The sequence below is a fragment of the Carcharodon carcharias genome, chromosome 18 (genome assembly GCF_017639515.1).
Source record: "Carcharodon carcharias isolate sCarCar2 chromosome 18, sCarCar2.pri, whole genome shotgun sequence".
Lineage (NCBI taxonomy): Eukaryota > Metazoa > Chordata > Chondrichthyes > Lamniformes > Lamnidae > Carcharodon > Carcharodon carcharias.
Genome location: NC_054484.1, coordinates 80,643,102 through 80,715,190, shown reverse-complemented (window position 1 = coordinate 80,715,190; position 72,089 = coordinate 80,643,102).

Below are 72,089 nucleotides of genomic sequence, written 5' to 3'. Positions count from 1 at the left end.
CACAGAGACTTGCACCGGCACAGACCCCTCCACTGGCACAGACCCCTGCACCCGCACAGAGCCGTGCACTGGCACAGATGCCTGCACCGGCACAGACCTCAACACCAGCACAGGGCCCCATACAAGTACAGACCCCAACACCAGTACACATCCCTGCACCATCACAGACCCCTGCACCAGTACAGACCCCTACACCAGTACACATCCCTGCACCAGCACAGAACCCTGCACCAGTACAGACCCCTGCACCAGTACACATCCCTGCACCAGTACAGACGCCTACACCAGCACAAACCGCTCCACCAGCACAGACCCCTGCACCAGCACAGACCCCTACACCAGCACAGACCATAACAGCAGTACAGACCCCTGCATCAGCACAGACCCCGACAGCAACATAGACCCTTGCACCAGCACAGACCCATGCACCATCAGAGACCCCTACATCAGTACAGACCGCTGCATCGGCACAGACCCCTCCACCAGCACAGAACTCTTCAGCTGCAAAGACCCCTACACCATAAGACCATAAGATATAGGGGCAGAGACCCCTGTAACGGTACAGACCTCTGCACTAGTATAGATCGTGGCTCGAGCACAGACCCCTGCACCAGAACAGACCCCTGCAGCAGTGCAGACCCCTACACCAGTAAAGACCTCTACACCAGTACGGTCTCCTACACCAGCATAGAGCCCTGAACCAGCACAGAGCCCTGCACCAGTACAGACACCTACAGCAGCAGAGACATCTGCACCAGCACAACACCTGCACTAGTACAGACGCTTGCACCGGCACAGTCCCCTCTACCGGCACAGACTCCTACACCAGCGCATACTCCTCCACCGACACAAACCACTCCACCAGCACAGACCCCTAGACCAGTACAGACCCCTGTACCAGCACAGACCCCTCCAGCGGCACCGACACTTCCACCGGCACAGACCCCTACATCGGCACTGACCCCTCCACCAGCCCAAAGCCCTGCACCAGCACAGACCCCTGCACAAGCACTGACCCCTCCACCATTTCAGACCCCTGCACCAGTACAGACGGCGACACCAGTACAGACCCCTGCACAAGTGCAGATCCCTACACCAGTACAGACCCCTGCACCAGCACAGACCCCTGCACCAGTACAGACCCCTGCACCAGTACAGAACCCTACACCAGCACAGACCCATGCACCAGCACAGATCCCTACACCACTTCAGACCCCTGCACCAGCACAGACCCCTGCACCAGTACAGACCCCTACATCAGCACACATCCCTGCACCAGTACAGACGTCTGCACCAGCACAGACCGTTCCTCCGGCACAAACCGCTCCACCAGCACAGACCCCTGCACCAGCACAGACCCTTACAGCAGTACAGACCCCTGCATCATCACAGACCCCTAGAGCAATACAGACCCTTGCACCAGCACAGACCCCTGCACCAGCAGAGACCCCTACACCAGTACAGACCGCTGCACCGGCACAGACCCCTCCACCAGCACAGACCCTTGCAGCAGTACAGACCCCTGCACCAGCACAGACTCCTGCACAAGCACAGAACCCTACAGCATAAGACCATAAGTTATAGGAGCAGAGACCCCTGCACCGGCACAGACCTCTGCACTAGTACAGATCGTGACTCCAGCACAGACCCCTGCACCAGAACAGACCCCTGCAGCAGTGCAGACCCCTACACCAGTGAAGACCTCTACACCAGTACAGTCCCCTACTCCAGCACAGAGCCCTGCACCAGTACAGCCACCTACAGCAGCAGAGACACCTGCACCAGCACAGACACCTGCACTGGTACAGATCCTTGCACCGGCACAGTCCCCTCTACCGGCACAGAACCCTACACCAGCACAGGCTCCTCCACCGGCCCCACCCCCTCCACCAGCACAGACCCCTACACCAGTACAGACCCCTGCACCAGCACAGACCCCTCCAGCGGCACCGACACTTCCACCGGCACAGACCCCTACATCGGCACTGAACCCTCCACTGGCCCAAAGCCCTGCACCAGCACAGACCACTGCACAAGCACTGACTCCTCCACCATTACAGACTCCTGTACCAGTACAGACGGCGACACCAGTAGAGACCCCTACACCAGTACATACCCCTGCACCAGTACAGACCCCTACACCAGTACAGACCCCTGCACCAATACTGACCCCAGCACCGGCACAGAGACCTACACCAGCACAGAACCCTCCAGCAGCACAGACCCCTCCACCAGTACTGACCACTGCTCAAGTACAGATCCCTGCAGCAGAACAGAAGCCTGCACCAGTACCGACCCCTCCACCGGAACAAACCCTTCCACCGGCACAGCCACCTGCACCGGCACTGACCGCTGCATCGGCACAGATCCCACTACCAGCACAGACCCCTCCACTGGCACACACACCTGCACTGGCACTGACACCTCCACAGGCAAAGCGCCCTGCACCAGTACAGACCACTGAACCAGCACAGACCCCTGCAGAAGCATAGACCCCTGCACCAGTACACACCCCTGCTCCAGCACAGACACCTGGCACCAGTACAGACCCCTCCACTGGCACAGACCATCCAGCAGCAAAGATCCCCACACTGGCAACGACCCATGAAGCAGTGGAGAACCCTCCGCCAGCACAGACGCCTGCACCAGCACAGATCCCTCCACCAGTACAGACCCCTGCACCAGCACAGATCCCGACACCAATACTGACCCCTCCACCAGCACAGACCCCTGCACCAGTACAGACCCCTGCACCAGCACAGACCCCTGCACCAGCACAGACCCCTGCACCAGTTCAGACTCATGCACCAGAACAGACCCCTGCACCAGCACAGACCCCTGCACCAGTTCAGACCCATGCACCAGTACAGACTCCTGCACCAGAACAGACCCCTACACCTGCCCTGACACCTCCACCAGCACAGACCCCTCCACCAGCACAGACCCCTACACCAGTACAGGCCCCTACACCAGCACAGACCCCTCCACCAGCACAGTCCCATGCCCCTGCACAGACCCCTGCACCAGCACAGACCCCTGCACCAGCACAGACACCTGCACCAGCACAGACCCCTACACCAGCACATACCCCTGCACCAGCACAGACCCCTGCACCAGTACAGACCCCTGCACCAGCACAGACCCCTGCACCAGCACAGACCCCTGCACCAGTTCAGACTCATGCACCAGAACAGACCCCTGCACCAGCACAGACCCCTGCACCAGTTCAGACCCATGCACCAGTACAGACCCCTGCACCAGAAGACCCCTACACCTGCCCTGACACCTCCACCAGCACAGACCCCTCCACCAGCACAGACCCCTACACCAGTACAGGCCCCTACACCAGCACAGACCCCTCCACCAGCACAGTCCCATGCCCCTGCACAGACCCCTCCACCAGCACAGACCCCTGCACCAGCACAGACACCTGCACCAGCACAGACCCCTACACCAGCACATACACCTGCACCAGTACAGACCCCTGCACCAGCACAGAACCCTGCACCAGCACAGAACCCTGCACCAGTTCAGTCCCATGCACCAGAACAGACCCCTGCACCAGCACAGACCCCTGCATCAGTTCAGTCCCTTGCATCAGTACAGACCCCTGCACCAGCACAGACCCCTACAGCAGCACAGACCCTTACAGCAGCACAGACCCCTTCACCAGTAGAGACCCCTGCACCAGCACAGACCCCTGCACCAGCACAGACTCGTACACCATAAGACATAAGATATAGGAGCAGAAATTAGGCCTTTTGGCCCATCAGGTCTGTTCCACCATTCAATCATGGCAGTTAAGTTTCTCAACCCCATTCTCCCGTCTTTTCCCCGTAACCTTTGATCCCCTTACCAATCAAGAACCTATCTATCTCGGTCTTAAATACACTCAATGAGCTGGCCTCCACAGCCTTCTGTGGCAATGAATTCCACAGATTCACCACTCAATGGCTAAAGAAGTTTCTCCTCATCTCTGTTCTAAAAGATCTTCCCTTTACTCTGAGGCTGTGCCCTTGGGTCCTAGTCCCTCCTACTAATGGAAACATCTTCCCCACATCCACTCTATCCAGGCCTTTCAGTATTCTGTAAGTATCAATCAGATCCCCCTCATCCTTCTAAACTCCATCGAGTATAGACCTAGAGTCCTCAAACGTTCCTCATATGTTAAGCCTTTCATTCCTGGGATCATTCTTGTTAACCTCCTCTGGAAATTCTCCAGTGCCAGAACATCCTTCCGGAGATACAGGGAGCAAAATTGCTCACAATATTCTAAATGTGGTCTGACCAGAGCCGTATAAAGCCTCAGCAGCACATCCCTGCTTTTATATTCTAGTCCTCTCAAAATAAATGCCAACATTGCATTTGCCTTCCTAACTATCGACACAAACTGCAACTTAACCTTAAGAGAATCCTCGACAAGGACTCCTAAGTTATTATGCACTCACAGACCCCTCCACCAGCACAGATCCCTCCACCAGCACAGATCCCTCCACCAGTACAGACCATGACACCAGTACAGACGCCTGCACCAGCACAGACGCCTGCACCAGCACAGACCCTTCCAGCGGCACAAACCGCTCCACCAGCAAAGACCCCTGCACCAGTACACATCCCTGCACCAGCACAGACCCCTGCACCAGTACAGACCCCTACACCAGTACAGACCCCTACACCAGTACACATCCCTGCACCGGCACAGAGCCCTACACCAGTAGAGAGCCGTACACCAGTACACATCCCTGCACCAGTACAGACCCCTACACCAGCATTGACTCCTGGACCGGCACAGACCCTTACAGCAGTACAGACCCCTGCATCAGCACAGACCCCTACAGCAATACATACCCTTGCACCAGCACAGACCCCTGCACCAGTACAGACCCCTGCACCAGTACAGACCCCTCCACCAGCACAGACCCCTGCACCAGAACAGACCCCTGCACCAGTACAGACCCCTGCACCAGAATAGACCACTGCACCAGTACAGTCCGGTACTCCAACACAGACCTCTGCACCAACACAGACCCCTGCACCAGCACAGATCCCTACACCGGCACAGACCCCTGCACCAGCACAGACCCCTGCACCAGTACAGACCCCTGCAGCAGTGCAGACCCCTACACCAGTAAAGACCCCTACACCAGCACAGAGCCCTGAACCAGTAGAGACCCCTGCACCAGCACAGACCCCTATACCAGCACAGACCCCTACACCAGCACAGACCGTGACACCAGCACAGACCCCTACACTAGTTGAGACCCCTGCACAAGCACAGACCCCTACACTATTACAGACCGCTGCACCGGCACAGATCCCACTACCAGCACAGACTACTCCACCAGCACACACACCTGCACTGGCACTGACACCTCCACAGTCAAAGAGCCCTGCACCAGCACAGACCCCTGCACCAGTAGGGACCCCTGCACCAGTACAGATCGTGACACCAGTACAGACCCCTACACCAGTACAGACCCCTGCACCAGCACAGACCACTGCACCAGTACAGACCCCTACACCAGCACAGACCGTGACACCAGCACAGACCCCTACACTAGTTGAGACCCCTGCACAAGCACAGACCCCTACACTATTACAGACCGCTGCACCGGCACAGATCCCACTACCAGCACAGACTACTCCACCGGCACACACACCTGCACTGGCACTGACACCTCCACAGTCAAAGAGCCCTGCACCAGTACAGACCCTTGCACCAGTACAGACCACTGATCCAGCACAAACCCCTGCAGATGCAGAGACCCCTGCACCAGTACAGAGTGTGACACCAGCACAGACCCCTGCACCAGTACAGACCCCTCCACCAGCACAGACCCCTGCACCAGAACAGACTCCTGCACCAGTACAGACCCCTGCACCAGAATAGACCACTGCACCAGTACAGACCGTTACTCCAACACAGACCCCAACACCAGCACAAGACCCCTGCACCAGCAAAGACCCCTACACCAGCACAGACCCCTGCACCAGCACAGACCCCTGCACCAGTACAGACCCCTGCAGCAGTACAGACCCCTACACCAGTAAAGACCCCTACACCAGCACAGAGCCCTGAACCAGCACAGAGCCCTGCACCAGTGCAGACTCCTACAGCAGCAGAGACACCTGCACCAGCAAACACCCCTGCACTAGTACAGACCCTTTCACCGGCACAGACCCCTCTACCGGCACAGACCCCTACACCAGCACAGAAACCACCAACAGCACAGACCCCTACAGCAGCACAGACCCCTGTACCGGCACAGACCCCTGCACCAGCACAGAGCCCTGCACCAGTACAGACACCTACTGCAGGAAAGACACCTGCACCAGTAGAGACCCCTCCACTAGTACAGACCCTTTCACCGGCACAGACCCCTAAACCAGCACAGACCCTTCCAGCAGTACAGACCCCTGCATCAGCACAGACCCCTGCACCATTACAGACCCCTTCAGCAGTGCAGACCCCTACACCAGTAAAGACCTCTACACCAGTACACACCCCTACACCAACACAGAGCCATGAACCAGCACAGAGCCCTGCACCAGTACAGACACCTACAGCAGCAGAGACACCTGCACCAGCAAAGATCCCTGCACTAGTACAGACCCTTTCACCGGCACATTCCCCTCTTTCGGCACAGACACCTACAGCAGCACAGATACCACCACCGGCAGAAACCCCTCCACCAGCACAGACCCCTACACCTGTACAGACCCCTGCACCAGCACAGACCCCTCCAGCAGCACTGACACTTCCACCGGCACAGACCCCTACACCGGCACTGACCCCTCCACCGGCCCAAAGCCCTGCACCAGCACAGACCACTGCACAAGCACAGACCCCTGCACCGGCACAGTCCTCTGCACAGGCACTGACCCCTCCACTGTCACAGACCCCTGCACCAGCACAGAACCCTCCGGCAGAACAGACCCCTCCACCGGTACAGACCTCTGCTCAAGTAAAGACCCCTACACAAGTACAGATCCCTGCAGCAGAACAGAGGCCTGCACCAGCACAGACCCCTCCACCGGAACAAACCCCTCCACCGGCACAGACCCCTGCACCGGCATAGACCTCGACACCAATCAGAGCCCTGCACCAGCACAGAGCCTTCCACTGGCACAGAGACTTCCCCCAGCACATACCCCTCCACCAGCACAGACCTCTGCACTGGCACAGACCCCTGCACCGGCACAGACCTCAACACCAATACAGAGCCCTGCACCAGCACAGACCCCTGCACAAGCACACACCACTGCACCAGCACAGACCCCTGCACCAGTACAGACCCCTTCACCAGTACAGACCCCTACACCAGCAGAGACTCCTGCATCAGTACAGCCCCCTGCAATAGCACAGACCCCTGCACCAGTACTAATCCCTGCACTGGCACAGATCCCTGCACCAGTACAGACCCCTGCACCAGTACAGACCCCTGCACCAGTACAGACCACTGAACCAGCACAAACCCCTGCAGAAGCACAGACCCCTTCACCAGTACACACACCTGCACCAGCACAGACCCCTGCACCAGTAAAGACGCCTGCACCAGCACAAACCCCTGCACCAGTACAGACGCCTGCACTAGTACACATCCCTGCACCAGTTCACACCCCTGCACCAGCACAGACCCCTGCACCTGTACATATCCCTGAACCAGTACAGACGCCTGCACCAGTACACATCCCTGCACCAGTACAGACCACTGAACCAGCACAACCCCCTGCTCCAGCACAGACCCCTGCACCTGTACAGACCCCTACACCAGCAGAGACACCTGTACCAATAATGACCCCAGCACCGGCACAGAAACCTACACCAGCACAGAATCCTACAGCAGCACAGACCCCTCCACCAGTACAGACCACTGCTCAAGTACAGATCCCTGCAGCAGAACAGAGGCCTGCACCAGTACCGACCCCTCCACCGGAACAAACCCCTCTACCGGCACAGCCACCTACACCGGCACAGAACTTTGCACCCGCACAGAGCCGTGCACTGGCACGGAGACTTGCCCCAGCAGAGTTCCCTCCACGAGCGCAGACCCTTGCGCCCGCACAGAGACTTGCACTGGCACGGAGATGTCCCCCAGCAGAGATCCCTCCACGAGCACAGACCCCTGCACCAGCACAGACCTCAACACCAGCACAGGGCATTTTACCAGTACAGACCCCTGCACCGGCACAGATCTCAACACCAGCACAGGCCCCTATACCAGTACAGACCCCTGCACCAACACAGACCCCTGCACCAGTACAGACGCCTGCACCATTACTGACCCCTACACTAGCACAGACACCTGCACTGGCACGGACCCCTACACTGGCACAGACCCCTGCACCGGCACAGACCTCAACACCAGCACAGTGCCCTACACCAGTACAGACGCCTGCTCCAGTACACATCCCTGCACCAGTACAGACCCCTACACCAGTACATTTCCCTGCACCAGCACAGACCCCTTCACCAGTACAGACGCCTGCACCAGTAAAGACCCCTACACCAGTACACATCCCTGCAAAAGTACAGACCCCTGCACCAGTGCAGACCCCTGCACCAGTACACATCCCTGCACCAGTACAGACCCCTGCACCAGCACAACCCCCTGCTCCAGCACAGACCCCTGCACCTGTACAGACCCCTACACCAGCAGAGACACCTGTACCAATAATGACCCCAGCACCGGCACAGAAACCTACACCAGCACAGAATCCTACAGCAGCACAGACCCCTCCACCAGTACAGACCACTGCTCAAGTACAGATCCCTGCAGCAGAACAGAGGCCTGCACCAGTACCGACCCCTCCACCGGAACAAACCCCTCTACCGGCACAGCCACCTACACCGGCACAGAACTTTGCACCCGCACAGAGCCGTGCACTGGCACGGAGACTTGCCCCAGCAGAGTTCCCTCCACGAGCACAGACCCTTGCGCCCGCACAGAGACTTGCACTGGCACGGAGTTGTCCCCCAGCAGAGATCCCTCCACGAGCACAGACCCCTGCACCAGCACAGACCTCAACACCAGCACAGGGCATTTTACCAGTACAGACCCCTGCACCGGCACAGATCTCAACACCAGCACAGGCCCCTATACCAGTACAGACCCCTGCACCAACACAGACCCCTGCACCAGTACAGACGCCTGCACCATTACTGACCCCTACACTAGCACAGACACCTGCACTGGCACGGACCCCTACACTGGCACAGACCCCTGCACCGGCACAGACCTCAACACCAGCACAGTGCCCTACACCAGTACAGACGCCTGCTCCAGTACACATCCCTGCACCAGTACAGACCCCTACACCAGTACATTTCCCTGCACCAGCACAGACCCCTTCACCAGTACAGACGCCTGCACCAGTAAAGACCCCTACACCAGTACACATCCCTGCAAAAGTACAGACCCCTGCACCAGTGCAGACCCCTGCACCAGTACACATCCCTGCACCAGTACAGACCCCTGCACCAGTACAGACCCCTACACCAGTAAACATCCCTGCACCAGTGCAGACCCCTACACCAGTACACATCCCTGCACCAGCACAGACCCCTGCACCAGGACAGACCCCTGCACCAGCAAAGACCCCTGCACGAGTACACATCCCTGCACCAGTACACATCCCTGCACCAGTACATACCCCTGCACCAGTACACATCCCAGCACGAATACAGACGCCTGCACCAGCACAGACCCCTGCACCAGTACAGACCCCTACATCAGCACACATCCCTGCACCAGTACAGACGTCTGCACCAACACAGACCGTTCCTCCGGCACAAACCGCTCCACCAGCACAGACACCTGCACCAGCACAGTCCCTTACAGCAGTACAGACCCCTGCATCAGCACAGACCCCTACAGCAATACAGACCCTTGCACCAGTACAGACCCCTGCACCAGCAGTGACCCCTACACCAGTACAGACCGCTGCACCAGCACAGACCCCTGCACCAGTACGGAGTGCGACACCAGCACACACCCATGCCCAGAACAGACCCCTGCAGAAGCACAGACCCCTACACCATAAGACCATAAGATATAGGAGCAGAGACCCCTGCATCTGCACAGACCCCTGCACTAGTACAGATCGTGGCTCCAGCACAGACCCCTGCACCAGAACAGACCCCTGCACCAGTACAGACCGTTACTCCAACAATCACCCCTGCACTGGCACAGACCGCTGCACCAGTACAGACTGTGACACCAGCACAGACCCCTGCACCAGCACAGACCCCTGCACCAGTACAGACACCTGCAGCAGTGCAGACCCCTACACCAGTACAGACCTCTACACCAGTACAGTCCCCTAAACCAGCACAGAGCCCTGAACCAGCACAGAGCCCTGCACCAGTACAGACCCCTACACCAGTTGAGACCCCTGCACAAGCACAGACCCCTACACTATTACTGACCGGTTCACCGGTACAGATCCCACTACCAGCACAGACCCCTCCACCGGCACACACACCTGCACGCCACTGACACCTCCACAGGCAAAGAGCCCTGCACCAGTACAGACCCCTGCACCAGTACAGACCCCTGAACCAGCATAAATCCCTGCAGAAGTACAGACCCCTGCACCAGTACACACGCCTGCACCAGCACAGACCCCTGCACCAGTACACAACTCTGCACCAGCACAGACGCCTGCACCAGCACAGACCCATCCACCGGCACAAATCGCTCCACCAGCACAGACCCCTGCACCAGCACACACCCTTACAGCAGTACAGACCCCTGCATCAGCACAGACCCCCACAGCAATACAGACCCTTGCACCAGCACAGACCCCTGCACCAGCAGAGACCCCTACACCAGTACAGAGTGCGACACCAGCACAGACCCATGCCCCAGCACAGACCCCTGCACCAGCACAGACCCCTGCAGCAGCACAGACCCCTACACCATAAGACCATAAGATATAGGAGAAGAAACCCCTGCACCGGCGCAGACCCCTGCACTAGTACAGATTGTGGCACCAGCACACACCCCTGCACCAGAACAGACCCCTGCACCAGTACAGACCGTAACTCCAACACAGACCCCTGCACGGGCACAGACCCCTGCACCAGTACAGACCGTGACACCAGCACAGACCCCTGCAGAAGCACAGACCCCTGCACCTGTACACACCCCTGCTCCAGCACAGACCCCTGCACCAGTACAGACTGCTTCACCAGTACAGACCCCTACACCAGCAGAGACCCCTGCTCCAATACTGACCCCAGCACCGGCACAGAGACCTACACCAGCACAGAACCCTACAGCAGCACAGACCCCTCCACTAGTACAGACCACTGCTCAAGTACAGATCCCTGCAGCAGAACAGAGGCCTGCACCAGTACCGACCCCTCCACTGGAACAAACCCCTCCACCGACACAGCCACCTACACTGGCACAGATCCCTGCACCCGCACAGAGCCGTGCACTGGCATGGAGACTTGCCCCAACAGAGATCCCTCCACGAGCACAGACCCCTGCACCTGCACAGACCTCAACACCAGCACAGGGCCCTATACCAGTACAGAGCCCTGCACCGGCACAGACCCCTACACTGGCACAGACCCCTGCACCGGCACAGACCCCTACACCGGCACAGACCCCTGCACCGGCACAGACCCCTACACTGGCACAGGCCCCTGCACCGGCACAGACCCCTACACCAGCATAGACCCCTACACCATAAGACCATAAGATATAGGAGAAGAGACCCCTGCACTGGCACAGACCCCTGCACTAGTACAGATAGTGCCTCCAGCACAGACCCCTGCACCAGAACAGACCCCTGCACCAGTACAGACCGTTACTCCAACACAGACCCCTGCACTGGCACAGACCCCTGCACCAGTACAGACCCCTGCACTAGTACAGACCCCTGCACCAGTACAGATGGTTACTCCAACACAGACCCCTGCACGGGTACAGACCCCTGCACCAGTACAGACCATGACACCAGCACAGACCCCTGTACCAGCACAGACCCCTGCACCAGTACAGACCCCTGCAGCAGTGCAGACCCCTACACCAGTGAAGACCTCTACACCAGTACAGTCCCCTACACCAGCACAGAGCCCTGAACCAGCACAGAGTCCTGCACCAGTACAGACACCTACAGCAGCAGAGACACCTGCACCAGCAAACACCCCTGCACTAGTACAGACCCTTTCACCGGCACAGACCCCTACACCAGTACATATCCCTGCACCAGCCCAGACCCCTCCAGCGGCACCGACACTTCCACCGGCACAGACCCCTACACCGGTATTGACACCTCCACCGGCCCAAAGTCTGCATCATCACAGACACCTGCACCAGCACAGAACCCTCCAGCAGCGCAGACCCCTCCACCGGTACAGACCACTGCTCAAGTACAGACCCTTACACAAGTACAGAACCCTGCAGCAGAACAGAGGCCTGCACCAGCACAGACCCCTACACCGGCACAGATCCCTGCACCAGCACAGACCCCTGCACCTGCACAGACCTCAACACCAATACAGAGCCCTGCACCAGCACAGACCCCTGCACCAGTACAGACCCCTTCACCAGTATAGACCTGTACACCAGCAGAGACCCCTGCATCAGTACAGACCCCTGCAATAGCTCAGACCCCTGCACCAGTACTAACCTCAGCCCAAGCACAGATCCCTGCACCAGCATAGACTCTTCCATCAACACAGACCTCTCCACTGGCACAGAGAATTGCAGCGTCACAGACACCTACGCTGGCGCAGACCCCTGCACCGGCACAGACCCCAACACCAGCACAGCGCCCTGTACCAGTACAGACCCCTGCACCAGTACAGACCGTGACACCAGCACAGACCCCTGCACCAGCACAGAACCCTGCACCAGTACCGACCCCTACACCAGTTGAGACCCCTGCACAAGCACAGACCCCTACACTATTACAGACCGGTGCACTGGTACAGATCCCTCTACCAGCACAGACCCCTCCACCGGCACACGCACCTGCACTGGCACTGACACCTCCACAGGCAAAGAGCCCTGCACCAGTACAGACCCCTGCACCAGTACAGACCCCTGCACCAGCACAGACGGCTGCACCAGTACAGACGCCTGCACCAGCATAGACCCCTGCACCAGTACACATCCCTGCACCAGTACAGACCCCTGCACCAGTACAGACCCCTGCACCAGTACACAACCCTGCACCAGCACAGACGCCTGCACCAGCACAGTCCCTTCCACCGGCACAAACCGCTCCACCAGCAAAGACCCCTGCACCAGCACAGACCCTTACAGCAGTACAGAACCCTGCATCAGTACAGACCCCTGCAGCAATACAGACACTTGCACCAGCACAGACCCCTGCACCAGCAGAGACCCCTACAACAGTACAGACCACTGCACCAGCACAGACCCCTACACCAGTACAGACCGTGGCACAAGCACAGACTCCTACACCAGCACAGACCCCTGCACCATCACAGACCCCTGCACCAGTACAGACCCCTACACCAGTTGAGACCCCTGCACAAGCACAGACCCCTGCACCAGTACTGACCCCTGCAGCAGTGCAGACCCCTACACCAGTGAAGACCTCTACACCAGTACAGTCCCCTACACCAGCACAGAGCCCTGAACCAGCACAGAGTCCTGCACCAGTACAGATACCTACAGCAGCAGAGACACCTGCACCAGCAAACACCCCTGCACTAGTACAGACCCTTTCACCGGCACAGACCCCTCCACCGGCACAAACCCCTCCACCAGCACAGACCCCTACACCAGAACACACCCCTGCACCAGCCCAGGCCCCTCCAGCGGCACCGACACTTCCACCGGCACAGACCCCTACACCGGTATTGACCCCTCCACCGGCCCAAAGCCCTGCACCATCACAGACACCTGCACCAGCACAGAACCCTCCAGCAGCGCAGACCCCTCCACAGGTACAGACCACTGCTCAAGTACAGACCCCTACACAAGTACAGAACCCTGCAGCAGAACAGAGACCTGCAACAGCACAGACCCCTCAACCGGAACCAACACCTCCACCAGCACAGACCCCTACACCGGCACAGATCCCTGCACCAGCACAGATCCGTCCACTGGCACAGAGACTTCCCCCAGCACAGACCCCTCCACCAGCACAGACCCCTGCACCGGCACAGACCCCAACACCAATACAGAGCCCTGCATCAGCACAGACCCCTGCACCAGTACAGACCCCTTCACCAGTATAGACCCCTACACCAGCAGAGACCCCTGCATCAGTACAGACCCATGCAATAGCACAGACCCCTGCACCAGTACTAACCCCAGCACCAGCACAGATCCCTGCACCAGCATAGACTCTTCCACCAACACAGACCTCTCCACTGGCACAGAGAATTGCACCGTCACAGACACCTATGCTGGCGCAGACCCCTGCACCGGCACAGACCCCTGCACCAGCACAGACGGCTGCACCAGTACAGACGCCTGCACCAGCATAGACCGCTGCACCAGTACACATCCCTGCACCAGTACAGACCCCTGCACCAGTACAGACCCCTGCACCAGAACACAACCCTGCACCAGCACAGACGCCTGCACCAGCACAGACCCTTCCACCGGCACAAACCGCTCCACCAGCAAAGACCCCTGCACCAGCACAGACCCTTACAGCAGTACAGACCCGTGCATCAGCACAGACCCCTGCAGCAATACAGACACTTGCATCAGCACAGACCCCTGCACCAGCAGAGACCCCTACACCAGTACAGACCGCTGCACCAGCACTGACCCTTGCACCAGTACAGAGGGCGACACCAGCACACACCCATGCCCCAGAACAGACCACTGCACCAGTACAGACCCCTACACCAGCACAGACCCCTACACCAGCACAGACCCCTGCACCAGTTCAGACCGTTACTCCAACACAGACCCCTGCACTGGCACAGACCCCTGCACCAGTACAGACCGTGACACCAGCACAGACCCCTGCACCAGCACAGACCCCTGCAGCAGCACAGACCCCTGCAGCAGTGCAGACCCCTGCAGCAGTGCAGACCCCTACACCAGTGAAGACCTCTACACCAGTACAGTCCGCTACACCAGCACAGAGCCCTGTACCAGCACAGAGCCCTGCACCAGTACAGACACCTACAGCAGCAGAGACACCTGCACCAGCAAAGACCCCTGCACTAGTACAGACCATTTCACCGGCACAGACCCCTCTACCGGCACAGACCCCTACACCAGCACAGAAACCACCATCAGCACAGACCCCTACACCAGTACAAACCCCTGCACTGGCACAGACCCCTCCAGCGGCACCGACACTTCCACCGGCACAGTTCCCTACGCCGGCACTGACCCCTCCACCGGCCCAAAGCCCTGCACCAGCAGAGACCACTGCACAAGCACAGACCCCTGCACCGGCACAGTCCTTTGCTCCGGCACTGACCCCTCCACCATCACAGACACCTGCACCAGCACAGAACCCTTAAGCAGCTAGACCCCTCCACCGGTACAGACCTCTGCTCAAGTAAAGACGCCTACACAAGTACAGATCCCTGCAGCAGAACAGAGGCCTGCACCAGCATAGACCCCTCCACCGGAACAAACCCCTCCACCGGCAAGGACCCCTACACCGGCACAGACCCCTGCACCAGCACAGAGCCGTCCACTGGCACAGAGACTTCCCCAGCACATACCCCTCCACCAGCACAGACCCCAGCACCGGCAAAGACCCCTGCACAAGCACACAACACTGAACAAGCTCAGAGCCCTGCTCCAGTACAGACCCATGCACCAGTACAAACCGCTTCCCCAGTACAGTCCCCTACACCAGCAGAGACCCCTGCACCAATACTGACCCCAGCACCGGCACAGACACCTACACCAGCACAGACCCCAGAACCGGCACAGACCCCTGCACAAGCACACAACACAGCACCAGCACAGAGCCCTGCACCAGTACAGACCCCTGCATCAGCACACATCCCTGCACCAGTACAGACGTCTGCACCAGCACAGACCGTTCCTCCGGCACAAACCGCTCCACCAGCACAGACCCCTGCACCAGCACAGACCCTTACAGCAGTACAGACCCCTGCATCATCACAGAACCCTACAGCAATACAGACCCTTGCACCAGCACAGCCCCCCGCACCAGCACAGACCCTTCCTCCGGCACAAACCGCTCCACCAGCACAGACCCCTGCACAGCACAGACCCCTACACCAGTACAGACCGTGGCACAAGCACAGACTTCTACACAAGCACAGACCCCTGCACCAGCACAGACCCCTGCACCAGTACAGATCCCTACACCAGTTGAGACCCCTGCACAAGCACAGACCCCTACACTATTACAGACCGGTGCACTGGTACAGATCCCTCTACCAGCACAGACCCCTCCACCGGCACACGCACCTGCACTGGCACTGACACCTCCACAGGCAAAGAGCCCTGCACCAGTACAGACCCCTGCACCAGTACAGACCCCTGCACCAGCACAGACGGCTGCACCAGTACAGACGCCTGCACCAGCATAGACCCCTGCACCAGTACACATCCCTGCACCAGTACAGACCCCTGCACCAGTACAGACCCCTGCACCAGTACACAACCCTGCACCAGCACAGATGCCTGCACCAGCACAGACCCTTCCACCGGCACAAACCGCTCCACCAGCAAAGACCCCTGCACCAGCACAGACCCTTACAGCAGTACAGACCCGTGCTTCAGCACAGACCCCTGCAGCAATACAGACACTTGCATCAGCACAGACCCCTGCACCAGCAGAGACCCCTACACCAGTACAGACCGCTGCACCAGCACTGACCCTTGCACCAGTACAGAGGGCGACACCAGCACACACCCATGCCCCAGAACAGACCCCTGCACCAGTACAGACCCCTACACCAGCACAGACCTCTACACCAGAACAGACCCCTGCACCAGTACAGACCGTTACTCCAACACAGACCCCTGCACTGGCACAGACCCCTGCACCAGTACAGACTGTGACACCAGCACAGACCCCTGCACCAGCACAGACCCCTGCAGCAGCACAGACCCCTGCAGCAGTGCAGACCCCTGCAGCAGTGCAGACCCCTACACCAGTGAAGACCTCTACACCAGTACAGTCCGCTACACCAGCACAGAGCCCTGAACCAGCACAGAGCCCTGCACCAGTACAGACACCTACAGCAGCAGAGACACCTGCACCAGCAAAGACCCCTGCACTAGTACAGACCCTTTCACCGGCACAGACCCCTCTACCAGCACAGACCCCTACACCAGCACAGAAACCACCATCAGCACAGACCCCTACACCAGTACAAACCCTTGCACTGGCACAGACCCCTCCAGCGACACCGACACTTCCACCGGCACAGATCCCTACGCCGGCACTGACCCCTCCACTGGCCCAAAGCCCTACACCAGCACAGACCACTGCACAAGCACAGACCCCTGCACCGGCACAGTCCTTTGCTCCGGCACTGACCCCTCCACCATCACAGACACCTGCACCAGCACAGAACCCTCCAGCAGCAAGACCCCTCCACCGGTACAGACCTCTGCTCAAGTAAAGACCCCTACACAAGTACAGACCCCTGCAGCAGAACAGAGGCCTGCACCAGCACAGACCCCTCCACCGGAACAAACCCCTCCACCGGCAAGGACCCCTACACCGGCACAGACCCCTGCACCAGCACAGAGCCGTCCACTGGCACAGAGACTTCCCCAGCACATACCCCTCCACCAGCACAGACCCCAGCACCGGCACAGACCCCTGCACAAGCACACAACACTGAACAAGCACAGAACCCTGCTCCAGTACAGACCCATGCACCAGTACAAACCGCTTCCCCAGTACAGTCCCCTACACCAGCAGAGACCCCTGCACCAATACTGACCCCAGCACCGGCACAGACACCTACACCAGCACAGACCCCAGCACCGGCACAGAGCCCTGCACAAGCACACAACACTGCACCAGCACAGAGCCCTGCACCATTACAGAACCATGCACCAGTACAGACCCCTGCACCAGTACAGACCCCTACATCAGCACACATCCCTGCACCAATACAGACGTCTGCACCAGCACAGACCGTTCCTCCAGCACAATCCGATCCACCAGCACAGACCCCTGCACCAGCACAGACCCCTGCACCAGTACAGACGCCTGCACCAACACAGACCCCTGCACCAGTACACATCCCTGCATCAGCACAGACCCCTGCACCAGTACAGACCCCTGCACCAGTACAGACGCCTGCACCAGCACAGAAACCTGCACCAGTACACATCCCTGCACCAGCACAGACGCCTGCACCAGTACAGACTACTGCACCAGCACAGACCCCTGCACCAGCACAGACGCCTGCACCAGCATAGACCCTTCCACCGGCACAAACCGCTCCAACAGCAAAGACCCCTGCACCAGTACACATCCCTGCACCAGCACAGACCCCTGCACCAGTACAGACCCCTACACCAGTACACATCCCTGCACCAGTACAGACCCCTACACCAGTACAGACCCCTACACCAGTACACATCCCTGCACCAGCACAGACCCCTGTACCAGTACAGACGCCTACACCAGTACACATCCCTGCACCAGTACAGACCACTACACCAGCACAGACTCCTGCACCGGCACAGATCCTTACAGCAGTACAGACCCCTGCATCAGCACAGACCCCAACAGCAATACATACCCTTGCACCAGCACAGACCCCTGCACCAGTACAGACCCCTGCACCAGTACAGACCCCTGCACCAGCACAGACCGCTGCACCAGAACAGACCCCTGCACCAGTACAGACCCCTGCACCAGAATAGACCACTGCACCAGTACAGACCGTTACTCCAACACAGAACCCTGCACCAGCACAGACCCCTGCACCAGCACAGACCCCTACACCAGCACAGGAACCACCATCAGCACAGACCCCTACACCAGTACACACCCCTGCACTGGCACAGACACCTCCAGCGGCACCGACACTTCCACCGGCACAGACCCCTACGCCGGCACTGACCCCTCCACCGGCCCAAAGCCCTACACCAGCACAGACCACTGCACAAGCACAGACCCCTGCACCGGCACAGTCCTCTGCACCGGCACTGACTCCTCCTCTGTCACAGACACCTGCACCAGCACAGAACCCTCCAGCAGAACAGACCCCTCCACCGGTACAGACCTCTGCTCAAGTAAAGAACCCTACACAAGTACATTTCCCTGCAGCAGACCAGAGGCCTGCACCAGCACAGACCCCTCCACCGGAACAAACCCCTCCATCGGCAAGGACCCCTACACCGGCACAGACACCTGCACCAGCACAGAGCCGTCCACTGGCACAGAGACTTCCCCAGCACATACCCCTCCACCAGCACAGACCCCAGCACCGGCACAGACCCCTGCACAAGCACACAACACTGAACAAGCACAGAACCCTGCTCCAGTACAGACCCATGCACCAGTACAAACCGCTTCCCAAGTACAGTCCCCTACACCAGCAGAGACCCCTGCACCAATACTGACCCCAGCACCGGCACAGACACCTACACCAGCACAGACCCCAGCACCGGCACAGAGCCCTGCACAAGCACACAACACTGCACCAGCACAGAGCCCTGCACCATTACAGACCCATGCACCAGTACAGACCCCTGCACCAGTACAGACCCCTACATCAGCACACATCCCTGCACCAATACAGACGTCTGCACCAGCACAGACCGTTCCTCCAGCACAATCCGATCCACCAGCACAGACCCCTGCACCAGCACAGACCCCTGCACCAGTACAGACGCCTGCACCAACACAGACCCCTGCACCAGTACACATCCCTGCATCAGCACAGACCCCTGCACCAGTACAGACCCCTGCACCAGTACAGACGCCTGCACCAGCACAGAAACCTGCACCAGTACACATCCCTGCACCAGTACAGACTGTGACACCAGCACAGACCCCTGCACCAGCACAGACCCCTGCACCAGTACAGACACCTGCAGCAGTGCAGACCCCTACACCAGTACAGACCTCTACACCAGTACAGTCCCCTAAACCAGCACAGAGCCCTGAACCAGCACAGAGCCCTGCACCAGTACAGACCCCTACACCAGTTGAGACCCCTGCACAAGCACAGACCCCTACACTATTACTGACCGGTTCACCGGTACAGATCCCACTACCAGCACAGACCCCTCCACCGGCACACACACCTGCACGCCACTGACACCTCCACAGGCAAAGAGCCCTGCACCAGTACAGACCCCTGCACCAGTACAGACCCCTGAACCAGCACAAATCCCTGCAGAAGTACAGACCCCTGCACCAGTACACACGCCTGCACCAGCACAGACCCCTGCACCAGTACACAACTCTGCACCAGCACAGACGCCTGCACCAGCACAGACCCATCCACCGGCACAAATCGCTCCACCAGCACAGACCCCTGCACCAGCACACACCCTTACAGCAGTACAGACCCCTGCATCAGCACAGACCCCCACAGCAATACAGACCCTTGCACCAGCACAGACCCCTGCACCAGCAGAGACCCCTACACCAGTACAGAGTGCGACACCAGCACAGACCCATGCCCCAGCACAGACCCCTGCACCAGCACAGACCCCTGCAGCAGCACAGACCCCTACACCATAAGACCATAAGATATAGGAGAAGAAACCCCTGCACCGGCGCAGACCCCTGCACTAGTACAGATTGTGGCACCAGCACACACCCCTGCACCAGAACAGACCCCTGCACCAGTACAGACCGTAACTCCAACACAGACCCCTGCACGGGCACAGACCCCTGCACCAGTACAGACCGTGACACCAGCACAGACCCCTGCAGAAGCACAGACCCCTGCACCTGTACACACCCCTGCTCCAGCACAGACCCCTGCACCAGTACAGACTGCTTCACCAGTACAGACCCCTACACCAGCAGAGACCCCTGCTCCAATACTGACCCCAGCACCGGCACAGAGACCTACACCAGCACAGAACCCTACAGCAGCACAGACCCCTCCACTAGTACAGACCACTGCTCAAGTACAGATCCCTGCAGCAGAACAGAGGCCTGCACCAGTACCGACCCCTCCACTGGAACAAACCCCTCCACCGACACAGCCACCTACACTGGCACAGATCCCTGCACCCGCACAGAGCCGTGCACTGGCATGGAGACTTGCCCCAACAGAGATCCCTCCACGAGCACAGACCCCTGCACCTGCACAGACCTCAACACCAGCACAGGGCCCTATACCAGTACAGAGCCCTGCACCGGCACAGACCCCTACACTGGCACAGACCCCTGCACCGGCACAGACCCCTACACCGGCACAGACCCCTGCACCGGCACAGACCCCTACACTGGCACAGGCCCCTGCACCGGCACAGACCCCTACACCAGCATAGACCCCTACACCATAAGACCATAAGATATAGGAGAAGAGACCCCTGCACTGGCACAGACCCCTGCACTAGTACAGATAGTGCCTCCAGCACAGACCCCTGCACCAGAACAGACCCCTGCACCAGTACAGACCGTTACTCCAACACAGACCCCTGCACTGGCACAGACCCCTGCACCAGTACAGACCCCTGCACTAGTACAGACCCCTGCACCAGTACAGATGGTTACTCCAACACAGACCCCTGCACGGGTACAGACCCCTGCACCAGTACAGACCATGACACCAGCACAGACCCCTGTACCAGCACAGACCCCTGCACCAGTACAGACCCCTGCAGCAGTGCAGACCCCTACACCAGTGAAGACCTCTACACCAGTACAGTCCCCTACACCAGCACAGAGCCCTGAACCAGCACAGAGTCCTGCACCAGTACAGACACCTACAGCAGCAGAGACACCTGCACCAGCAAACACCCCTGCACTAGTACAGACCCTTTCACCGGCACAGACCCCTACACCAGTACATATCCCTGCACCAGCCCAGACCCCTCCAGCGGCACCGACACTTCCACTGGCACAGACCCCTACACCGGTATTGACACCTCCACCGGCCCAAAGTCTGCATCATCACAGACACCTGCACCAGCACAGAACCCTCCAGCAGCGCAGACCCCTCCACCGGTACAGACCACTGCTCAAGTACAGACCCTTACACAAGTACAGAACCCTGCAGCAGAACAGAGGCCTGCACCAGCACAGACCCCTACACCGGCACAGATCCCTGCACCAGCACAGACCCCTGCACCTGCACAGACCTCAACACCAATACAGAGCCCTGCACCAGCACAGACCCCTGCACCAGTACAGACCCCTTCACCAGTATAGACCTGTACACCAGCAGAGACCCCTGCATCAGTACAGACCCCTGCAATAGCTCAGACCCCTGCACCAGTACTAACCTCAGCCCAAGCACAGATCCCTGCACCAGCATAGACTCTTCCATCAACACAGACCTCTCCACTGGCACAGAGAATTGCAGCGTCACAGACACCTACGCTGGCGCAGACCCCTGCACCGGCACAGACCCCAACACCAGCACAGCGCCCTGTACCAGTACAGACCCCTGCACCAGTACAGACCGTGACACCAGCACAGACCCCTGCACCAGCACAGAACCCTGCACCAGTACCGACCCCTACACCAGTTGAGACCCCTGCACAAGCACAGACCCCTACACTATTACAGACCGGTGCACTGGTACAGATCCCTCTACCAGCACAGACCCCTCCACCGGCACACGCACCTGCACTGGCACTGACACCTCCACAGGCAAAGAGCCCTGCACCAGTACAGACCCCTGCACCAGTACAGACCCCTGCACCAGCACAGACGGCTGCACCAGTACAGACGCCTGCACCAGCATAGACCCCTGCACCAGTACACATCCCTGCACCAGTACAGACCCCTGCACCAGTACAGACCCCTGCACCAGTACACAACCCTGCACCAGCACAGACGCCTGCACCAGCACAGTCCCTTCCACCGGCACAAACCGCTCCACCAGCAAAGACCCCTGCACCAGCACAGACCCTTACAGCAGTACAGAACCCTGCATCAGTACAGACCCCTGCAGCAATACAGACACTTGCACCAGCACAGACCCCTGCACCAGCAGAGACCCCTACAACAGTACAGACCACTGCACCAGCACAGACCCCTACACCAGTACAGACCGTGGCACAAGCACAGACTCCTACACCAGCACAGACCCCTGCACCATCACAGACCCCTGCACCAGTACAGACCCCTACACCAGTTGAGACCCCTGCACAAGCACAGACCCCTGCACCAGTACTGACCCCTGCAGCAGTGCAGACCCCTACACCAGTGAAGACCTCTACACCAGTACAGTCCCCTACACCAGCACAGAGCCCTGAACCAGCACAGAGTCCTGCACCAGTACAGATACCTACAGCAGCAGAGACACCTGCACCAGCAAACACCCCTGCACTAGTACAGACCCTTTCACCGGCACAGACCCCTCCACCGGCACAAACCCCTCCACCAGCACAGACCCCTACACCAGAACACACCCCTGCACCAGCCCAGGCCCCTCCAGCGGCACCGACACTTCCACCGGCACAGACCCCTACACCGGTATTGACCCCTCCACCGGCCCAAAGCCCTGCACCATCACAGACACCTGCACCAGCACAGAACCCTCCAGCAGCGCAGACCCCTCCACAGGTACAGACCACTGCTCAAGTACAGACCCCTACACAAGTACAGAACCCTGCAGCAGAACAGAGACCTGCAACAGCACAGACCCCTCAACCGGAACCAACACCTCCACCAGCACAGACCCCTACACCGGCACAGATCCCTGCACCAGCACAGATCCGTCCACTGGCACAGAGACTTCCCCCAGCACAGACCCCTCCACCAGCACAGACCCCTGCACCGGCACAGACCCCAACACCAATACAGAGCCCTGCATCAGCACAGACCCCTGCACCAGTACAGACCCCTTCACCAGTATAGACCCCTACACCAGCAGAGACCCCTGCATCAGTACAGACCCATGCAATAGCACAGACCCCTGCACCAGTACTAACCCCAGCACCAGCACAGATCCCTGCACCAGCATAGACTCTTCCACCAACACAGACCTCTCCACTGGCACAGAGAATTGCACCGTCACAGACACCTATGCTGGCGCAGACCCCTGCACCGGCACAGACCCCAACACCAGCACAGAGCCCTGCACCAGTACAGACCCCTGCACCAGTACAGACCCCTGCACCAGCACAGACGGCTGCACCAGTACAGACGCCTGCACCAGCATAGACCGCTGCACCAGTACACATCCCTGCACCAGTACAGACCCCTGCACCAGTACAGACCCCTGCACCAGAACACAACCCTGCACCAGCACAGACGCCTGCACCAGCACAGACCCTTCCACCGGCACAAACCGCTCCACCAGCAAAGACCCCTGCACCAGCACAGACCCTTACAGCAGTACAGACCCGTGCATCAGCACAGACCCCTGCAGCAATACAGACACTTGCATCAGCACAGACCCCTGCACCAGCAGAGACCCCTACACCAGTACAGACCGCTGCACCAGCACTGACCCTTGCACCAGTACAGAGGGCGACACCAGCACACACCCATGCCCCAGAACAGACCACTGCACCAGTACAGACCCCTACACCAGCACAGACCCCTACACCAGCACAGACCCCTGCACCAGTTCAGACCGTTACTCCAACACAGACCCCTGCACTGGCACAGACCCCTGCACCAGTACAGACTGTGACACCAGCACAGACCCCTGCACCAGCACAGACCCCTGCAGCAGCACAGACCCCTGCAGCAGTGCAGACCCCTGCAGCAGTGCAGACCCCTACACCAGTGAAGACCTCTACACCAGTACAGTCCGCTACACCAGCACAGAGCCCTGTACCAGCACAGAGCCCTGCACCAGTACAGACACCTACAGCAGCAGAGACACCTGCACCAGCAAAGACCCCTGCACTAGTACAGACCATTTCACCGGCACAGACCCCTCTACCGGCACAGACCCCTACACCAGCACAGAAACCACCATCAGCACAGACCCCTACACCAGTACAAACCCCTGCACTGGCACAGACCCCTCCAGCGGCACCGACACTTCCACCGGCACAGTTCCCTACGCCGGCACTGACCCCTCCACCGGCCCAAAGCCCTGCACCAGCAGAGACCACTGCACAAGCACAGACCCCTGCACCGGCACAGTCCTTTGCTCCGGCACTGACCCCTCCACCATCACAGACACCTGCACCAGCACAGAACCCTTAAGCAGCTAGACCCCTCCACCGGTACAGACCTCTGCTCAAGTAAAGACGCCTACACAAGTACAGATCCCTGCAGCAGAACAGAGGCCTGCACCAGCATAGACCCCTCCACCGGAACAAACCCCTCCACCGGCAAGGACCCCTACACCGGCACAGACCCCTGCACCAGCACAGAGCCGTCCACTGGCACAGAGACTTCCCCAGCACATACCCCTCCACCAGCACAGACCCCAGCACCGGCAAAGACCCCTGCACAAGCACACAACACTGAACAAGCTCAGAGCCCTGCTCCAGTACAGACCCATGCACCAGTACAAACCGCTTCCCCAGTACAGTCCCCTACACCAGCAGAGACCCCTGCACCAATACTGACCCCAGCACCGGCACAGACACCTACACCAGCACAGACCCCAGAACCGGCACAGACCCCTGCACAAGCACACAACACAGCACCAGCACAGAGCCCTGCACCAGTACAGACCCCTGCATCAGCACACATCCCTGCACCAGTACAGACGTCTGCACCAGCACAGACCGTTCCTCCGGCACAAACCGCTCCACCAGCACAGACCCCTGCACCAGCACAGACCCTTACAGCAGTACAGACCCCTGCATCATCACAGAACCCTACAGCAATACAGACCCTTGCACCAGCACAGCCCCCCGCACCAGCACAGACCCTTCCTCCGGCACAAACCGCTCCACCAGCACAGACCCCTGCACAGCACAGACCCCTACACCAGTACAGACCGTGGCACAAGCACAGACTTCTACACAAGCACAGACCCCTGCACCAGCACAGACCCCTGCACCAGTACAGATCCCTACACCAGTTGAGACCCCTGCACAAGCACAGACCCCTACACTATTACAGACCGGTGCACTGGTACAGATCCCTCTACCAGCACAGACCCCTCCACCGGCACACGCACCTGCACTGGCACTGACACCTCCACAGGCAAAGAGCCCTGCACCAGTACAGACCCCTGCACCAGTACAGACCCCTGCACCAGCACAGACGGCTGCACCAGTACAGACGCCTGCACCAGCATAGACCCCTGCACCAGTACACATCCCTGCACCAGTACAGACCCCTGCACCAGTACAGACCCCTGCACCAGTACACAACCCTGCACCAGCACAGATGCCTGCACCAGCACAGACCCTTCCACCGGCACAAACCGCTCCACCAGCAAAGACCCCTGCACCAGCACAGACCCTTACAGCAGTACAGACCCGTGCTTCAGCACAGACCCCTGCAGCAATACAGACACTTGCATCAGCACAGACCCCTGCACCAGCAGAGACCCCTACACCAGTACAGACCGCTGCACCAGCACTGACCCTTGCACCAGTACAGAGGGCGACACCAGCACACACCCATGCCCCAGAACAGACCCCTGCACCAGTACAGACCCCTACACCAGCACAGACCTCTACACCAGAACAGACCCCTGCACCAGTACAGACCGTTACTCCAACACAGACCCCTGCACTGGCACAGACCCCTGCACCAGTACAGACTGTGACACCAGCACAGACCCCTGCACCAGCACAGACCCCTGCAGCAGCACAGACCCCTGCAGCAGTGCAGACCCCTGCAGCAGTGCAGACCCCTACACCAGTGAAGACCTCTACACCAGTACAGTCCGCTACACCAGCACAGAGCCCTGAACCAGCACAGAGCCCTGCACCAGTACAGACACCTACAGCAGCAGAGACACCTGCACCAGCAAAGACCCCTGCACTAGTACAGACCCTTTCACCGGCACAGACCCCTCTACCAGCACAGACCCCTACACCAGCACAGAAACCACCATCAGCACAGACCCCTACACCAGTACAAACCCTTGCACTGGCACAGACCCCTCCAGCGACACCGACACTTCCACCGGCACAGATCCCTACGCCGGCACTGACCCCTCCACTGGCCCAAAGCCCTACACCAGCACAGACCACTGCACAAGCACAGACCCCTGCACCGGCACAGTCCTTTGCTCCGGCACTGACCCCTCCACCATCACAGACACCTGCACCAGCACAGAACCCTCCAGCAGCAAGACCCCTCCACCGGTACAGACCTCTGCTCAAGTAAAGACCCCTACACAAGTACAGACCCCTGCAGCAGAACAGAGGCCTGCACCAGCACAGACCCCTCCACCGGAACAAACCCCTCCACCGGCAAGGACCCCTACACCGGCACAGACCCCTGCACCAGCACAGAGCCGTCCACTGGCACAGAGACTTCCCCAGCACATACCCCTCCACCAGCACAGACCCCAGCACCGGCACAGACCCCTGCACAAGCACACAACACTGAACAAGCACAGAACCCTGCTCCAGTACAGACCCATGCACCAGTACAAACCGCTTCCCCAGTACAGTCCCCTACACCAGCAGAGACCCCTGCACCAATACTGACCCCAGCACCGGCACAGACACCTACACCAGCACAGACCCCAGCACCGGCACAGAGCCCTGCACAAGCACACAACACTGCACCAGCACAGAGCCCTGCACCATTACAGACCCATGCACCAGTACAGACCCCTGCACCAGTACAGACCCCTACATCAGCACACATCCCTGCACCAATACAGACGTCTGCACCAGCACAGACCGTTCCTCCAGCACAATCCGATCCACCAGCACAGACCCCTGCACCAGCACAGACCCCTGCACCAGTACAGACGCCTGCACCAACACAGACCCCTGCACCAGTACACATCCCTGCATCAGCACAGACCCCTGCACCAGTACAGACCCCTGCACCAGTACAGACGCCTGCACCAGCACAGAAACCTGCACCAGTACACATCCCTGCACCAGCACAGACGCCTGCACCAGTACAGACTACTGCACCAGCACAGACGCCTGCACCAGCATAGACCCTTCCACCGGCACAAACCGCTCCAACAGCAAAGACCCCTGCACCAGTACACATCCCTGCACCAGCACAGACCCCTGCACCAGTACAGACCCCTACACCAGTACACATCCCTGCACCAGTACAGACCCCTACACCAGTACAGACCCCTACACCAGTACACATCCCTGCACCAGCACAGACCCCTGCACCAGTACAGACGCCTACACCAGTACACATCCCTGCACCAGTACAGACCACTACACCAGCACAGACTCCTGCACCGGCACAGATCCTTACAGCAGTACAGACCCCTGCATCAGCACAGACCCCAACAGCAATACATACCCTTGCACCAGCACAGACCCCTGCACCAGTACAGACCCCTGCACCAGTACAGACCCCTGCACCAGCACAGACCGCTGCACCAGAACAGACCCCTGCACCAGTACAGACCCCTGCACCAGAATAGACCACTGCACCAGTACAGACCGTTACTCCAACACAGAACCCTGCACCAGCACAGACCCCTGCACCAGCACAGACCCCTACACCAGCACAGGAACCACCATCAGCACAGACCCCTACACCAGTACACACCCCTGCACTGGCACAGACACCTCCAGCGGCACCGACACTTCCACCGGCACAGACCCCTACGCCGGCACTGACCCCTCCACCGGCCCAAAGCCCTACACCAGCACAGACCACTGCACAAGCACAGACCCCTGCACCGGCACAGTCCTCTGCACCGGCACTGACTCCTCCTCTGTCACAGACACCTGCACCAGCACAGAACCCTCCAGCAGAACAGACCCCTCCACCGGTACAGACCTCTGCTCAAGTAAAGAACCCTACACAAGTACATTTCCCTGCAGCAGACCAGAGGCCTGCACCAGCACAGACCCCTCCACCGGAACAAACCCCTCCACCGGCACAGACCCCTGCACTGGCACAGACCTCGACACCAATCAGAGCCCTGCACCAGCACAGAGCCGTCCACTGGCAGAAAGACTTCCCCCAGCACAGACCCCTCCACCAGCACAGACCTCTGCACCGGCACAGACCCCTGCACCGGCATAGACCTCAACACCAAAAGAGAGCCCTGCACCAGCATAGACCCCTGCACAAGCACACACCACTGCACCAGCACAGACCCCTGCACCAGTACAGACCCCTTCACCAGTACAGACCCCTACACCAGCAGAGACCCCTGCATCAGTACAGACCCCTGCACCAGTAGAGACCCCTGCACCAGTACAGATCGTGACACCAGTACAGACACCTACACCAGTACAGACCCCTGCACCAGCACAGACCCCTGCACCAGTACTAACCCCTGCACTGGCACAGATCCCTGCACCAGCACAGACTCTTCCACCAACACAGACCTCTCCACTGGCACAGAGAATTGCACCGTCACAGACCCCTACGCTGGCGCAGATCCCTGCACCGGCATAGACCCCAACACCAGCACAGAGCCCTGTACCTGTACAGACCCCTGCACCAATAAAGATGCCTGCACCAGCACAAACCCTCCACCGGCACAAATCCTCCACCGGCTCAGACCCCTATACCAGCACAGACCCCTGCACCAGCACAGACCCCTGCACCAGCACAGACCCCTGCACCAGCACAGACCCCTATACCAGCACAGACCCCTACACCAGCACAGACTCCTGCACCAGCACAGACCCCTATACCAGCACAGACCCCTGCACCAGCACAGACCCCTGCACCAGCACAGACCCCTATACCAGCACAGACCCCTACACCAGCACAGACCCCCTCCACCAGCACAGACCCCTGCACCAGTCGAGACCCCTGCACCATTACAGATCGTGACACCAGTACAGACCCCTACACCAGTACAGACACCTGCACCAGCAAAGACTCCTGCACTAGTACAGACCCTTTCACCAGCACAGTCCCCTCTTTCGGGACAGACCCCTGCACCAGCACAGACCCCTCCAGCAGCACTGACACTTCCACCGGCACAGACCCCTACACCGGCACTGATCCCTCCACCGGCCCAAAGCCCTGCACCAGAACAGACCACTGCACAAGCACAGACCCCTGCACCGGCACAGTCCTCTGCACCGGCATTGACCCCTCCACTGTCACAGACCCCTGCACCAGCACAGAACCCTCCAGCAGCAAGACCCCTCCACCGGTACAGACTTCTGCTCAAGTAAAGACCCCTACACAAGTACAGATCCCTGCAGCAGAACAGAGGCCTGCATCAGCACAGACCCCTCCACCGGAACAAACCCCTCCATCGGCAAGGACCCCTACACCGGCACAGACACCTGCACCAGCACAGAGCCGTCCACTGGCACAGAGACTTCCCCAGCACATACCCCTCCACCAGCACAGACCCCAGCACCGGCACAGACCCCTGCACAAGTGCACAACATTGCACCAGCACAGAGCCCTGCTCCAGTACAGACCCATGCACCAGTACAAACCGCTTCCCCAGTACAGACCCCTGCACCAGCACAGACCCCTGCACCAGTACAGACCCCTACATCAGCACACATCCCTGCACCAGTACAGACGTCTGCACCAACACAGACCGTTCCTCCGGCACAAACCGCTCCACCAGCACAGACCCCTGCACCAGCACAGTCCCTTACAGCAGTACAGACCCCTGCATCATCACAGACCCCTACAGCAATACAGACCCTTGCACCAGCACATACCCCTGCACCAGCACAGACCCTTCCTCCGGCACAAACCGCTTCACCAGCACAGACCCCTGCACCAGCAGAGACCCCTACACCAGTACAGACCGCTGCACCGGCACAGACCCCTCCACCAGCACAGACACTTGCAGCAGTACAGACCCCTGCACCAGACTCCTGCAGCGGCACCGACACTTCCTCCGGCACAGACCCCTACAACGGCACTGACCCCTCCACTGTCCCAAAGCCCTGCACCAGCACAGACCACTGCACAAGCACTGACTCCTCCACCATTACAGACCCCTGCACCAGTACAGACGGCGACACCAGTAGAGACCCCTACACCAGTACATACCCCTGCACCAGTACAGACCCCTACACCAGTACAGACCCCTGCACCAATACTGACCCCAGCACCGGCACAGAGACCTACACCAGCACAGAACCCTGCAGCAGCACAGACCCCTCCACCAGTACTGACCACTGCTCAAGTACAGATCCCTGCAGCATAACAGAGGCCTGCACCAGTACCGACCCCTCCACCGGAACAAACCCTTCCACCAGCACAGCCACCTGCACCGGCACCGACCGCTGCACCGGCACGGATCCCAGACCCCTCCACTGGCACACACACCTGCACAGGCACTGACACCTCCACAGGCAAAGCGCCCTGCACCAGTACAGACCACTGAACCAGCACAGACCCCTGCAGAAGCATAGACCCCTGCACCAGTACACACCCCTGCTCCAGCACAGACCCCTGGCACCAGTACAGACCCCTCCACTGGCACAGACCCTCCAGCGGCAAAGATCCCCGCACTGGCAATGACCCATGAAGCAGTGGAGAACCCTCCGCCAGCACAGATGCCTGCACCAGCACAGACCCCTACACCAGATGAGACCCCTGCACCGGCACAGACCCCAACACCAGCACAGAGCTCTGTACCAGTACAGACTGTGACAGCAGTACAGATGCCTGCACCAGCACAGATCCCTGCACCAGCACAGACCCCAACACCAGTACAGAGCCCTGTACCAGTACAGACCCCTACACCAGTACAAATCCCTACACGAGCAGAGACCCCTACACCAGTACAGACGCCTGCACCAGCACAGAACCTCCACCGGCACAAATCCACCACCGGCACAGACCCTTGCACCAGTACAGACCCCTGCACCAGTGCAGACCCTACACCAATAAAGACGCCTGCACCAGCACAGGCCCCTGCACCAGTACAGACCGTGACACCAGCACAGACCCCTACACCAGCACAGACCCCTGCACCAGTACAGACCCCTGCACAAGTACAGATCCCTACACCAGCACAGACCGTGACACCAGCACAGACCCCTACACCAGATGAGACCCCTGCACAAGCACAGACCCCTAAACTATTACAGACCGCTGCACCGGACAGATCCCACTACCAGCACAGACACCTCCACTGGCACAGACACCTGCACTGGCACAGATCCCTGCACCCGCACAGAGCCGTGCACTGGCACGGAGACTTGCCCCAACCGAGATCCCTCCACTTGCACAGACCCCTGCACCAGCACAGAGACTTGCACCGGCACAGATGCCTGCACCGGCACAGACCTCAAAACCAGCACAGGGCCCTATACCAGTACAGACCCCTACACCAGTACACATCCCTGCACCAGCACAGACCCCTGCACCAGTACAGACCCCTGCACCAGTACACATCCATGCACCAGTACAGACGCCTATACCAGCACAGACCCTTCCATCAGCACAAACCGCTCCACCAGCACAGACCCCTGCACCAGCACAGACCCCTACACCAGCACAGACCATAACAGCAGTACAGACCCCTGCATCAGCAAAGACCCCGACGGCAACATAGACCCTTGCACCAGCACAGACCCCTACACCAGCAGAGACCCCTACACCAGTACAGACCGCTGCATCGGCACAGACCCCTCCACCAGCACAGAACTCTGCAGCAGCAAAGACCCCTACACCATAAGACCATAAGTTATAGGGGCAGAGACCCCTGCAACGGTACAGACCTCTGCACTAGTACAGATCGTGGCTCCAGCACAGACCCCTGCACCAGAACAGACCCCTGCAGCAGTGCAGACCCCTATACCAGTGAAGACCTCTATACCAGTACAGTCCCCTACACCAGCACAGACCCCTGCACCAGTACAGACCCCTGCAGCAGTGCAGACCCCTACACCAGTAAAGACCTCTACACCAGTACGGTCTCCTACACCAGCACAGAGCCCTGAACCAGCACAGAGCCCTGCACCAGTACAGACACCTACAGCAGCAGAGACATCTGCACCAGCACAACACATGCACTAGTACAGACGCTTGCACCGGCACAGTCCCCTCTACCGGCACAGACTCCTACACCAGCGCATACTCCTCCACCGACACAAACCACTCCACCAGCACAGACCCCAACACCAGTACAGACCCCTGTACCAGCACAGACCCCTCCAGCGGCACCGACACTTCCACCGGCACAGACCCCTACATCGGCACTGACCCCTCCACCAGCCCAAAGCCCTGCACCAGCACAGACCCCTGCACAAGCACTGACCCCTCCACCATTTCAGACCCCTTCACCAGTACAGATGGCGACACCAGTACAGACCCCTGCACCAGTGCAGATCCCTACACCAGTACAGACCCCTGCACCAGCACAGACCCCTGCACCAGTACAGACCCCTGCACCAGTACAGAACCCTACACCAGCACAGACCCATGCACCAGCACAGATCCCTACACCAGTACAGACACCTGCACCAGCACAGACCCCTGCACCAGTACAGACCCCTACATCAGCACACATCCCTGCACCAGTACAGACGTCTGCACTAGCACAGACCGTTCCTCCGGCACAAACCGCTCCACCAGCACAGACCCCTGCACCAGCACAGACCCTTACAGCAGTACAGACCCCTGCATCATCACAGACCCCTACAGCAATACAGACCCTTGCACTAGCACAGACCCCTGCACCAGCACAGACCCTTCCACCGGCCCAAAGCCCTGCACCAGCACAGACCACTGCACAAGCACTGACTCCTCCACCATTACAGACTCCTGTACCAGTACAGACGGCGACACCAGTAGAGACCCCTACACCAGTACATACCCCTGCACCAGTACAGACCCCTACACCAGTACAGACCCCTGCACCAATACTGACCCCAGCACCGGCACAGAGACCTACACCAGCACAGAACCCTCCAGCAGCACAGACCCCTCCACCAGTACTGACCACTGCTCAAGTACAGATCCCTGCAGCAGAACAGAGGCCTGCACCAGTACCGACCCCTCCACCGGAACAAACCCTTCCACCGGCACAGCCACCTGCACCGGCATAGTCGGCTGCATCGGCACAGATCCCACTACCAGCACAGACGCCTCCACTGGCACACACACCTGCACTGGCACTGACACCTCCACAGGCAAAGCGCCCTGCAACAGTACAGACCACTGAACAAGCACAGACCCCTGCAGAAGCATAGACCCCTGCACCAGTACACACCCCTGCTCCAGCACAGACCCCTGGCACCAGTACAGACCCCTCCACTGGCACAAACCCTCCAGCAGCAAAGTTCCCCACACTGGCAACGACCCATGAAGCAGTGGAGAACCCTCCGCCAGCACAGACGCCTGCACCAGCACAGATCCCTACACCAGTACAGACCCCTGCACCATCACAGATCCCTCCACCAGTACAGACCCCTGCACCAGCACAGACCCCTGCACCAGTACAGACCCCTGAACCAGCACAGATCCCTACACCAGTACACACCCCTGCACCAGCACAGATCCCTGCACCAGCACAGACCCCTACATCATTACAGATCCCTGCACCAGTACAGACCCCTGCACCAGCACAAACCCATGCCCCAGTACAGACCCCTCCACCAGCACAGACCCCTGCACCAGCACAGACCCCTGCACCAGTACAGACCCCTGCACCAGCACAGACCCCTGCACCAGCACGGACCCCTACACCAGCACTGACCCCTCCACCAGCACAGACCCCTCCACCAGCACAGACCCCTGCACCAGCACAGACCCCTGCACCAGCACAGACCCCTACACCAGCACATACCGCTGCATCAGCACAGACCCCTGCACCAGTACAGACCCCTGCACCAGCACAGACCCCTGCACCAGCACAGACCCCTGCACCAGTTCAGACCCAAGCACCAGAACAGACCCCTGCACCACCAAAGACCCCTGCACCAGTTCAGACCCATGCACCAGTACCGACCCCTGCACCAGCACAGACCCCTACACCAGCACAGATCCCTCCACCAGCACAGACCCCTACACCAGTACAGGCCCCTACACCAGCACAGACCCCTCCAACAGTACAGTCCCATGCCCCTGCACAGACCCCTCCACCAGCACAGATCCCTGCACCAGCACAGACCCCTGCACCAGCACAGACCCCTACACCAGCACATACCCCTGCACCAGCACAGACACCTGCACCAGCACAGACCCCTGCACCAGTTCATACCCATGCACCAGAACAGACCCCTGCACCAGCACAGACCCCTACAGCAGCACAGACCCCTACACCAGTACAGGCCTCTACACCAGCACAGACCCCTCCACCAGCACAGTCCCATGCCCCTGCACAGACCCCTCCACCAGCACAGACCCCTGCACCAGCACAGACCCCTGCACCAGCACAGACCCCTACACCAGCACATACCCCTGCACCAGCACAGACCCCTGCACCAGTACAGACCCCTGCACCAGCACAGACCCCTGCACCAGTACAGACCCCTGCAGCAGTGCAGACCCCTACACCAGTAAAGACCCCTACACCAGCACAGAGCCCTGAACCAGCACAGAGCCCTGCACCAATACGGACACCTACAGCAGCAGAGACACCTGCACCAGCAAAGACCCCTGCACTAGTACAGACCATTTCACCGGCACAGACCCCTCTACTGGCACAGACCCCTACACCAGCACAGAAACCACCATCAGCACAGACCCCTAAAGCAACACAGACCCCTGCACCAGCACAGACCCCTGCACCAGCACAGAGCCCTGCACCGGTACAGACACCTACTGCAGGAGAGACACCTGCACCAGCAAAGACCCCTGCACTAGAACAGACCCTTTCACCGGCACAGACCCCTACAGCAGCACAGAGCCCTGTACCTGTACAGACCCCTGCAACAATAAAGATGCCTGCACCAGCACAGACCAACCACCGGCACAAATCCTCCACCGGCTCAGACCCCTATACCAGCACAGACCCCTGCACCAGCACAGACCCCTACAGCAGCACAGACCCCTACACCAGTACAGGCCTCTACACCAGCACAGACTCCTCCATCAGCACAGACCCCTGCACCAGCACAGACCCCTGCACCAGCACAGACCCCTACACCAGCACATACCCCTGCACCAGCACAGACCCCTGCACCAGTACAGACCCCTGCACCAGCACAGAACCCTGCACCAGCACAGACCCCTGCACCAGTTCAGACCCATGCACCAGAACAGACCCCTGCACCAGCACAGACCCCTGTACCAGTTCAGACCCTTGCACCAGTACAGCCCACTCACCAGCACAGACCCCTACAGCAGCACAGACCCTTACAGCAGCACAGACCCCTACACCAGTACAGACCCCTGCACCAGCACAGACCCCTGCACCAGCACAGACTCGTACACCATAAGACCATAAGATATAGGAGCATAAATTAGGCCTTTTGGCCCATCAGGTCTGTTCCACCATTCAATCATGGCAGTTAAGTTTCTCAACCCCATTCTCCCGTCTTTTCCCCGTAACCTTTGATCCCCTTACCAATCAAGAACCTATCTATCTCGGTCTTAAATACACTCAATGAGCTGGCCTCCACAGCCTTCTGTGGTAATGAATTCCACAGATTCACCACTCAATGTCTAAAGAAGTTTCTCCTCATCTCTGTTCTAAAAGGTCTTCCCTTTACTCTGAGGCTGTGCCCTTGGGTCCTAGTCTCTCCTACTAATGGAAACATCTTCCCCACATCCTCTCTATCCAGGCCTTTCAGTATTCTGTAAGTATCAATCAGATCCCCCTCATCCTTCTAAACTCCATCGAGTATAGACCTAGAGTCCTCAAACGTTCCTCATATGTTAAGCCTTTCATTCCTGGGATCATTCTTGTTAACCTCCTCTGGAAATTCTCCAGTGCCAGAACATCCTTCCGGAGATACAGGGAGCAAAATTGCTCACAATATTCTAAATGTGGTCTGACCAGAGCCGTATAAAGCCTCAGCAGTACATCCCTGCTTTTATATTCTAGTCCTCTCAAAATAAATGCCAACATTGCATTTGCCTTCCTAACTATCGACACAAACTGCAACTTAACCTTAAGAGAATCCTCGACAAGGACTCCTAAGTTATTATGCACTCACAGACCCCTCCACCAGCACAGATCACTCCACCAGCACAGATCCCTACACCAGTACAGACCGTGACACCAGTACAGACGCCTGCACCAGCACAGACGCCTGCACCAGCATAGACCCTTCCACCGGCACAAACCGCTCCACCAGCAAAGACCCCTGCACCAGTACACATCCCTGCACCAGCACAGACCTCTGCACCGGCTCAGACCCATGCACCGGCACAGACCTCAACACCAATACAGAGCCCTGCACCAGCACAGACCCCTGCACAAGCACACAACACTGCACCAGCACAGACCCCTGCACCAGTACAGACCCCTACACCAGTACAGACCCCTACACCAGCAGAGACCCCTGCATCAGTAAAGACCCCTGCAATAGCACAGACCCCTGCACCAGCACAGACCCCTGCACCAGTTCAGACCCATGCACCAGAACAGACCCCTGCACCAGCACAGACCCCTGCACCAGCACAGACCCCTGCACCAGCACAGACCCCTATACCAGCACAGACCCCTACACCAGCACAGACCCCTGCACCAGCACAGACCCCACACCAGCAAAGACCCCAGCACCAGCACAGACCCGGGCACCAGCACAGAGCCCTGCACCAGCAAAGACCCGTATACCAGCACAGACCCCTGCACCAGCACAGACCCCTATACCAGCACAGACCCCTGCACCAGTAGAGAAACCTGCACCAGTACAGATCGTGACAACAGTACAGACCCCTACACCAGCACAGACCCCTCCACCAGCACAGACCTCTGCACCGGCACAGACCCCTGCACCGGCACAGACCTCAACACCAATACAGGGCCCTGCACCAGCACAGATCCCTGCACAAGCACACACCACTGCACAAGCACAGACCCCTGCACCAGTACAGACCCCTTCACCAGTACAGACCCCTACACCAGCAGAGACCTCTGCATCAATACAGACCCCTGCACCAGTAGAGACCCCTGCACCAGTACAGATCGTGACACCAGTACAGACCCCTACACCAGTACAGACCCCTGTACCAGCACAGACCCCTGCACCAGTACTAACCCCTGCACTGGCACAGATCCCTGCACCAGCACAGACTCTTCCACCAACACAGACCTCTCCACTGGCACAGAGAATTGCACCGTCACAGACCCCTTCCCTGGCGCAGATCCCTGCACCGACACAGACCCCAACACCAGCACAGAGCCCTGTACCTGTACAGACCCCTGCAACAATAAAGATGCCTTCATCAGCACCGACCCTCCACCGGCACAAATCCTCCACCGGCTCACACCCCTATACCAGCACAGACCCCTGCACCAGCACAGACCCCTGCACCAGCACAGAGCCCTGCACCAGTACAGACACCTACAGCAGGAGAGACACCTGCACCAGCAAAGACCCCTGCACTAGTACAGACCCTTTCACCGGCACAGACCCCTACCCCAGCACAGACTCTTCCAGCAGTACAGACCCCTGCATCAGCACAGACCCCTACAGCAACACAGACCCTTGCATCAGCACAGACCCCTGCACCAGTACAGACCCCTGCAGCAGTGCAGACCCCTACACCAGTAAAGACCTCTACACCAGTACACACCCCTACACCAACACAGAGCCATGAACCAGCACAGAGCCCTGCACAAGTACAGACACCTACAGCAGCAGAGACACCTGCACCAGCAACGACCCCTGCACTAGTACAGACCCTTTCACCGGCACAGTCCCCTCTTTCGGCACAGACCCCTACACCAGCACAGACCCCTACATCTGTACAGACCCCTGCACCAGCACAGACCACTGCACAAGCACAGACCCCTGCACCTGCACAGTGCTCTGCACCGGCACTGACCCCTTCACTGTCACAGACCCCTGCACCAGCACAGAACCCTCCAGCAGAACAGACCCCTCCACCGGTACAGACCTCTGCTCAAGTAAAGAACCCTACACAAGTACATTTCCCTGCAGCAGAACAGAGGCCTGCACCAGCACAGACCCCTCCACCGGAACAAACACCTCCACCGGCACAGACCCCTGCACTGGCACAGACCTCGACACCAATCAGAGCCCTGCACCAGCACAGAGCCGTCCACTGGCAGAGAGACTTCCCCCAGCACAGACCCCTTCACCAGCACAGACCTCTGCACTGGCACAGACCCCTGCACCGGCACAGACCTCAACACCAATACAGAGCGCTGCACCATCACAGACCCCTGCACAAGCACACACCACTGCACCAGCACAGACCCCTGCACCAGTACAGACCCCTTCACCAGTACAGACCCCTACACCAGCAGAGACCCCTGCATCAGTACAGACCCCTGCAATAGCACAGACCCCTGCACCAGTACTAACCCCTGCACTGGCACAGATCCCTGCACCAGCACAGACTCTTCCACCAACAAAGACCTCTCCACTGGCACAGAGAATTATACCGTCACAGACCCCTGCACCGGCACAGACCCCAACACCAGCACAGAGCCCTGTACCTGTACAGACCCCTGCACCAATAAAGATGCCTGCACCAGCACAGACCATCCACCGGCACAAATCCTCCACCGGCTCAGACCCCTATACCAGCACAGACCCCTACACCAGCACAGACCCCTGCACCAGCACAGACCCCTACATCAGCACAGACCACTGCACCAGCACAGACCCCTGCACAAGCACACACCACTGCATCAGCACAGACCGCTGCACCAGCACAGACTCCTATACCAGCACAGACCCCTACACCAGCACAGACCCCTATACCAGCACAGATCCCTGCACCAGCACAGACCCCTGCACCAGCTCAGACCCCCGCACAAGCACACACCACTGCACCAGCACAGCCCCCTGCACCAGCACAGACCCCTATACCAGCACAGACCCCTGCACCAGCACAGACCCCTACACCAGCACAGACCCCTATACCAGTACAGAGATCTGCACCAGCACAGACTCCTGCACTAGCACAGACCCCTATACCAGCACAGACCCCTACACCAGCACAGACGCCTGCACCAGTACAGACCCCAACACCAGTACAGACCCCTCCACCAGCACAGACCTCTGCACCGGCTCAGACCCATGCACCGGCACAGACCTCAACACCAATACAGAGCCCTGCACCAGCACAGACCCCTGCACAAGCACACAACACTGCACCAGCACAGACCCCTGCACCAGTACAGACCCCTTTAGCAGTACAGACCCCTACACCAGCAGAGACCCCTGCATCAGTAAAGACCCCTGCAATAGCACAGACCCCTGCACCAGCACAGACCCCTGCACCAGTTCAGACCCATGCATCAGAACAGACCCCTGCACCAGCACAGACCCCTGCAACAGCACAGACCCCAGCACCAGTTCAGACCCATGCACCAGAACAGACCCCTGCACCAGCACAGACCCCTACAGCAGCACAGACCCTTACAGCAGCACAGACCCCGACACCCGTACAGACCCCTGCACCAGCACAGACCCCTGCACCAGCACAGACTCGTACACCATAAGACCATAAGATATAGGAGCATAAATTAGGCCTTTTGGCCCATCAGGTCTGTTCCACCATTCAATCATGGCAGTTAAGTTTCTCAACCCCATTCTCCCGTCTTTTCCCCGTAACCATTGATCCCCTTACCAATCAAGAACCTATCTATCTCGGTCTTAAATACACTCAATGAGCTGGCCTCCACAGCCTTCTGTGGCAATGAATTCCACAGATTCACCACTCAATGGCTAAAGAAGTTTCTCCTCATCTCTGTTCTAAAAGGTCTTCCCTTTACTCTGAGGCTGTGCCCTTGGGTCCTAGTCTCTCCTACTAATGGATACATCTTCCCCACATCCACTCTATCCAGGCCTTTCAGTATTCTGTAAGTATCAATCAGATCCCCCTCATCCTTCTAAACTCCATCGAGTATAGACCTAGAGTCCTCAAACGGTCCTCATATGTTAAGCCTTTCATTCCTGGGATCATTCTTGTTAACCTCCTCTGGAAATTCTCCAGTGCCAGAACATCCTTCCGGAGATACAGGGAGCAAAATTGCTCACAATATTCTAAATGTGGTCTGACCAGAGCCGTATAAAGCCTCAGCAGTACATCCCTGCTTTTATATTCTAGTCCTCTCAAAATAAATGCCAACATTGCATTTGCCTTCCTAACTATCGACACAAACTGCAACTTAACCTTAAGAGAATCCTCGACAAGGACTCCTAAGTTATTATGCACTCACAGACCCCTCCACCAGCACAGATCCCTCCACCAGCACAGATCCCTACACCAGGACAGACCGTGACACCAGTACAGACGCCTGCACCAGCACAGACGCCTGCACCAGCATAGACCCTTTCAGCGGCACAAACCGCTCCACCAGCAAAGACCCCTGCACCAGTACACATCCCTGCACCAGCACAGACCCCTGCACCAGTACAGACCCCTACACCAGTACACATCCCTGCACCAGTACAGACCCCTAAACCAATACTGACCCCTGCACCGGCACAGACCCTTACAGCAGTACAGACCCCTGCATCAGCACAGACACCTACAGCAATACATACCCTTGCACCAGCACAGACCCCTGCACCAGTACAGACCCCTGCACCAGTACAGACCCCTGCACCAGTACAGACCCCTACACCAGCACAGAACCCTGCACCAGAACAGACCCCTGCACCAGTACAGCCCCTGCACCAGAATAGACCACTGCACCAGTACAGACCATTACTCCAACGCAGTCCTCTGCACCAACACAGACCCCTGCACCATCAAAGACCCCTACACCGGCACAGACCCCTGCACCAGCACAGACCCCTGCACCAGTACAGACCCCTGCAGCAGTGCAGACCCCTACACCAGTAAAGACCCCTACACCAGCACAGAGCCCTGAACCAGCACAGAGCCCTGCACCAGTACAGACACCTACAGCAGCAGAGACACCTGCACCAGCAAAGACCCCTGCACCAGTACAGACCATTTCACCGGCACAGACCCCTCTACCGGCACAGACCCCTACACCAGCACAGAAACCACCATCAGCACAGACCCTTACAGCAACACAGACCCCTGCACCAGCACAGACCCCTGCACCAGCACAGAGCCCTGCACCGGTACAGACACCTACTGCAGGAGAGACACCTGCACCAGCAAAGACCCCTGCACTAGAACAGACCCTTTCACCGGCACAGACCCCTACAGCAGCACAGAGCCCTGTACCTGTACAGACCACTGCACCAATAAAGATGCCTGCACCAGCACAGACCAACCACCGGCACAAATCCTCCAACGGCTCAGACCCCTATACCAGCACAGAACCCTGCACCAGCACAGACCCCTGCACCAGCACAGACCCCTACACCAGTAGAGACCCCTGCACCAGTACAGATCGTGACAACAGTACAGAACCCTGCACCAGCACAGACTCGTACACCATAAGACCATAAGATATAAGAGCAGAAATTAGGCCTTTTGGCCCATCAGGTCTGTTCCACCATTCAATCATGGCAGTTAAGTTTCTCAACCCCATTCTCCCGTCTTTTCCCCGTAACCTTTGATCCCCTTACCAATCAAGAACCTATCTATCTCGGTCTTAAATACACTCAATGAGCTGGCCTCCACAGCCTTCTGTGGCAATGAATTCCACAGATTCACCACTCAATGTCTAAAGAAGTTTCTCCTCATCTCTGTTCTAAAAGGTCTTCCCTTTACTCTGAGGCTGTGCCCTTGAGTCCTAGTCTCTCCTACTAATGGAAACATCTTCCCCACATCCACTCTATCCAGGCCTTTCAGTATTCTGTAAGTATCAATCAGATCCCCCTCATCCTTCTAAACTCCATCGAGTATAGACCTAGAGTCCTCAAACGTTCCTCATATGTTAACCCTTTCATCCCTGGGATCATTCTTGTTAACCTCCTCTGGAAATTCTCCAGTGCCAGAACATCCTTCCGGAGATACAGGGACCAAAATTGCTCACAATATTCTAAATGTGGTCTGACCAGAGCCGTATAAAGCCTCAGCAGCACATCCCTGCTTTTATATTCTAGTCCTCTCAAAATAAATGCCAACATTGCATTTGCCTTCCTAACTATCGACACAAACTGCAACTTAACCTTAAGAGAATCCTCGACAAGGACTCCTAAGTTATTATGCACTCACAGACCCCTCCACCAGCACAGATCCCTGCACCTGCACAGATCCCTACACCAGTACAGACCGTGACACAAGTACAGACGCCTGCACCAGAACAGACGCCTGCACCAGCATAGACCCTTCCAGCGGCACAAACCGCTCCACCAGCAAAGACCCCTGCACCAGTAGAGACCCCTGCACCAGTACAGATCGTGACAACAGTACAGAACCCTGCACCAGCACAGACTCGTACACCATAAGACCATAAGATATAAGAGCAGAAATTAGGCCTTTTGGCCCATCAGGTCTGTTCCACCATTCAATCATGGCAGTTAAGTTTCTCAACCCCATTCTCCCGTCTTTTCCCCGTAACCTTTGATCCCCTTACCAATCAAGAACCTATCTATCTCGGTCTTAAATACACTCAATGAGCTGGCCTCCACAGCCTTCTGTGGCAATGAATTCCACAGATTCACCACTCAATGTCTAAAGAAGTTTCTCCTCATCTCTGTTCTAAAAGGTCTTCCCTTTACTCTGAGGCTGTGCCCTTGAGTCCTAGTCTCTCCTACTAATGGAAACATCTTCCCCACATCCACTCTATCCAGGCCTTTCAGTATTCTGTAAGTATCAATCAGATCCCCCTCATCCTTCTAAACTCCATCGAGTATAGACCTAGAGTCCTCAAACGTTCCTCATATGTTAAGCCTTTCATTCCTGGGATCATTCTTGTTAACCTCCTCTGGAAATTCTCCAGTGCCAGAACATCCTTCCGGAGATACAGGGACCAAAATTGCTCACAATATTCTAAATGTGGTCTGACCAGAGCCGTATAAAGCCTCAGCAGCACATCCCTGCTTTTATATTCTAGTCCTCTCAAAATAAATGCCAACATTGCATTTGCCTTCCTAACTATCGACACAAACTGCAACTTAACCTTAAGAGAATCCTCGACAAGGACTCCTAATTTATTATGCACTCACAGACCCCTCCACCAGCACAGATCCCTGCACCTGCACAGATCCCTACACCAGTACAGACCGTGACACAAGTACAGACGCCTGCACCAGAACAGACGCCTGCACCAGCATAGACCCTTCCACCGGCACAAACCGCTCCACCAGCAAAGACCCCTGCACCAGTACAGATCCCTACACCAGCACAGACCCCTGCACCAGTACAGACCCCTACACCAGTACAGAGCCCTACACCAGTACACATCCCTGCACCGGCACAGACCTCTGCACCAGTACAGACCCCTACACCAGTACACATCCCTGCACCAGTACAGACCCCTACACCAGCACTGACCACTGCACCGGCACAGACCCTTACAGCTGTACAGACCCCTGCATCAGCACAGACCCCTACAGCAATACATACCCTTGCACCAGCACAGACCCCTGAAGCAGTACAGACCCCTGAACCAGTACAGACCCCTCCACCAGCACAGACCCCTGCACCCGAACAGACCCCTGCACCAGTACAGACCCCTGCACCAGAATAGACCACTGCACCAGTACAGACCGTTACTCCATCACAGACCCCTGCACCAACACAGACCCCTGCACCAGCACAGACCCCTACACCGGCACAGACCCCTGCACCAGCACAGACACCTGCACCAGTTCAGACCCCTGCAGCAGTGCATACCCCTACACCAGTAAAGACCCCTACACCAGCACAGAGCCCTGAACCAGCACAGAGCCCTGCACCAGTACAGCCACCTACAGCAGCGGAGACACCTGCACCAGCAAAGACCCCTGCACTAGTACAGACCCTTTCACCGGCACAGACCCCTCCACCGGCACAGTCCCCTACACCAGCACAGAAACCACCATCAGCACAGACCCCTACAGTAACACAGACCCCTGCACCAGCACAGACCCCTGCACCAGCACAGAGCCCTGCACCGGTACAGACACCTACTGCAGGAGAGACACCTGCACCAGCAAAGACCCCTGCACTAGTACAGACCCTTTCACCGGCACAGACCCCTACACCAGCACAGAGCCCTGTACCTGTACAGACCCCTGCACCAATAAAAATGCCTGCACCAGCACTGACCCTCCACCGGCACAAATCCTCCACCGGCTCAGACCCCTATACCAGCACAGACCCCTGCACAAGCTCACACCACTGCACCAGCACAGATCCCTGCACCAGCACAGACTCTTCCACCAACACTGACCTCTCCACTGGCACAGTGAATTGCACCGTCACAGACCCCTACGCTGGCGCAGAGCCCTGCACCGGCACAGACCCCAACACCAGCACAGAGCCCTGTACCTGTACAGACCCCTGCACCAATAAAGATGCCTGCACCAGCACAGATCCTCCACCGGCACAAATCCTCCACCGGCTCAGACCCCTATACCAGCACAGACCCCTGCACCAGCACAGACCCCTGCACCAGTACAGACTCCTGCAGCAGTGCAGACCCCTACACCAGTAAAGACCCCTACATCAGCACAGAGCCCTGAACCCGCACAGAGCCCTGCACCAGTACAGACACCTACAACAGCAGAGACACCTGCACCAGCAAAGACCCCTGCACTAGTACAGACCCTTTCACCGGCACAGACCCCTCTACCGGCACAGACCCCGACACCAGCACAGAAACCACCATCAGCACCGACCCCTACAGCAACACAGACCCCTGCACCAGCACAGACCCCTGCATCAGCACAGAGCCCTGCACCAGTACAGACACCTACAGAAGGAGAGACACCTGCACCAGCAGAGACCCCTGCACTAGTACAGACCCTTTCAACGGCACAGACCCCTAAACCAGCACAGACCCTTACAGCAGTACAGACCCCTGCATCAGCACAGACCCCTACAGCAACACAGACCCCTGCATCAGCACAGACCCCTGCACCAGTACAGACCCCTGCAGCAGTGCAGACCCCTACACCAGTAAAGACCTCTACGTCAGTGCACAACCCTACACCAACACAGAGCCATGAACCAGCACAGAGCCCTGCACCAGTACAGACACCTACAGCAGCAGAGACACCTGCACCAGCAAAGTCCCCTGCACTAGTACAGACCCTTTCACCGGCACAGTCCCCTCTTTCGGCACAGAACCCTACATCAGCACAGATACCACCACCGGCAGAAACCCCTCCACCAGCACAGACCCCTACACCTGTACAGACCCCTGCACCAGCACAGACCCCTCCAGCAGCACTGACACTTCCACCGGCACACACCCCTCCACCGGAACAAACCACTCCACCGGCACAGACCCCTGCACCGGCACAGACCTCGACACCAATCAGAGCCCTGCACGAGCACAGAGCCTTCCACTGGCACAGAGACATCCCCCAGCACAGACCCCTCCACCAGCACATACCTCTGCACCGGCACGGACCCCTTCACCGGCACAGAAATCAACACCAATACAGAGCCCTGCAAAAGCACAGACCCCTGCACAAGCACACACCACTGCACCAGCACAGACCCCTGCACCTGTACAGACCCCTTCACCAGTACAGACCCCTACACCAGCTGAGACCCCTGCATCAGTACAGACCCCTGCACCAGTAGAGACCCCTGCACCAGTACAGATCGTGACACCAGTACAGACCCCTACACCAGTACAGACCCCTGTACCAGGACAGACCCCTGCACCAGTACTAACCCCTGCACTGGCACTGATCCCTGCACCAGCACAGACTCTTGCACCAACACAGACCTCTCCACTGGCACAGAGAATTGCACCGTCACAGACCCCTACGCTGGCGCAGAATCCTGCACCGCCACAGACCCCAACACCAGCACAGAGCCCTGTACCTGTACAAACCCCTGCACTAATAAAGATGCCTGCACCAGCACAGACCCACCAACGGCACAAATCCTCCATCGGCTCAGACCCCTATAGCAGCACAGACCCCTGCACCAGCACAGACCCCTGCACCAGCACAGACCGCTGCACCAGCACAGACCCCTATACCAGCACAGACCCCTACACCAGCACAGACCCCTGCACCAGCACAGACCCCTATACCAGCACAGACCCCTGCACCAGCACTGACCCCTGCACCAGCACAGACCCCTATACGAGCACAGACCCCTGCACCAGCACAGACCCCTATACCAGCACAGACCCCTACACCAATACAGACCCCTGCACCAGCACAGACCCCTGCACCAGTAGAGACCCCTGCACCAGTACAGATCGTGACACCAGTACAGACCCCTACACCAGTACAGACGCCGACACCAATACTGACCCCTGCACCAGCACAGACCACTGCACCAGTACAGACCCCAACACCAGCACAGACCGTGACACCAGCACAGACCCCTACACTAGTTGAGACCCCTGCTCAAGCACAGACCCCTACACTATTACAGACCGCTGCACCGGCACAGATCCCACTACCAGCACAGACCACTCCACCGGCACACACACCTGCACTGGCACTGACACCTCCAGATGCAAAGAGCCCTGCACCAGTACAGACCCTTGCACCAGTACAGACCACTGAACCAGCACAAACTCTTGCAGATGCAGAGACCCCTGCACCAGTACAGAGTGCGACACCAGCACAGACCCCTGCACCAGTACAGACCCCTCCACCAGCACAGTCCCCTGCACCAGAACAGACCCCTGCACCTGTACAGACCCCTGCACCAGAATAGTCCACTGCACCAGTACAGACCGTTACTCCAACACAGACCCCAGCACCAGCACAGACCCCTGCACCAGTACAGACCCCTTCACCAGTACAGACCCCTACACCAGCAGAGACCCCTGCATCAGTACAGACCCCTGCACCAGTAGAGAGCCCTGCACCAGTACAGATCGTGACACCAGTACAGACCCGTACACCAGTACAGACCCCTGCACCAGCACAGACCCCTGCACCAGTACTAACCCCTGCACTGGCACAGATCCCTGCACCAGCACAGACTCTTCTACCAACACAGACCTCTCCACTGGCACAGAGAATTGCACCGTCACAGACCCCTACGCTGGCGCAGAGCCCTGCACCGGCACAGACCGCAACACCAGCACAGAGCCCTGTACCTGTACAGACCCCTGCACCAATAAAGATGCCTGCACCAGCACAGATCCTCCACCGGCACAAATCCTCCACCGGCTCAGAACCTTATACCAGCACAGACCCCTGCACCAGCACAGACCCCTGCACCAGTACAGACTCCTGCAGCAGTGCAGACCACTACACCAGTAAAGACCCCTACACCAGCACAGAGCCCTGAACCCGCACAGAGCCCTGCACCAGTACAGACACCTACAGCAGCAGAGATACCTGCACCAGCAAAGACCCCTGCACTAGTACAGACCCTTTCACCGGCACAGACCCCTCTACCGGCACAGACCCCTACACCAGTACAGACTCCTGCAGCAGTGCAGACCCCTACACCAGTAAAGACCCCTACACCAGCACAGAGCCCTGAACCCGCACAGAGCCCTGCACCAGTACAGACACCTACAGCAGCAGAGACACCTGCACCAGCAAAGACCGCTGCACTAGTACAGACCCTTTCACCGGCACAGACCCCTCTACCGGCACAGACCCCTACACCAGCCCAGAAACCACCATCAGCACAGACCCCTACAGCAACACAGACCCCTGCACCAGCACAGACCCCTGCACCAGCACAGAGCCCTGCACCAGTACAGACACCTACAGCAGGAGAGACACCTGCACCAGCAAAGACCCCTGCACTAGTACAGACCCTTTCACCGGCACAGACCCCTAAACCAGCACAGACCCTTACAGCAGTACAGACCCCTGCATCAGCACAGACCCCTACAGCAACACAGACCCCTGCATCAGCACAGACCCCTATACCAGTACAGACCCCTGCAGCCGTGCATACCCCTTCACCAGTAAAGACCTCTACACCAGTACACAACCCTACACCAACACAGAGCCATGAACCAGCACAGAGCCCTGCACCAGTACAGACACCTACAGCAGCAGAGACACCTGCACCAGCAAAGACCCCTGCACTAGTACAGACCCTTTCACCGGCACATTCCCCTCTTTCGGCACAGACCCCTACACCAGCACAGATACCACCACCGTCAGAAACCCCTCCACCAGCACAGACCCCTACACCTGTACAGACCCCTGCACCAGCACAGACCCCTCCAGCAGCACTGACACTTCCACCGGCACAGACCCCTACACCGGCACTGACCCCTCCACCGGCCCAAAGTCCTGCACCAGCACAGACCACTGCACAAGCACAGACCCCTGCACCGGCACAGACCGCAACACCAGCACAGAGCCCTGTACCTGTACAGACCCCTGCACCAATAAAGATGCCTGCACCAGCACAGATCCTCCACCGGCACAAATCCTCCACCGGCTCAGAACCCTATACCAGCACAGACCCCTGCACCAGCACAGACCCCTGCACCAGTACAGACTCCTGCAGCAGTGCAGACCACTACACCAGTAAAGACCCCTACACCAGCACAGAGCCCTGAACCCGCACAGAGCCCTGCACCAGTACAGACACCTACAGCAGCAGAGATACCTGCACCAGCAAAGACCCCTGCACTAGTACAGACCCTTTCACCGGCACAGACCCCTCTACCGGCACAGACCCCTGCACCAGTACAGACTCCTGCAGCAGTGCAGACCCCTACACCAGTAAAGACCCCTACACCAGCACAGAGCCCTGAACCCGCACAGAGCCCTGCACCAGTACAGATACCTACAGCAGCAGAGACACCTGCACCAGCAAAGACCCCTGCACTAGTACAGACCCTTTCACCGGCACAGACTCCTCTACCGGCACAGACCCCTACACCAGCACAGAAACCACCATCAGCACAGACCCCTACAGCAACACAGACCCCTGCACCAGCACAGACCCCTGCACCAGCACAGAGCCCTGCACCAGTACAGACACCTACAGCAGGAGAGACACCTGCACCAGCAGAGACCCCTGCACTAGTACAGACCCTTTCACCGGCACAGACCCCTAAACCAGCACAGACCCTGACAGCAGTACAGACCCCTGCATCAGCACAGACCCCTACAGCAACACAGACCCCTGCATCAGCACAGACCCCTGCACCAGTACAGACCCCTGCAGCAGTGCATACCCCTTCACCAGTAAAGACCTCTACACCAGTACACAACCCTACACCAACACAGAGCCATGAACCAGCACAGAGCCCTGCACCAGTACAGACACCTACAGCAGCAGAGACACCTGCACCAGCAAAGACCCCTGCACTAGTACAGACCCTTTCACCGGCACAGTCCCCTCTTTCGGCACAGACCCCTACACCATCACAGATACCACCACCGTCAGAAACCCCTCCACCAGCACAGACCCCTACACCTGTACAGACCCCTGCATCAGCACAGACCCCTCCAGCAGCACTGACACTTCCACCGGCACAGACCCCTACACCGGCACTGACCCCTCCACCGGCCCAAAGTCCTGCACCAGCACAGACCACTGCACAAGCACAGACCCCTGCACCGGCACAGTCCTCTGCACAGGCACTGACCCTTCCACTGTCACAGACCCCTGCACCAGCACAGAACCCTCCAGCAGAACAGACCCCTCTACCGCTACAGACCTCTGCTCAAGTAAAGACCCCTACACAAGTACAGATGCCTGCAGCAGAACAGAGGCCTGCACCAGCACAGACCACTCCACCGGAACAAACCCCTCCACCGGCACAGACCCCTGCACCGGCACAGGCCTCGACACCAATCAAAGCCCTGCATGAGCACAGAGCCGTCCACTGGCACAGAGACTTCCCCCAGCACAGACCCGTCCACCAGCACAGACCTCTGCACCGGCACGGACCCCTGCACCGGCACAGACCTCAGCACCAATACAGAGCACTGACCAGCACAGACCCCTGCAGAAGCACACACCCCAGCACCAGCACAGACCCCTGCACCAGTACAGACCCCTTCACCAGTACAGACCCCTACACCAGCAGAGACCCCTGCATCAGTACAGACCCCTGCACCAGTAGAGACCCCTGCACCAGTACAGACCCCTGCAGCATTGCAGACCCCTACACCAGTAAAGACCTCTACACCAGTACACAACCCTACACCAACACAGAGCCATGAACCAGCACAGAGCCCTGCACCAGTACAGACACCTACAGCAGCAGAGACACCTGCACCAGCAAAGACCCCTGCACTAGTACAGACCCTTTCACCGGCACAGTCCCCTCTTTCGGCACAGACCACTACACCATCACAGATACCACCACCGTCAGAAACCCCTCCACCAGCACAGACCCCTACACCTGTACAGACCCCTGCATCAGCACAGACCCCTCCAGCAGCACTGACACTTCCACCGGCACAGACCCCTACACCGGCACTGACCCCTCCACCGGCCCAAAGTCCTGCACCAGCACAGACCACTGCACAAGCACAGACCCCTGCACCGGCACAGTCCTCTGCACAGGCACTGACCCTTCCACTGTCACAGACCCCTGCACCAGCACAGAACCCTCCAGCAGAACAGACCCCTCTACCGGTACAGACCTCTGCTCAAGTAAAGACCCCTACACAAGTACAGATGCCTGCAGCAGAACAGAGGCCTGCACCAGCACAGACCACTCCACCGGAACAAACCCCTCCACCGGCACAGACCCCTGCACCGGCACAGGCCTCGACACCAATCAAAGCCCTGCATGAGCACAGAGCCGTCCACTGGCACAGAGACTTCCCCCAGCACAGACCCGTCCACCAGCACAGACCTCTGCACCGGCACGGACCCCTGCACCGGCACAGACCTCAGCACCAATACAGAGCACTGACCAGCACAGACCCCTGCAGAAGCACACACCCCAGCACCAGCACAGACCCCTGCACCAGTACAGACCCCTTCACCAGTACAGACCCCTACACCAGCAGAGACCCCTGCATCAGTACAGACCCCTGCACCAGTAGAGACCCCTGCACCAGTACAGACCCCTGCAGCATTGCAGACCCCTACACCAGTAAAGACCTCTACACCAGTACACAACCCTACACCAACACAGAGCCATGAACCAGCACAGAGCCCTGCACCAGTACAGACACCTACAGCAGCAGAGACACCTGCACCAGCAAAGACCCCTGCACTAGTACAGACCCTTTCACCGGCACAGTCCCCTCTTTCGGCACAGACCACTACACCAGCACAGATACCACCACCGGCAGAAACCCCTCCACCAGCACAGACCCCTACACCTGTACAGACCCCTGCACCAGCACAGACCCCTCCAGCAGCACTGACACTTCCACCGGCACAGACCCCTCCACCGGAACAAACCCCTCCACCGGCACAGACCCCAGCACCGGCACAGACCTCGACACCAATCAGAGCCCTGCACGAGCACAGAGCCGTCCACTGGCACAGAGACTTCCCCCAGCACAGACCCCTCCACCAGCACATACCTCTGCACCGACACGGGCCCCTGCACGGGCACAGAAATCAATACCAATACAGAGCCCTGCAACAGCACAGACCCCTGCACAAGCACACACCACTGCACCAGCACATACCACTGGACCAGTACAGACCCCTTCACCAGTACAGACCCCTACAACAGCGGAGACCCCTGCATCAGTACAGACCCCTGCACCAGTAGAGACCCCTGCAAAAGTACAGATCGTGACACCAGTACAGACCCGTACACCAGTACAGACCCCTGCACCAGCACAGACCCCTGCACCAGTACTAACCCCTGCACTAGCACAGATTCCTGCACCAGCACAGACTCTTCCACCAACACAGACCTCTCCACTGGCACAGAGAATTGCACCGTCACAGTCCCCTACGCTGGCGCAGAGCCCTGCACCGGCACAGACCGCAACACCAGCACAGAGCCCTGTACCTGTACAGACCCCTGCACCAATAAAGATGCCTGCACCAGCACAGATCCTCCACCAGCACAAATCCTCCACCGGCTCAGAACCCTATACCAGCACAGACCCCTGCACCAGCACAGACCCCTGCACCAGTACAGACTCCTGCAGCAGTGCAGACCTGTACACCAGTAAAGACCACTACACCAGCACAGAGCCCTGAACCCGCACAGAGCCCTGCACCAGTACAGACACCTACAGCAGCAGAGATACCTGCACCAGCAAAGACCCCTGCACTAGTACAGACCCTTTCACCGGCACAGACCCCTCTACCGGCATAGACCCCTGCACCAGTACAGACTCTTGAGCAGTGCAGACCCCTACACCAGTAAAGACCCCTACACCAGCACAGAGCCCTGAACCCGCACAGAGCCCTGTACCAGTACAGACACCTACAGCAGCAGTGACAACTGCACCAGCAAAGACCCCTGCACTAGTACAGACCCTTTCACCGGCACAGACCCCTCTACCGGCACAGACCCCTACACCAGCACAGAAACCACCATCAGCACAGACCCCTACAGCAACACAGACCCCTGCACCAGCACAGACCCCTGCACCAGCACAGAGCCCTGCACCAGTACAGACACCTACAGCAGGAGAGACACCTGAACCAGCAGAGACCCCTGCACTAGTACAGACCCTTTCACCGGCACAGACCCCTAAACCAGCACAGACCCTTACAGCAGTACAGACCCCTGCATCAGCACAGACCCCTACAGCAACACAGACCCTTGCATCAGCACAGACCCCTGCACCAGTACAGACCCCGGCAGCAGTGCAGACCCCTTCACCAGTAAAGACCTCTACACCAGTACACAACCCTACACCAGCACAGAGCCCTGAGCCAGCACAGATCCCTGCACCAGTACAGACACCTACAGCAGCAGAGACACCTGCACCAGCAAAGACCCCTGCACTAGTACAGACCCTTTCACCGGCACAGTCCCCTCTTTCGGCACAGACCCCTACACCAGCACAGATACCACCACCGGCAGAAACCCCTCCACCAGCACAGACCCCTACACCTGTACAGACCCCTACACCAGCACAGACCCCTCCAGCAGCACTGACACTTCCACCGGCACAGACCCCTACACCGGCACTGACCCCTCCACCGGCCCAAAGCCCTGCACCAGCACAGACCACTGCACAAGCACAGACCCCTACACCGGCACAGTCCTCTGCACAGGCACTGACCCCTCCACTGTCACAGACCCCTGCACCAGCACAGACCCCTATACCAGCACAGACCCCTGCACCAGCACAGACCCCTATACCAGCACAGACCCCTACACCAGCACAGACCCCTGCACCATCACAGACCTCTGCACCAGTAGAGACCCCTGCACCAGTACAGATCGTGACACCAGTACAGACCCTTACACCAGTACAGACCCCTGCACCAGCACAGACCACTGCACCAGTACAGAACCCTACACCAGCACAGACCGTGACACCAGCACAGACCCCTACACTAGTTGAGACTCCTGCTCAAGCACAGACCCCTACACTATTACAGACCGCTGCACCGGCACAGATCCCACTACCAGCACAGACCACACCACCGGCACACACACCTGCACTGGCACTGACACCTCCACAGGCAAAGAGCCCTGCACCAGTACAGACCCTTGCACCAGTACAGACCACTGAACCAGCACAAACTCTTGCAGATGCAGAGACCCCTGCACCAGTACAGAGTGCGACACCAGCACAGACCCCTGCACCAGTACAGACCCCTCCACCAGCACAGACCCCTGCACCAGAACAGACCACTGCACCTGTACAGACGCAGCACCAGAATAGTCAACTGCACCAGTACAGACCGTTACTCCAACACAGACCCCAACACCAGCACAGACCCCTGCACCAGCACAGACCCCTACACCAGCACAGACCCCTGCACCAGCGCAGACCTCTGCACCAGTACAGACCCCTGTAGCAGTGCAGGCCCCTACACCAGTAAAGAACCCTACACCAGCACAGAGCCCTGAACCAGCACAGAGCCCTGCATCAGTACAGACACCTACAGCAGCAGAGACACCTGCACCAGCAAAGACCCCTGCACTAGTACAGACCCTTTCACCGGCACAGACCCCTCTACCGGCACAGACCCCTACACCAGCACAGAAACCAGCATCAGCACAGAGCCCTGCACCAGTACAGACACCTACAGCAGGAGAGACACGTGCACCAGCAAAGACCCCTGCACTAGTACAGACCCTTTCACCGGCACAGACCCCTACACCAGCACAGACCCTTACAGCAGTACAGACCCCTGCATCAGCCCAGACCCCTGCAGCAACACAGACCCCTGCATCAGCACAGACCCCTGCACCAGTACAGACCCCTGCACCAGTACAGACACCTACAGCAGTGCAGACCCCTTCACCAGTAAAGACCTCTACACCAGTACACATCCCTTCACCAACACAGAGCCATGAACCAGCACAGAGCCCTGCACCAGTACAGACACCTGCAGCAGCAGAGACACCTGCACCAGCAAAGACCCCTGCACTAGTGGAGACCATTTCACCGGCACAGTCCCCTCCTTCGGCACAGACCCCGACACCAGCACAGACCCCTACATCTGTACAGACCCCTCCACCAGCACAGGCCCCTCCAGCAGCACTGACACTTCCATCTGCACAGACCCCTACACCGGCACTGACCCCTCCACCGGCCCAAAGCCCTGCACCAGCACAGACCACTGCACAAGCACAGACCCCTGCACCGGCACAGTCCTCTGCACCGGCACTGACCCCTCCACTGTCACAGACCCCTGCACCAGCACAGAACCCTCCAGCAGAACAGACCCCTCCACCGGTACAGACCTCTGCTCAAGTAAAGACCCCTACACAAGTACAGATGCCTGCAGCAGAACAGAGGCCTGCACCAGCACAGACCCCTGCACCAGCACAGACCCCTGCACCAGCTCAGACCCCTATACCAGCACAGACCCCTACACCAGCACAGACCCCTGCACCAGCACAGACCCCTGCACCAGCACAGACCCCTATACCAACACAGACCCCTGCACCAGCACAGACCCCTGCACCAGCACAGACCCCTATACCAGCACAGACCTCTGCACCAGCACAGACCCCTGCACCAGCACAGACCCCTATACCAGCACAGACCCCTACACCAGCACAGACCCCTGCACCAGCACACACCCCTGCACCAGTAGAGACCCCTGCACCAGTACAGATCGTGACACCAGTACAGACCCCTACACCAGTCCCGACCCCTGCACCAGCAGAGACCACTGCACCAGTACAGACCCCTACACCAGCACAGACCGTGACACCAGCACAGACCCCTACACTAGTTGAGACCCCTGCACAAGCACAGACCACTACACTATTACAGACCGCTGCACCGGCACAGATCCCACTACCAGCACAGACCACTCCACCGGCACTCACACCTTCACTGGCACTGACACCTCCACAGGCAAAGAGCCTTGCACCAGTACAGACCCTTGCACCAGTACAGACCACTGAACCAGCACAAACTCTTGCAGATGCAGAGACCCCTGAACCAGTACAGAGTGCGACACCAGCACAGACCCCTGCACCAGTACAGACCCCTCCACCAGCACAGACCCCTGCACCAGAACAGAACCCTGCACCAGTACAGACCCCTGCACCACAATAGACCACTGCACCAGTACAGACCGTTACTCCAACACAGACCCCAACACCAGCACAGACCCCTGCACCAGCACAGACCCCTACACCAGCACAGACCCCTGCACCAGCACAGACCCCTGCACCAGTACAGACCCCTGCAGCCGTGCAGACCCCTACACCAGTAAAGACCCCTACACCAGCACAGAGCCCTGAACCAGCACAGAACCCTGCACCAGTACAGACACCTCCAGCAGCAGAGACACCTGCACCAGCAAAGACCCCTGCACTAGTACAGACCCTTTCACCGGCACAGACCCCTCTACCGGCACAGACCCCTACACCAGCACAGAAACCACCATCAGCACAGACCCGTACAGCAACACAGACCCCTGCACCAGCACAGACCCCTGCACCAGCACAGAGCCCTGCACCAGTACAGACACCTACAGCAGGAGAGACACCTGCGCCAGCAAAGACCGCTGCACTAGTACAGACCCTTTCACCGGCACAGACCCCTAAACCAGCACAGACCCTTACAGCAGTACAGACTCCTGCATCAGCCCAGACCCCTACAGCAACACAGACCCCTGCATCAGCACAGACCCCTGCACCAGTACAGACCCCTGCAGCAGTGCAGACCCCTTCACCAGTAAAGACCTCTACACCAGTACACACCCCTACACCAACACAGAGCCATGAACCAGCACAGATCCCTGCACCAGTAAAGACACCTACAGCAGCAGAGACACCTGCACCAGCAAAGACCCCTGCACTAGTACAGACCCTTTCACCGGCACAGTCCCCTCTTTCGGCACAGACCCCTACACCAGCACAGACCCCTACATCTGTACAGACCCCTGCACCAGCACGGACCCCTCCAGCAGCACTGACACTTACACCGGCACAGACCACTACACCGGCACTGACCCCTCCACCGGCCCAAAGCCCTGCACCAGCACAGACCACTGCACAAGCACAGACCCCTGCACCGGCACAGTCCTCTGCACCGGCACTGACCCCTCCACTGTCACAGACCCCTGCACCAGCACAGAACCCTCCAGCAGAACAGACCCCTCCACCGGTAAAGACCTCTGCTCAAGTAAAGTCTCCTACACAAGTACAGATCCCTGCAGCAGAACAGAGGCCTGCACCAGCACAGACAACACCGGAACAAACCCCTCCACCGGCACAGACCCCTGCACCAGCACAGACATTGACACCAATCAGAGCCCTGCACCAGCACAGAGCCATCCACTGGCACAGAGACTTCCCCCGGCACAGACCCCTCCACCAGCACAGACCTCTGCACCGGCACAGAACCCTGCACTGGCACAGACCTCAACACCAATACAGAGCCCTGCACCAGCACAGACCCCTGCACCAGCCCAGACCCCTACACCAGCACAGATCCCTGCACCAGCACAGACCCCTGCACCAGCACAGACCCCTACACCAGCACAGACCCCTGCACCAGCACACTCCACTGCACCAGCACAGACACCTGCACCAGCACAGACCCCTATACCAGCACAGACCCCTACACCAGCACAGACCCCTATACCAGCACAGACCCCTGCACCAGCACAGACCCCTGCACCAGCACAGACCCCTATACCAGCACAGACCCCTACACCAGCACAGACTCCTGCACCAGTACAGACCCCTACAGCAGTACAGACCCCTTCACCAGCACAGACCTCTGCACCGGCACAGACCCCTTCACCGGCACAGTCCTCAACACCAATACAGAGCCCTGCACCAGCACAGACCCCTGCACACGCACACACCACTGCACCAGCACAGACCCCTGCACCAGTACAGACCCCTTCACAAGTACAGACCCCTACATCAGCAGAGACCCCTGCATCAGTACAGACCCCTGCAATAGCAAAGACCCCTGCACCAGCACAGACCCCTGCACCAGTTCAGACCCATGCACCAGAACAGACCCCTGCACCAGCCCAGACCCCTACACCGGCACAGATCCCTGCACCAGCACAGACCCCTGCACCAGCACAGACCCCTACACCAGCACAGACCCCTGCACCAGCACAGACCCCTGCACCAGCACAGACCCCTGCACCAGCACACTCCACTGCACCAGCACAGACCCCTGCACCAGCACAGACCCCTATACCAGCACAGACCCCAACACCAGCACAGACCCCTATACCAGCACAGACCCCTGCACCAGCACAGACCCCTGCACCAGCACAGACCCCTATACCAGCACAGACCCCTACACCAGCACAGACCCCTGCACCAGTACAGACCCCTACAGCAGTACAGACCCCTTCACCAGCACAGACCTCTGCACCGGCACAGACCCCTGCACCGGCACAGACCTCAACACCAATACAGAGCCCTGCACCAGCACAGACCCCTTCACCAGTACAGACCCCTACACCAGCAGAGACCCCTGCATCAGTACAGACCCCTGCAATAGCACAGACCCCTGCACCAGTAATAACCCCTGCACTGGCACAGATCCCTGCACCAGCACAGACTCTTCCACCAACACAGACCTCTCCACTGGCACAGTGAATTGCACCGTCACAGACCCCTACGCTCGCGCAGAGCCCTGCACCGGCACAGACCCCAACACCAGCACAGAGCCCTGTACCTGTACAGACCCCTGCACCAATAAAGATGCCTGCACCAGCACAGACCCTCCACCGGCACAAGTCCTCCACCAGAACAGACCCCTGCACCAGCACAGACCCCTGCACCAGCACAGACCCCTACACCAGCACAGACCCCTGCACCAGCACAGACCCCTGCACCAGCACAGACCCCTATACCAGCACAGACCCCTACACCAGCACAGACCCTTGCACCAGCAAACACCCCTGCACCAGTAGAGACCGCTGCACCAGTACAGATCGTGACACCAGTACAGACCCCTACACCAGTACCGACCCCTGCACCAGCACAGACCACTGCACCAGTACAGACCCCTACACCAGCACAGACCGTGACACCAGCACAGACCCCTACACTAGTTGAGACCCCTGCACAAGCACAGACCCTTACACTTTTACAGACCGCTGCACCGGCACAGATCCCACTACCAGCACAGACCACTCCACCGGCACACGCACCTGCACTGGCACTGACACCTCCACAGGCAAAGAGCACTGCACCAGTACAGACCCTTGCACCAGTACTGACCACTGAACCAGCACAAACCCCTGCAGATGCAGAGACCCCTGCACCAGTACAGAGTGAGACACCAGCACAGACCCCTACACCAGTTTTAACCCCTGCACCGGCACAGACCCCTGCACCAGAACAGACCCCTGCACCAGTACTAACCCCTGCACCAGCACAGACCCCTGCACCAGTACTAACCCCTGCACGGGCACAGATCCCTGCTGCTGCACAGACTCTTCCACCAACACAGACCTCTCCACTGGCACAGAAAATTGCACCATCACAGACCCCTACGCTGGCGCAGACCCCTGCACCGGCACAGACCCCAACACCAGCACAGAGCCCTGTACCAGTACAGACTGTGACAGCTGTACAGATGCCTGCACCAGCACAGATCCCTGCACCAGCACAGACCCCTGCACCAGCACAGACCCCTACACCAGCACAGACGCCTCCACCAGCACAGACCCCTGCACCAGCACAGACCCCTACACCAGCACAGACCCCTCCACCAGCACAGACCCCTGCACCAGCACAGACCCTTATACCAGCACAGACCCCTACACCAGCACAGACCCCTGCACCAGCACAGACCCCTATACCAGCACAGACCCCTACACCAGCACAGACCCCTGCACCAGCACAGACCCCTATACCAGCACAGACCCCTACACCAGCACAGACCCCTGCACCAGCACACACCCCTGCACCAGTAGAGACCCCTGCACCAGTACAGATCGTGACACCAGTACAGACCCCTACACCAGTACTAACCCCTGCACCAGCACAGACCACTTCACCAGTACAGACCCCTACACCAGCACAGACCGTGACACCAGCACAGACCCCTACACTAGTTGAGACCCCTGCACAAACACAGACCCTTACACTTTTACAGACCGCTGCACCGGCACAGATCCCACTACCAGCACAGACCACTCCACCGGCACACGCACCTGCACTGGCACTGACACCTCCACAGGCAAAGAGCCCTGCACCAGTACAGACCCTTGCACCAGTACTGACCACTGAACCAGCACAAACCCCTGCAGATGCAGAGACCCCTGCACCAGTACAGAGTGCGACACCAGCACAGACCCCTACACCAGTTTTAACCCCTGCACCAGCACAGGCCCCTGCACCAGAACAGACCCCTGCACCAGTACTAACCCCTGCACCAGCACAGACCCCTGCACCAGTACTAACCCCTGCACGGGCACAGATCCCTGCTGCTGCACAGACTCTTCCACCAACACAGACCTCTCCACTGGCACAGAAAATTGCACCGTCACAGACCCCTATGCTGGCTCAGACCCCTGCACCGGCACAGACCCCAACACCAGCACAGAGCCCTGTACCAGTACAGACCCCTGCACCAGCACACACCCCTGCACCAGTAGAGACCCCTGCACCAGTACAGATCGTGACACCAGTACAGACCCCTACACCAGTACCGACCCCTGCACCAGCACAGCCCACTTCACCAGTACAGACCCCTACACCAGCACAGTCCGTGACACCAGCACAGACCCCTACACTAGTTGAGACCCCTGCACAATCACAGACCCTTACACTTTTACAGACCGCTGCACCGGCACAGATCCCACTACCAGCACAGACCACTCCACTGGCACACGCACCTGCACTGGCACTGACACCTCCACAGGCAAAGAGCCCTGCACCAGTACAGACCCTTGCACCAGTACTGACCATTGAACCAGCACAAACCCCTGCAGATGCAGAGACCCCTGCACCAGTACAGAGTGCGACACCAGCACAGACCCCTACACCAGTTTTAACCCCTGCACCGGCACAGACCCCTGCACCAGAACAGACCCCTGCACCAGTACTAACCCCTGCACCAGCACAGACCCCTGCACCAGTACTAACCTCTGCACGGGCACAGATCCCTGCTGCTGCACAGACTCTTCCACCAACACAGACCTCTCCACTGGCACAGAAAATTGCACCGTCACAGACCCCTATGCTAGCGCAGACCCCTGCACCGGCACAGACCCCAACACCAGCACAGAGCCCTGTACCAGTACAGACTGTGACAGCAGTACAGATGCCTGCACCAGCACAGATCCCCACACCAGCACAGACCCCAACACCAGTACAGAACCCTGTACCAGTACAGACCCCTACACCAGTACAAATCCCTACACGAGCAGAGACCCCTACACCAGTACAGACGCCTGCACCAGCACAGAACCTCCACCGGCACAAATCCACCACCGGCACAGACCCTTGCACCAGTACAGACCCCTGCACCAGTGCAGACCCTACACCAATAAAGATGCCTGCACCAGCACAGGCCCCTGCACCAGTACAGACCGTGACACCAGCACAGACCCCTACACCAGCACAGACCCCTGCAGCAGTACAGACCCCTGCACAATTACAGATCCCTTCACCAGCACAGACCGTGACACCAGCACTGACCCCTACACCAGTTGAGACCCCTGCACAAGCACTGACCCCTAAACTATTACAGACCGCTGCACCGGCACAGATCCCACTACCAGCACAGACCCCTCCACCGGCACATATCCCTGCATTGGCACTGACACCTCCACAGGTAAAGAGCCTTGCACCAGTACAGACCCCTGCACCAGTACACACCCCTGCAGCAGCACAGACCCCTGCACCAATACACACCCCTGCACCAGCACAGACCCCTGCACCAGTACAGACCGCTTCACCAGTACAGACCCCTACACCAGCAGAGATCCCTGCAACAATACTGACCCCAGCACCGCCACAGAGACCTACACCAATACAGACCCCTACGCCAGTACACATCGCTGCACCAGCACAGACGCCTGCACCCGCACAGAGCCGTGCACTGGCACGGAGACTGCCCCAGCAGAGATCCCTCCACATGCACAGACCCCTGCACCAGCACAGAGACTTGCACCGGCACAGACCCCTCCACTGGCACAGACCACTGCACCCGCACAGAGCCGTGCACTGGCACAGACGCCTGCACCGGCACAGACCTCAACACCAGCACAGGGCCCTATACCAGTACAGACACCTGCACCAGCACAGACCCCTGCACCAGTACACATCCCTGCACCAGCACAGACCCCTGCACCAGTACACATCCCTGCACCAGCACAGACCCCTGCACCAGTACAGACCCCTGCACCAGTACACATCCCTGCACCAGTACAGACCCCTGCACCAGTACACATCCCTGCACCAGCACAGACCCCTGCACCAGTACAGACCCCTGCACCAGTACACATCCCTGCACCAGTACAGACGCCTACACCAGCACAGACCCTTCCACCAGCACAAACCGCTCCACCAGCACAGACCCCTGCACCAGCACAGACCATAACAGCAGTACAGACCCCTGCATCAGCACAGACCCCGACAGCAACACAGACCCTTGCACCAGCACAGACCCCTACACCAGTACAGACCGCTGCACCGGCACAGACCCCTCCACCAGCACAGAACACTGCAGCAGCAAAGACCCCTACACCATAAGACCATAAGATATAGGGGCAGAGACCCCTGCACTGGTACAGACCTCTGCACTAATACAGATCGTGGCTCCAGCACAGACCCCTGCACCAGAACAGACCCCTGAAGCAGTGCAGACCCCTATACCAGTGAAGACCTCTACACCAGTACAGTCCCCTACACCAGCACAGACCCCTGCACCAGTACAGACCCCTGCAGCAGTGCAGACCCCTACACCAGTAAAGACCTCTACACCAGTATGGTCTCCTACACCAGCACAGAGCCCTGAACCAGCACAGAGCCCTGCACCAGTACAGACACCTACAGCAGCAGAGACATCTGCACCAGCACAACACCTTCACTAGTACAGACCCTTGCACCGGCACAGTCCCCTCTACCGGCACAGACTCCTACACCAGCGCATACTCCTCCACTGACACAAACCACTCCACCAGCACAGACCCCTAGACCAGTACAGACCCCTGTACCAGCACAGACCCCTCCAGCAGCACCGACACTTCCACCGGCACAGACCCCTACATCGGCACTGACCCCTCCACCAGCCCAAAGCCCTGCACCAGCACAGACCCCTGCACAAGCACTGACCCCTCCACCATTTCAGACCCCTTCACCAGTACAGATGGCGACACCAGTACAGACCCCTGCACCAGTGCAGATCCCTACACCAGTACAGACCCCTGCACCAGCACAGACCCCTGCACCAGTACAGACCCCTGCACCAGTACAGAACCCTACACCAGCACAGACCCATGCACCAGCACAGATCCCTACACCAGTACAGACCCCTGCACCAGCACAGACCCCTGCACCAGTACAGACCCCTACATCAGTACACTTCCCTGCACCAGTACAGACGTCTGCACCAACACAGACCGTTCCTCCGGCACAAACCGCTCTACCAGCACAGACCCCTGCACCAGCACAGACCCTGACAGCAGTACAGACCCCTGCATCATCACAGACCCCGACAGCAATACAGACCCTTGCACCAGCACAGACCCTTCCTCCAGCACAAACCGCTCCACCAGCACAGACCCCTGCACCATCAGAGACCCCTACACCAGTACAGACCGCTGCACCGGCACAGACCCCTCCACCAGCACAGACCCTTCCACCAGCACAAACCGCTCCACCAGCACAGACCCCTGCACCAGCACAGACCATAACAGCAGTACAGACCCCTGCATCAGCACAGACCCCGACAGCAACACAGACCCTTGCACCAGCACAGACCCCTGCACCAGCCGAGACCCCTACACCAGTACAGACCGCTGCACCGGCACAGACCCCTCCACCAGCACAGAACTCTGCAGCAGCAAAGACCCCTACACCATAAGACCATAAGATATAGGGGCAGAGACCCCTGCACCGGTACAGACCTCTGCACTAGTACAGATCGTGGCTCCAGCACAGACCCCTGCACCAGAACAGACCCCTGAAGCAGTGCAGACCCCTATACCAGTGAAGACCTCTACACCAGTACAGTCCCCTACACCAGCACAGACCCCTGCACCAGTACAGACCCCTGCAGCAGTGCAGACCCCTACACCAGTAAAGACCTCTACACCAGTATGGTCTACTACACCAGCACAGAGCCCTGAACCAGCACAGAGCCCTGCACCAGTACAGACACCTACAGCAGCAGAGACATCTGCACCAGCACAACACCTGCACTAGTACAGACCCTTGCACCGGCACAGTCCCCTCTACCGGCACAGACTCCTACACCAGCGCATACTCCTCCACTGACACAAACCACTCCACCAGCACAGACCCCTACACCAGTACAGACCCCTGTACCAGCACAGACCCCTCCAGCGGCACCGACACTTCCACCGGCACAGACCCCTACATCGGCACTGACCCCTCCACCAGCCCAAAGCCCTGCACCAGCACAGACCCCTGCACAAGCACTGACCCCTCCACCATTTCAGACCCCTTCACCAGTACAGATGGCGACACCAGTACAGACCCCTGCACCAGTGCAGATCCCTACACCAGTACAGACCCCTGCACCAGCACAGACCCCTGCACCAGTACAGACCCCTGCACCAGTACAGAACCCTACACCAGCACAGACCCATGCACCAGCACAGATCCCTACACCAGTACAGACCCCTGCACCAGCACAGACCCCTGCACCAGTACAGACCCCTACATCAGTACACTTCCCTGCACCAGTACAGACGTCTGCACCAACACAGACCGTTCCTCCGGCACAAACCGCTCTACCAGCACAGACCCCTGCACCAGCACAGACCCTTACAGCAGTACAGACCCCTGCATCATCACAGACCCCGACAGCAATACAGACCCTTGCACCAGCACAGACCCCTGCACCAGCACAGACCCTTCCTCCAGCACAAACCGCTCCACCAGCACAGACCCCTGCACCATCAGAGACCCCTACACCAGTACAGACCGCTGCACCGGCACAGACCCCTCCACCAGCACAGACCCTTACAGCAGTACAGACCCCTGCATCATCACAGACCCCGACAGCAATACAGACCCTTGCACCAGCACAGACCCCTGCACCAGCACAGACCCTTCCTCCAGCACAAACTGCTCCACCAGCACAGACCCCTGCACCATCAGAGACCCCTACACCAGTACAGACCGCTGCACCGGCACAGACCCCTCCACCAGCACAGACCCTTGCAGCAGTACAGAACCCTGCACCAGCACAGACTCCTGCACAAGCACAGAACCCTACACCATAAGAGCATAAGTTATAGGAGCAGAGACCCCTGCACCGGCACAGACCTCTGCACTAATACAGATCGTGGCTCCAGCACAGACCCCTGCACCAGAACAGACCCCTGCAGCAGTGCAGCCCCCTACACCAGTGAAGACCTCTACACCAGTACAGTCCCCTACACCAGCACAGAGCCCTGCACCAGTACAGCCACCTACAGCAGCAGAGACACCTGCACCAGCACAGACACCTGCACTGGTACAGATCCTTGCATCGGCACAGTCCCCTCTACCGGCACAGACCCCTGCACCAGCACAGACCCCTCCAGCGGCACCGACACTTCCACCGGCACAGACCCCTACATCGGCACCGTCCCCTCCACCGGCCCAAAGCCCTGCACCAGCACAGACCACTGCACAAGCACTGACTCCTCCACCATTACAGACTCCTGCACCAGTATAGACGGCGACACCAGTAGAGACCCCTACACCAGTACATACCCCTGCACCAGTACAGACCCCTACACCAGTACAGACCCCTGCACCAATACTGACCCCAGCACCGGCACAGAGACCTACACCAGCACAGAACCCTCCAGCAGCACAGACCCCTCCACCAGTACTGACCACTGCTCAAGTACAGATCCCTGCAGCAGAACAGAGGCCTGCACCAGTACCGACCCCTCCACCGGAACAAACCCTTCCACTGGCACAGCCACCTGCACCGGCACCGCCCGCTGCACCGGCACAGATCCCACTACCAGCACAGACCCCTCCACTGGCACACACACCTGCACTGGCACTGACACCTCCACAGGCAAAGCTCCCTGCACCAGTACAGACCACTGAACCAGCACAGACCCCTGCAGAAGCATAGACCCCTGCACCAGTACACACCCCTGCTCCAGCACAGACCCCTGGCACCAGTACAGACCCCTCCACTGGCACAAACCCTCCAGCGGCAAAGATCCCCGCACTGGCAACGACCCATGAAGCAGTGGAGAACCCTCCACCAGCACAGACCCCTGCACCATCACAGATCCCTCCACCAGTACAGACCCCTGCACCATCACAGATCCCTCCACCAGTACAGACCCCTGCACCGGCACAGACCCCAACACCAGCACAGAGCCCTGTACCAGTACAGACCGTGACAGCAGTACAGATGCCTGCACCAGCACGGATCCCTGCACCAGCACAGACCCCAATACCAGTACAGAGCCCTGTACCAGTACAGACCCCTACACCAGTACAGACCCCTGCACCATCACAGATCCATCCACCCGTACAGACCCCTGCACCAGCACAGATTCCTCCACCAGTACAGTCCCCTGCACCAGCACAGATCCCTCCATCAGTACAGACCCCTGCACCAGCGCAGATCCCTACAACTTTACCGACCCCTGCACCAGCACAGATCCCTCCAGCAGTACAGAACCCTGCACCATCACAGATCCCTCCACCAGTACAGACCCCTGCACCAGCACAGATTCCTCCACCAGTACAGACCCCTGCACCAGCACAGATCCCTCCATCAGTACAGACCCCTGCACCAGCGCAGATCCCTACAACTTTACCGACCCCTGCACCAGCACAGATCCCTCCAGCAGTACAGAACCCTGCACCATCACAGATCCCTCCACCAGTACAGACCCCTACACCAGCACAGATTCCTCCACCAGTACAGACCCCTGCACCAGCACAGATCCCTCCATCAGTACAGACCCCTGCACCAGCGCAGATCCCTACACCTTTACCGACCCCTGCACCAGCACAGATCCCTCCACCAGTACAGACCCCTGCACCAGCGCAGATCCCTACACCAGTACCGACCCCTGCACCAGCACAGATCCCTGCACCAGTACAGACCCCTGCACCAGTACAGACCCATGCTCCAGCACAGACCCCTCCACCGGCACAGACATTTCCAATGGCACAGACCCTTCCACCAGCACAGACCCATGCCCCAGTACAGACCCCTCCACCAGCACAGACCTCTGCACCAGCACAGACCCCTGCACCAGTACAGACCCCTGCACCAGTACAGACCCCTGCACCAGCACAGACCCCTACACCAGCACTGACCCCTCCACCAGCACAGACCCCTCCACCAGCACAGACCCCTACACCAGTACAGGCCCCTACACCAGCACAGACCCCTACACCAGCACAGACACCTCCACCAGCACAGTCCCATGCCCCTGCACAGACCCCTCCACCAGCACAAACCCCTGCACCAGCACAGATCCCTGCACCAGCACAGACCCCTACACCAGCACAGACCCCTGCACCAGCACAGACCCCTGCACCAGTACAGACCCCTGCACCAGCACAGACCCCTGCACCAGCACAGAACCCTGCACCAGAACAGACCCATGCACCAGATCAGACCCCTGCACCAGCACAGACCCCTGCACCAGTTCAGACCCATGCACCAGTACAGACCCCTGCACCAGAACAGACCCCTGCACCAGTACAGACCCCTGCACCAGTACAGACCCATGCTCCAGCACAGACCCCTCCACCGGCACAGACATTTCCAATGGCACAGACCCTTCCACCAGCACAGACCCATGCCCCAGTACAGACCCCTCCACCAGCACAGATCTCTGCACCAGCACAGACCCCTGCACCAGTACAGACCCCTGCACCAGTACAGACCCCTGCACCAGCACAGACCCCTACACCAGCACTGACCCCTCCACCAGCACAGACCCCTCCACCAGCACAGACCCCTACACCAGTACAGGCCCCTACACCAGCACAGACCCCTACACCAGCACAGACACCTCCACCAGCACAGACCCATGCCCCTGCACAGACCCCTCCACCAGCACAGACCCCTGCACCAGCACAGACCCCTGCACCAGCACAGACCCCTACACCAGCACAGACCCCTGCACCAGCACAGACCCCTGCACCAGTACAGACCCCTGCACCAGCACAGACCCCTGCACCAGCACAGAACCCTGCACCAGCACAGACCCATGCACCAGTACAGACCCCTACATCAGTACACTTCCCTGCACCAGTACAGACGTCTGCACCAACACAGACCGTTCCTCCGGCACAAACCGCTCTACCAGCACAGACCCCTGCACCAGCACAGACCCTGACAGCAGTACAGACCCCTGCATCATCACAGACCCCGACAGCAATACAGACCCTTGCACCAGCACAGACCCTTCCTCCAGCACAAACCGCTCCACCAGCACAGACCCCTGCACCATCAGAGACCCCTACACCAGTACAGACCGCTGCACCGGCACAGACCCCTCCACCAGCACAGACCCTTCCACCAGCACAAACCGCTCCACCAGCACAGACCCCTGCACCAGCACAGACCATAACAGCAGTACAGACCCCTGCATCAGCACAGACCCCGACAGCAACACAGACCCTTGCACCAGCACAGACCCCTGCACCAGCCGAGACCCCTACACCAGTACAGACCGCTGCACCGGCACAGACCCCTCCACCAGCACAGAACTCTGCAGCAGCAAAGACCCCTACACCATAAGACCATAAGATATAGGGGCAGAGACCCCTGCACCGGTACAGACCTCTGCACTAGTACAGATCGTGGCTCCAGCACAGACCCCTGCACCAGAACAGACCCCTGAAGCAGTGCAGACCCCTATACCAGTGAAGACCTCTACACCAGTACAGTCCCCTACACCAGCACAGACCCCTGCACCAGTACAGACCCCTGCAGCAGTGCAGACCCCTACACCAGTAAAGACCTCTACACCAGTATGGTCTACTACACCAGCACAGAGCCCTGAACCAGCACAGAGCCCTGCACCAGTACAGACACCTACAGCAGCAGAGACATCTGCACCAGCACAACACCTGCACTAGTACAGACCCTTGCACCGGCACAGTCCCCTCTACCGGCACAGACTCCTACACCAGCGCATACTCCTCCACTGACACAAACCACTCCACCAGCACAGACCCCTACACCAGTACAGACCCCTGTACCAGCACAGACCCCTCCAGCGGCACCGACACTTCCACCGGCACAGACCCCTACATCGGCACTGACCCCTCCACCAGCCCAAAGCCCTGCACCAGCACAGACCCCTGCACAAGCACTGACCCCTCCACCATTTCAGACCCCTTCACCAGTACAGATGGCGACACCAGTACAGACCCCTGCACCAGTGCAGATCCCTACACCAGTACAGACCCCTGCACCAGCACAGACCCCTGCACCAGTACAGACCCCTGCACCAGTACAGAACCCTACACCAGCACAGACCCATGCACCAGCACAGATCCCTACACCAGTACAGACCCCTGCACCAGCACAGACCCCTGCACCAGTACAGACCCCTACATCAGTACACTTCCCTGCACCAGTACAGACGTCTGCACCAACACAGACCGTTCCTCCGGCACAAACCGCTCTACCAGCACAGACCCCTGCACCAGCACAGACCCTTACAGCAGTACAGACCCCTGCATCATCACAGACCCCGACAGCAATACAGACCCTTGCACCAGCACAGACCCCTGCACCAGCACAGACCCTTCCTCCAGCACAAACCGCTCCACCAGCACAGACCCCTGCACCATCAGAGACCCCTACACCAGTACAGACCGCTGCACCGGCACAGACCCCTCCACCAGCACAGACCCTTACAGCAGTACAGACCCCTGCATCATCACAGACCCCGACAGCAATACAGACCCTTGCACCAGCACAGACCCCTGCACCAGCACAGACCCTTCCTCCAGCACAAACTGCTCCACCAGCACAGACCCCTGCACCATCAGAGACCCCTACACCAGTACAGACCGCTGCACCGGCACAGACCCCTCCACCAGCACAGACCCTTGCAGCAGTACAGAACCCTGCACCAGCACAGACTCCTGCACAAGCACAGAACCCTACACCATAAGAGCATAAGTTATAGGAGCAGAGACCCCTGCACCGGCACAGACCTCTGCACTAATACAGATCGTGGCTCCAGCACAGACCCCTGCACCAGAACAGACCCCTGCAGCAGTGCAGCCCCCTACACCAGTGAAGACCTCTACACCAGTACAGTCCCCTACACCAGCACAGAGCCCTGCACCAGTACAGCCACCTACAGCAGCAGAGACACCTGCACCAGCACAGACACCTGCACTGGTACAGATCCTTGCATCGGCACAGTCCCCTCTACCGGCACAGACCCCTGCACCAGCACAGACCCCTCCAGCGGCACCGACACTTCCACCGGCACAGACCCCTACATCGGCACCGTCCCCTCCACCGGCCCAAAGCCCTGCACCAGCACAGACCACTGCACAAGCACTGACTCCTCCACCATTACAGACTCCTGCACCAGTATAGACGGCGACACCAGTAGAGACCCCTACACCAGTACATACCCCTGCACCAGTACAGACCCCTACACCAGTACAGACCCCTGCACCAATACTGACCCCAGCACCGGCACAGAGACCTACACCAGCACAGAACCCTCCAGCAGCACAGACCCCTCCACCAGTACTGACCACTGCTCAAGTACAGATCCCTGCAGCAGAACAGAGGCCTGCACCAGTACCGACCCCTCCACCGGAACAAACCCTTCCACTGGCACAGCCACCTGCACCGGCACCGCCCGCTGCACCGGCACAGATCCCACTACCAGCACAGACCCCTCCACTGGCACACACACCTGCACTGGCACTGACACCTCCACAGGCAAAGCTCCCTGCACCAGTACAGACCACTGAACCAGCACAGACCCCTGCAGAAGCATAGACCCCTGCACCAGTACACACCCCTGCTCCAGCACAGACCCCTGGCACCAGTACAGACCCCTCCACTGGCACAAACCCTCCAGCGGCAAAGATCCCCGCACTGGCAACGACCCATGAAGCAGTGGAGAACCCTCCA